The sequence below is a fragment of the Nicotiana sylvestris genome, chromosome 3 (genome assembly GCF_000393655.2).
Source record: "Nicotiana sylvestris chromosome 3, ASM39365v2, whole genome shotgun sequence".
NCBI classification, from domain to species: domain Eukaryota; kingdom Viridiplantae; phylum Streptophyta; class Magnoliopsida; order Solanales; family Solanaceae; genus Nicotiana; species Nicotiana sylvestris.
Genome location: NC_091059.1, coordinates 115,926,713 through 115,998,801, shown reverse-complemented (window position 1 = coordinate 115,998,801; position 72,089 = coordinate 115,926,713). Strand labels below are relative to the sequence as shown.

The following is a 72,089-nucleotide window of genomic DNA, read 5'->3' as shown; positions in this document are numbered from 1 at the left end:
ACCCAATATATTTTGTAAGTATCGAGTCTAACCTCGACGAGGTAGGGACGAGGCTATGACAATACACCTACGTAAAAACCTTGTACAAATATATTTAAAGCAGCAAAATACAAGTAGAACAATAAAACATTAACTGGTAGTGGGCATGAGAAAGGGAAAATATCATAGAAATGGTAAGTACAAAATCACAAAATAATATTTTTTGAATTAAGCAACAATATAACCAAGTAAATCACCAAAATCGGAAATCAAACAAGGCAATGAAATGAAGATGGCACGGCATAAACCTTCATGCTTTTACTCTCGTCCTCACCATGTAATATCATAAATAGAATTGCACAGCATCGCCCTTCGTACTTTTACTCTCAAATTCTCTCAATATATGATAATGGATGCAAATAAGGCACGACAACATCCTTCGTGTGTTTCACCCTTCCTCGCCAATCAACAATAAAAATCCAAATAATAAATACAAGGCTGAAAATAATTTCACTTGAATTATAGTGCCATGATATTAAACTCAACTTTCAAAAATTCTCAACATCTTCAAAATAAATAAATAATATAAGACGAATAATTAAAAGTAATAATATAACCTAAGCATGGAGAAACAAAGGGAAATAAACAACTTAGAATAAAGAAATTTACGCTCGCATGCTTTAACCCAATAACAACGCATATGTATTTGTCACCTCCCATATACATCATTCCCACACATAATTCACGTAGCAAATAAACTAACAAGTCTTAATTCCTCAAGTCAAGGTTAACCACGACATTACCTCACTTTGCAACCAAATCAATGGTTAACCGCGACTTTTCATCTTGAATTAGCCTCCAAATCAATCAAATCTAACCAAATATAGTTCAAATAATTCAAATTAGGCTTTAGAAACTACACAAGAGTGAAAAAGATTCAATCTTTATTGATTTTGGAGAAAGTCAACCCCAGGCTCGCTTGGTCAAAATACGAGATTCGGATCAAAATCCAATTACCCATTCACCCTCAAGCCCGGTTATGTAATTAATTTCTCAACTTGAGGTCTAAATCTCAATTTCTCAAAACCCTCAATTTCTACCAAAATATCTAATTTCTACCATGAAAAAGCATAGGTTAAAGGTTAAAAATCAATGGGTGTTTATGGAATGTAAGAATAAACTAACCTATGAAAGTGGGATGAAAAATCTCTTCAAAATCCCCTCTAGGACGAGCTCAAACTTGAAAATGGTGAAAAATGAGAAAAACCCCAATTTTTAGAAGTATTTATAACTGGGCGTTAGGTGTTCTTCGAGTTCGCGAAACACCTGACGCGTTCGCGAAGGACACTAGCCATTTGGCCGACGTGTTCACGAAGGCTTATCCCCCTACCTTCGTATTCGCGAGCTAAGTCCCGCATTTGCAATGAGTTTCAGCCCAGCTTTCCCCAGAACCCCAGAACTCATTGCGTTCGTGTGAGTGCGTTCGCATGAGTAAAGGGTAATCCCTCCACTGCTTTGCGTTCGCGTAGAAGGAATCCGCCCCTTGCCCAATTTCCCCTTCAGGATCACGAGAGTAGCTTCGGGATCGCGAAGCACAAAACACCAGATACAACTAAAACCAGCTATCTCTTTAAGTCCAAAAATGATCTGTAGCCTATTCGAAACTCACCCGAGCCCCTCGGGCTCCAAACCAAATATGCACACAAGTGTAACAACATCATACAAACTCACTCATGCGATAAAAACATCAAAATAACACCTAGAACTATGAATCGGACATCAAAATATATGAAATTTTCAGAGAAACTCAAGAACTTCCAAATTCACAACTGAGCGTCTGGATCCTATCAAATCAATTCTGGTTTGCACCAAATTTTGCAGATAAGTTTCAAATACCAAAATGAACCTATACCAAGTCCCACAACTGAAATCCAAACCCGGTATACATAAAGTCAATCTACGGTCAAACCTAAAAAATCTTTAAACCTTCAAGTTACTAGCTTTTGACAAATCAAGTCAAATCAAGTTAGGGACTTACGAATTCAATTCATGGTATATGTCCAAGTCCAAAATCACGATATAGACTCATTGGGATCATCAAAATACCAATTCGGCGTCTTTTACACAAAATGTTAATCGTTGTCAACTCAAGTTATTTTTAAAGCCAAAAATCATATTTTTTTCAAATTTTAACACATAAAATCTTTCCGGAAAAAAGACACGAACTGCGCACGCAACTCGAGAATTAAATGAAGCTAATAGAGGTCTCGGGATACGAAAATAAGTGCTAAGAACTTAAAATGACCTATTGGGTCATCACATTCTCTACCACTAAAAGAAATGTTCATCCTTGAACAGACAAAGAATAATACTTGTACTCGTGAAAAGGTGAGGATATCTACTTCGCATATCGAACTCGGACTCCCATATAGTTGCCTCGATCGGTTGACCTCTCCACTACAGTCTAACGGAAGGATAACTCTTAGACCTCAACTTCCGGACCTGCCGTGCTAGAATAGCCACCGGATCCTCCTCATAAGTCAAATTCTTGTCCAACTGGACCGAGCTGGAATTTAATACATGGACGGATTACCGTGATACTTCCGGAGCATGGAAAAATGGAACACCGGGTGAACTGTTGATAAGCTAGGTGTCAATGCAAGCTTGTAGGCCACCTCACCAACTCCCTCAAGGATCTCAAAGGGTCTGATATACCTGGGACTCAACATGCACTTCTTCCTAAAGCTCATCACATCCTTTATGAGTGAAACCAAGAGCAAAACCCTCTCTCCAACCATGAAGGCAACATCATGAAATCTCTGATCGTCATAACTCTTCTGCCTAGACTGTGTCATACAAAACTGATCCTGGAAATCATCTTGTCCTTTTCCAAGGCATCTCAAACCAAATCAGTACCCAACAACTGAGCCTCTCCCGCCTCAAACCAACCAACTGGAGAACGACATTACCTCCTATATAAGGCCTTATAAGGAGCCATCTGAATACTCAATTGGTAGATATTGTTATAGGAAAACTCTGCAAGAGGAAAGAACTGGTCCTAAGAACCCCTGAAATCTATAACACAAACGCGAAGCATATCCTCAAAAATCTAAATAGTGCGCTCAGACTGCCCGTCTGTTTGAGATTAAAATGTTGTACTCAACTCAACTCATGTTCCTAACTCATGTTGTACGGTTCTCCAAAGATGAAATGTGAATATGTGTGTCCCGATCAGAAATAACGGACACCGGCACACTGTGAAGATAAATAATCTCGCGGATATAGATCTCAGCTAGCCGCTCTGAAGAATAGGTAACCGCCACCGGAATGAAATACGCCGACTTGGCTAACCTATCCACAATGACCCATACTGCGTCAAATTTCTTCAAAGTCCGTGGGAGCCCAACAACGAAATCCATGGAAATACACTCCCACTTCCACTCGGGGATCTCAAGTCTCTAAATCAAACAGACAGGCCTCTGATGCTCGTACTTCACCTGCTGGCAGTTAAAACACCGAGATATATACTCTACTATATCTTTCTTCATTCTGCTCCACCAATAATGCTGCCTCAAATCCTGATACATCTTGGCGGCACCCGGATGAATGGAATATCGTGAACTATGGGCCTCCTCAAGAATCAAATCACGTAGCACATCCATATTGGGCACACAAATCCGACCCTGCATCCTCAACACCCCATCCTCTCCAATGGAAACCTCCTTGGAATCACTGTGTTGCACCATGTCCTTAAGGACAAACAAATTGGGGTCGTCATACTGACGCTCTCAGATGTGATCATACAACGAAGACCAAGAAACCATAAAAGCAAGAACCCCACTAGGATCCGAAACACTAACCTCATGAATTGATTGGTTAAGGCCTGAACATTTGATGTTAGCGGTCTCTCACCAACTGGAATATATGTAAGGCTACCCATAATCACAGCTTTTCTACTCAAGGCATCAGCCACTACACTGGCCTTCACGGGATGATACAAAATGGTGATATCATAGTCTTTTAACAACTCTAACCACCTTTGCTGCCTCAAATTTAGATCCTTTTACTTGAATAAGTATTGTAAACTCCGATGATCTGTGAATACCTCACACGACATGCCATAGAGGTAATGCCTTCAAATCTTCAATGAATGAGTAATGGTTGCCAACTCTAAGTCATGAACAAGGTAATCTTTCTCATGAAATGTCCATTGTCGAGACGCGTAGGCAATCACCCTGCCATCCTGCATCAATACTACACCAAGCCCAATACGCAATGCATCACAATACACGGTGTAGAATCCCGAACCCATAGGCAACACCAACATTGGAGTTGTAGTCAAAGCATTCTTGAGCTTCTGAAAGATCAACTTGCACTCATCATACCACCTAAATGGGGCACCCTTTTGGGTCAATCTAGTCAATGGGGATGCGATATATGATAACCTCTCCATGAACCAGCGATAACAACTCGCCAAGCATTGGAAGCTCCGAATCTCTGTAGCTGAAGTAGGTCTAGGCCAGTTCTGAACTGCATTAATCTTCTTAGTATCCACTTTAATGCCCTCAGAAGATACCACATTCCCCAAAAAGACAACTGAATCCAACCAAAACTTACACTTTAAAACTTGGCATATAACTATTATCCCTCAAGGTCTGAAGTACAATCCGAAGATGTTGCTCATGCTCCTCTCGACTGCGGGAGTATAACAAACTATCAGCAATGAAGACGATCACAAAAGAATCCAGATAGGGCTTGAATACCCGGTTTATCAAATCCATAAATGTTGTTGGGGCATTTGTCAAGCCGAATGACATCACTTGAAACTTATAATGCCCATACCGAGTCCGAAAAGCTGCTTAGGGACATTCGATGCCCTAATCTTCAACTGATGATAGCCAAATCTCAAATCAATCTTTGAAAATAATTTGGCATCCTAAAGCTAATCAAATAAGTCATCAATCCTTGGTAAAGGATACTTGTTCTTGATAATGTCTTTGTTCAACTGCCGATAATAAAGACATATCCTCATCGTACCTTCCTTATTCTTCACGAACAACACTAGTGCACCCCAGGGCGAGATACTAGGTATAATGAATCTCTTATCAAGTAAATACTACAACTACTCCTTTAGTTCCTTCAACTCAGTTGGGGCCATACAGTATGGCGGAATAGAAATGGGCTGAGTGCCCGGAGCAAAGTCAATATAGAAATCGATATCTCTGTCAGGTGGAATCCTTGGAAAATCTGTAGGAAACACCTCTGGAAACTCTCGCACGACTGGTACTGAATCCATGGAAGGAACCTCCGCACTAGGATCACGAATATAGGCCAAATATGATAGACATCTTTTCTCGACCATATGCCGAGCCTTCACATAAGAAACAACCTTGCTAGTAGAATGCTCAAGAGTCTCTCTCCACCCTAATCGAGGCAACCCCAGCATTGCTAAGGTCACCGTCTTGGCGTGACAAGTCCAATATAGCGTGAAGGTGACAACCAATCCATGCCAAGATAACATCAAAGTTCACCATATCAAGAAGCAGGAGGTCTACACTAGTCTCAAGGCTCTCGATAGAAACCACAAATGAGCGATAAACACAATCTACAATAACAGAATCTTCTACATGTTTGGACACATATACAATAACACTCAAAGAATCATGATGCATAACCGAATATAAAGCAAAATAGGATAACACATAGGAATAAGTAGTGCACGAATCATATAGAACTGAAGCATCTCTATGGCAAACTAAAACAATACCTGTGATGATGGCATCAGACGAATCTGCCTCAGGTCTATCTAGAAATGCATAAAAATGGGGTTGGGCCCTACCACTCTGACCTCCGCCTCCCGGATGGCCTCTAACTGGTTGACCTCCACCTTTAATGGCCCGACCTTCACCTCTAATGGTCTGACCTCCACCTCTAGCAGTCTGACCCCCACCTTTAGCTGGCTGAGCGGGCGGTGAAGCAACCGATGCTTGAACTATGGCATGAGAACTATATTGTGGCATGCCGCCATTTGACCTAGGGCAAAATCTAGCAACGTGCCTCAAATCTCCACAAGTATAACAAGCCCTCAGCTGTTGTGAATTCTGACCCTGGAACTGGCCCTGTCGACCTGGATAACCACCCTGATAACTCTGGATCAGAGGTGCATTAATAAGAGTTAATGGTGCGATGTATGCTAGTTGCTCAAGATAAGACCCATAAGAACCACAACTACCAGAAGCATCGTGGGATGCCTGAAGCACTGACTAAATCGGCCTGGGAGGATAGCCTCTACCAAACAAACCTCTACCTCCAGATGAGGCACCACTAAAACCACTGAATTGACGAGGCCTCTTCTCAGATTTCACCGATTTATCCTGACCATAAACCATCTCGATCTGTCTAGCAATCTCTACGGCCCTCTAGAAAAAAATATCATCTCTGGTCTCCTTGGCAATCCGTAGCCTAATACTAAAAGTAAGTCCATTAATTAATCTCTTCACTCTCTCCTTCTCAGTATGGAGTAAGATAACTGCATGGCGAGCTAGGTCCACAAATCGGGTCTCATACTGGGTGACAGTTATGCTACCCTGCTGAAGGCACTCAAACTATGGTTTTCTCTCAATATAAAAGGGATAAACTTCTCAAGAAACAACGTCGAAAACTGATCCCAAGTGTGTGGCGGTGAACCAGATGGTATGCTCTGCACATGATCCTGCCACCATCTCTTGGCTGAACCGATCATCTGAAATACTGCAAAGTCTACTCCATTGGACTCAACAATACTTATGTTGCTCATCACCTCGTAGCAACGGTCCAATAATCATGTGGGTCCTCAAAAGGTGCACCACTAAAGTGAATACGGATGATCTTTGTGAACTTATCCAACCTCATCAATCCCTCAGAAGACATCGCGGGCCTCTTCCTGGTCTGTGTAGTAACAACAGGCTCAGCTACTCCAGCTGGCTGGACTAGTGGAGTTTGATATATGGGATCCATCTGCTCCGGAGTATGAGTAGAGGGAGTTTGTGCTCCTACCCCATCCTGATAGACAGCTGGTGCCACCGAAAATACACCGGTCTGGGCCATACTCTCCATAAGACCCACTAAATGGACTAGAGCATCCAGAAGCACGGGAGTGGCTATAAATCCCTCCTGGACGGGTTTGACTGGTGCAGTTTGAGTTGGGATCTCCTCCTCATGATCAATATGAGGCTCCATAGTGGGTGTTTTTGCACGAGCTCTAGGCTGAGCTCTGCCTCCCCCTCAGCCTCTCGCTCGACCTCGACCTCGGCCCCGGTAGTGACTATAACAGGGGGCTCCGTCTCTTGTCCAGCTGTAGATATTGTGTGTGTTCTCACCATCTACGAGAGAAAAAGAATGGAATGATTCAAACATCAATGATAGAATAAAATTGCACGATGGGGAATGAAAGAAGTGAAATTTTCCTAAAACTCCACAACCTCTAGAAAATAAGTACAGACGTCTCTGCACCAATCCTCCAGACTCTACTAAGCTTGCTCTTGACTTGTGAGACCTAAATAACCTAGTACTCTGATACCAACTTGTCAAGATTTGGAATTTCCAACATTGGGACCGTGATGGCGCCTAACGTCCACTTGTTAGGCAAGCCGATGTTAATAAAGAAATTAACCAATTTTTAACAACTAATTCAAAGTAATAACATTAAACGAGAAATAAACTCTAAATTTAACATAGTGAATAAAAGTATCACAATGCTAACTACTCCCAGAAATCCGGAGTCATAAGTACATGAGCAACTAGAAGACTACAAGCATAGTTTGAAATAAATACACTACTTGAATGAGATAAACATTAAAGATACAAAATGGAAGGGGACTTCAAGGTCTGCGAACTCCAGAAGCTCAACCTCAAGTCTCCGAAGTGAATGTGATCCGAGCAGACGCACCTCTAAGCACTGTTGGGATCAATACTAGTATCTGCACAAGAAGTATAGAAGTGTAGCATGAGTACAACTGACACAATATACTCCGTAAGTGTCGAGCCTATCCCTCCACTATTTCACGTTCGGGACCGCATCCTCGCATTTGCGTATAAGGAAGTGATCGCGAGAGTAGCTTCGTGATTGCGAAGCACAAAATAATAGACACCAGATATAGCTGAAACTAGCTATCTCTTAAGTCCAAAAGTGATATGTAGCCTATCCGAAACTCACTCGGGCCCCTGGGGCTGCAAACCAAACATGAACACAAGTGTAATAACATAATACGAACTCGCTCGCATGATCAAAACACCAAAATAACACCTAGAACTATGAATCGGACATCAAAATGTATGAAATTTTCAAAGAAACTCAAGAACTTCCAAATTCACAACCGAGCATCTGAATCCTATCAAATCATCTCGGTTTTGCACCAAATTTTGTAGACAAGTTTCAAATACCAAAATGAACCTATACCAAGTCCTGAAATCGAAATCCGAAATCGCTAGCTATGAAGTCAACTTACGGTCAAACCTAGGAAATCTTTAAACCTTCAAGTTACTAGCTTTCGACAAATCAAGTTAGGGACTTCCAAATTCAATTCCAGGCATACGCCCAAATTCAAAATTACGATACGGACCCACCGGGATCCTCAAAATACTAATCTGGGGTCATTTATAAAATTTTGATCGCAGTCAAGTCAAGTTATTTTTAAAGCCAAAAATCATATTTTCTTCAAATTTTCACATAAAATCTTTTCGGAAAAAGACATGGATCGCACAGAAATCGAGAAGCACTAAATGGAGCTAATAGAGGTCTCAGAATACAACAACCCAAAATGACCTATCGAGTCGTCACACTAATTTAACCCACTAGGTAAGCCAAATAACAATCAACATAGTTATAATGAAATAAAAGTGATCAACAAATGATATAACTGAATTGATATCCCAAGGACTGGTAGTATAGTTGCAAGCCACTAAGACTTAGATTTACAAAGCTGGTATTAAATAATACAACATCTGTTTGGAATATACATAAATAAAATTTGAATCTAATACTACCAAGGACAAGTGGTAGCTAAATCCGAAAGGCAGTACATCTTCAATGTCGGCTCCCGCCATAAACAGCAGCATCAGCTCCAAAATCTACACACAAGAAGCAGAAGTGTAATATGAGTACAACCGATCAATAAGTAATCAACCTAACCTTAGCTTGAAAGCAGTGACGAACTCAGAAGATGTTCAGAGTCCAACACCAACAGCCAATAATAACACGTGATAATATAATAAAGACAGTAAAAGTAAATAATTTAAAAGATATTATGCTCAGGTCGTTTTCAAGTATAACAGTCAAAGTCCAAAACTTTCAAATGAAATCAATTAACACAACATCAGATAAGACTTTTCGTTTACCAGTTATCATGAGGAAAATACATCTATATGCCTACATGTCAAGTCATCAAATGTCATACTACCATCTAGCATGAGGAAAATACATCTATATGCATGCATGTCAAACATACTTGTCAAGTAATAATTTTACAGTGATATCATCAGGTACACTCACTCTCAACACACTTAAGGTGTCTGGATCAAATTCCCCACTCCATCACACACACAATCGTTCAGCACTGTACGGGTGTCTTGCCCAAAACCCCTCACCACCGCACACAATCATTCAGCAGTGTACGAGTGCCCAAGAGCTAATTAATAGAAATTATGGCTTGTTGCAGCGTGCAACCCGATCCAAATAACAATCTGTTGTGACATGAAACCCGATCCAAATATTACTCAAAACACGGCTCTATGACCCACAACAGTCATCAATCCGGTCAAGTTTCCATAAGCCAACATCTCACAGAACATAATCCAATTACACAACACGGAATATCACAAAGTGTCACAAATTCAGCTCAAACTCGTATCACGTACAAGGACACCAATAACATGTGAGACAACATATTAGAAAAAGCACGAAAACAGAGATATAACATACATATACAACTATCATGATTGAACAGTGTGACTACGGTTATGAAAAATAGCTCAACATGGCAAAAATAGCCCTATCATATCTCAAATAATTAAACAGATAGCCCAGACATGATTTCTGGCATGAATGATAAGTCATGTAGTCATACAACTGGAGAAATCATGATATCAAAGAAGTATGATAGCATAACAAATTATATAATAGCCTAAGAACTACCTGGATCATGAATACCCCGGTGCACGCACACACGCCCGTCACCTAGCATGTGTGTCAACCCCAACACACCTCAAATATCATAGTTTTCATGGATAAATACCCTTAATTTCAAGTTTAGATATGTTACTTACCTTGAATAAGCCAAATCAATACCGAACAACCCAAAACAATATTCTAGAAACGTCATCCCGCACGAACTGACCTCGGAACGATTCGAAACTATTCAAAAGCAATTCAAAAACATCAAATAATGTCATGGGAATCAAAGCCAAACGATAAAGGTCGAATCTTTAATCAAATACTCAAATTCAACCAAAACGTCAAACCAGGATCGTACCCCTGAACCCAACAAAACTCAAAAATTCCAGCAAACCATTCGAATACGAGCCTAACCATATAGATTTCATCCAAATCTGACATCAATTTTATGTTCAAAACCCGAAATTCATTCTATTAAGTTCAAGTCAAAAAACCTCATTTTCTTCTCTTCAAATCCTTGATTTTAGGTGTAATAATCCATTAATATATATATATATATATATATATATATATATATATATATATATATATATATTATAAAATCAAACCAAAGATAAAATTACTTACTCTCAAGATTTAGATGTTTATCTCCTCCAAAATCGCCTTACTTGTACTCCAAGAATTCAAAAAGTGAAGAAAATGAATTCAAAATCCCGAAATTTGATGTTTTAATACACTGCTAGTCATCCTTCTTCGCGGTTACTGTCACAACATCGTGATCGCAATCAAAAAATATCCATCACAGTTTTACCCTTCGCGATCGCGATGAACAATGTCAATTAAATCTTCCCAAACTCTTTCTAAACATCCTGTAGTATAAGGATATTAACTTTTTGTACAAAACTCCAAATGACAAACGGTTTGTTTCCCGGAAAACTAGCACAAAGGGCTACAACTTTTATTTATAGATCACCTAAAAATTCCTTACAGATTGCAAGATATAAGCTCCCGAAGTTAGCTCAGCGACAACAGAAATTTCTTCTTCGCGAACGCTGACCTTCCCTCTACGAACGCGATTCACAGGTCCAATCTTGCATTTTACTCCTCGCGATCGTAGCCCAGAGCTCTGCGATCGCGATGGACACCTTTGTAGCCAAAAATTAGGAGTTGAAAAGGGCTTAAAAATGGCTCAAAACCATTCTGAAACTCACCCGAGCCCCTCGAGACTCCATCTAATCATACCAACAAGTCTATATACATAATCCAAACTTAGCCAAAAGCTCGAAACATCACAAATAACATCAAACCAAGAATCGAAGATCAAGATTATTTTAAAACCTTCAAACTTCGTCGAACGCGTTCGAATCCTGCTAAATCAACTCGGAATGAAACCAAACTTTGTACACAAGTTCCAAATGACATATCGAACCTATTCCAACTCCCGCAACAACAATCTGCACCCGATAACATCGTAGTCAACTCCCGTTCAAACCTGTAAACTTTTCAAACCTTTGAATTGCTAACTTTCGCCAAATAGAGCTAGAACCTTCTAGGAACATTCAAATGCAAATTTGTGCATACGCCCAAGTCCAAAATCACCATCCAGACCTAACGTAACCATAAAAACCCCGATCCGAGAAATACACAAAAGTCAAACTTGGTAACTCCAACTTAGAACTTCTAAATGAGAATGATTCTTCCAAATCAATCCCGAACTCGAAAATCAAAACTGACTATACATGCAAGTCATAATACATCATATGAAGCTACTCACGACCTCAAAGCATCGAACGGAATGCAAATGCTCAATACGACAGTCGGGTCATCACAATCCTCCAAATTTTTACTAAACTATGTTAAAAGTTATTGTCTTACACCAAGAATTGAAAGATGACCTAAGAAAATAAGCTAAGAATATATTTTGTAATAGTATGAAAGTCTCGACAAAAATGCCCCTACAGTGCTAAATCATAGAGCCGAAAATAATTCTTCCCCACGTTTTTGCTTCTTCAGTTTAAGTCTTGTTTCAGGTATTTTTCATGGACTGAACTCGTGGAGCCGAAAATATTTCGTGGACTGGGCAGCTTCTCGGTAGGGGTGTCAATGGTTCGGTTCGGACGGTTATTTCATAAAATTTCTATCATACCATTTTTCGGTTATTCTATTATGTATAATCAAAATTAGACTTTTCGAAACCGTCCCAATCATGTCGGTTTCTCTTCGGTATCGGTATGGTTCGGTTAATTTTCGGTATTTTTTTAAATATCATGTAAAATTCACTAGTAGAAGTAGAATGCGATAACATACGTTTTTATAGGATTTAGCAAAATTCTCTAGACATTTTTACTGTTTAAAGGGTGATGAATTAAAAAAAAAGATGGCTAGAATATAGATCCATCAACTGTTCTACAACAACGTAAAAGAAATCAAACAAAGACAAAGAAAATATAAATCACACGAGTTGAAAGATATACCAAGATGGGACTCAAGAATAAAGTCTATAGAAGATAAAATATTCAAAAAGATAAATCTAAATTATATGAAAGGAAACTTATTCAATACATTGTAGTTTGCTACTCATAATCGATAAAATACTTTGTGTCTTGCTAATAAAGATACTTGAAATAATTTAGTTTAAGTAGAAGTAGCATAGTAGGTTTTAGGAATTAGTATTTTGAGTTTAATTACTTGTTGGCTCGTAATAGTTTTCATAATTCCAAGGCTGAAAGAAAATTTAGTGCATTATTATTTTTAAACTTACCAAATAAATATATTTTCCACATGTAAAATTTATTCGGTACGGTTCGGTATTTTTTCGATTTATTTTTATAAAATAAAAAACCTACCCTAATTATCGGTGTGGTTATAGATTTATATAAAAACCTACGGTTTCTTAAAAGGAAACCTAAAAATCGGTTCGGTGCGGTACGGTTCAGTCGATTTTCGAATATCCATTTACACCCCTACTTCTCGGCTCTGTTAAGTGTCCAAAATCATGGAGCCAAAGTTACTTCCTTTGCTGGTTGTTCTTGAGTTTTCTAGGCTTTAATACTTAACAAATGTACATCATTTTTTAGCCTTAAAATCGGCTCCAAATTATGATTTATGGGCACTATTCTTTTGCTTTCCTCAATCATCCAATTTTTCGATCTTTTACTCCATATTCCATCTTTTTCATTCTTTTTTATTAATTCATTCATCAACTGTTTCATTTAGGCTCAAACATCCGAAACCAACTAAATTAAAATAGCTAAGGCTATTAAATCTTACATAAAGAACGTTAAAACTCAAGAAAATATATAAATAAGCTGGCAAAATGCTAACTTATCACATGCCAATAATAGCTAGGTTGAGTACTCTCAATTAGCAAATGAATGTGGGACCAACAATCCAATAGATGCATGTTATATGTTAGCTCATAGACTTTTGTCAATAAATCATGATTATTCTCACCTCATTAAATTATTTGACCATGGTAAAGTTAATATAATAACAAACTCAGTGTAATCCCACCTGGTGAGGTTTGAGATAAGTTGATATACACCAATATAAATATTCGATGGAGGAAAATTTTCAGGGGTTTTGCCAAGAAATTCAACAAGTTTCCACCAGAGTAGGACTTTAAATTTAATTTACCTTTTTGATAACTTATTGGACAAAAAAAGGTTAATAATATTCCTACTGCTTTTTCTATAGTTCAACCAAGATGAAACCCAACGAATTTAAAAAATTAAGTTGTCTAAGCTCATGATGTTAGATAATGAAATGTCAAGTGTATTAAACGGCAACTACTTTATCCTATGCAAGCAAAAAATATCAGGTGAAAAAGATCATGTCTGAAGATCGAACTATTACGGAAGATCCACAATCAAAGCTTTTCAGGCTTTCGCTGCAACCATAATGTTTATGCCCGAGGGGAAAAGTGAAGGAAGCTAAAGAACAGAAAAGGTAACTGCTTTGGGCTTGAAAAACAATTGAGTATCCACCCAATGAATTTAACAAAATACTTACTGTTTGACAACAGTAGTGTACTAATCTGTTTTACCTTTTCAAAAAATTTGCCTTCTATCTAGAGGGGAAAAGAGAGATGGCCACAACAAATCGTATATATATATATATATACACATCTTAACAAGAGGCTATTCTATCCTAGAAAATATCCTACATAACGAGCTACAAAACATGAGCGCATTCTATCCTAAAAACGTCCTAACCAGCTACAAAATTATCTCGAACATCCTCAGATTTCCGAGCTCTGTGCACAACTCTAAGTAAGGAAAATATGATATCAGCCCAGTACCCAGTTTTTCCAGTCCTGCCAAGTGCTGATATATTTGCATACCTCCACATGCAGGACTAGAGAGTGCAGAATGCTGCGAGGTGCTCATTAGCTTTCAACACAGGAAGGGGCCAGAAGGCAAGAGCCCTACACTGCACACCCTTTTCTGTAGATTTCACAATTGAGTTAGATCAATATGAGTTCAGAGATACTGACGTAAGCTTTCACCACTCATTGATTCCATCTCCTTGAGAATTTCTTGTGCAAGAGACTTGACAGGAAGCTCATCATCTTCAAGCAGTTCCCCAAGGAAGGGAATGGTCTCGGCCAATAAGACCAGATATTCTTCTTTCAGATTCTCCACCAGATATTTCACAATTCTCAACCCCAAAATCCGGGAGCGCAATTTCTCACTACGAGTTTGCATTAGCACCTGTATAAATAGTGTTAACAGTCAAAATCTCTCTGAAAAACTTTATGGTTTCTTAAGCATGCCAAAGGAGTGAATGAGTAATCAAATCAGGACGAGACAAGGTTGACAGGTTTTTTGCATAAAAGATACTCCCTCCGTTTCAAATTAGATGAGGTACTTTCTTTTTTAGTCTGTTCCAAAATAAATGACACATTTCTAAATTTGGAAATACTTGAACTTTAAACTCTTCATTTTATACCCTTAATGAGAAGTTTTTATAACCACACAAATGTCATGGCCCCACAAAGCTTTTACCCCTTAAGCTTTTAAAACCACAAGTTTCAAAAGTCTTTTTTTCTTAAACCCCGTGCCGAGTCAAACTACCTCATCTAAATTGAAACGGAGGGAGTATGTAATTAATAAACGCCTAAAAGACTACCATTTCATGCATTTATCCAATTTAGCATGTCGTTCAGCAGGTCGCAGGTAATGTCTCAGGAGCAATGAACAAGAGAATTTGATGATTAAACAGAGAATTGAGAATTTATACCCAAAAGCTTGCCAGGATGAGCAGCGGACTTAACTTTTTTTTTTTGGGGTAACTCCCGCAACAAATAAGTGTGGGTTTACAACAACAACATATCCAGTATTATCCCACACTTTGTCCTAATGGGTTTAATTTTCCATTTTCTATTTAGTATTATTAAATACAATGAATGAACAAAACAAATATAGAATAAGATTTTGGATGCAATTAGTTCAAAGGAGTTGCATGATAGAGAAGAAAAAAGTTGATCTCTTATTACAGCCCATACCAAAAGTAACACAAATGGCAAAAGTCGACTTAGGAGGACCACTTTAAGCATAACCAAAGGACTAATACGTAATCAACTGACATATGATACAACTAGGGGTGTTCATAAAAATCCGAAAATCCGAACCAAACCGAAAACCAAACCAAACCAAACTGACCAAAAAAATTGATACTTTTTGGTTTGATTTAGTTTTGGTTTTGAAATTTAAAAACCGATCAAATTTGGTTTGGTTTTGGTTTTAATAAAAAAAAACGAACCAAACCGAATATAGGAGTAGCTATTTTAAATTTATTATTACACCTATATATATGTATACTTTTATACAAAGTTTCAATAATTTTATAGTAAATGTTAATCGTTTGCACTTTTAGTATAGGTCTTTACCTTTACATTCTAGTTTGATTGGTAGTTTTCTTTTGTTAAGTGTAAGAATCAATTTCATGTTAAATATAATATATTTTTAATTGAGTTCTTAAATTATTCATCACTATTTGATTCAATTATCATCAATATATCTTGGTAAATAATAGATTTCTCAAAGGGCAATTGATTTGATAGTGTTACGTTGAAAATGTGGTCGCCGAAATGTGTTTGGTAGTGTATGTCTTATATTTAAGAAAAAACCGACAAATAACCGAAAAAACCGAAAAACCGACATAAACCGAATCAAGAAAAAACCGACTTAATTGGTTTGGATTGGTTCTAATATTTGAAAAACCGACTTACTTGGTTAGGTTTTTTTTTAGGGAAAAACCGATCCAAACCGAACCATGAACACCCCTAGATACAACCCGCTTAGATCAGCAGAAGTCATTAAAAGAAGTACTGAATGGATCTCAGATATCAGCTGGAGAGGAAAACTAGAAAGCAAACACAGAATCTATAGTTTTCTCATTCTCTTCAACAGAGGGATTCTGGGGGTCAGTGTGATAGAAGCTTATACAGATAATTAACATGAAACAGAATTGATCCCAGGAAATTTTCCAATGTGGTCCCAGAACAGAAAATAGATAAATAGTAAATAATAAACAGTGGTAAAAGTTAAAAAAATTGTAATCACCTCATGGTTTAGCGGTTTCCAGAGTAGGTCAGAACCAGCAGTTACAGCCATCTGACCAACACATGCAACTAATAAATCATCAACAACTTCCACTGATGGCACATTTGGATTTTGCACCAGGGTAGCAGGTGGGTCTGTTACAAGCTGTGACACTATTGGTTTTAAAAGAACCTAATGAAACACGAGGAATGTCAGTCAACTGAAGGGAAACTATGAAACAACAGTCGGAAAAATTTATGCCACTTTCAGCTGTACAGCTAGCAAGAACCTACCTTCTGCTCATATTTAGCACAACACACATTCTTTACACCTTATATTACCACACATTTTAATAACAGTATCCAAAGCAACTTGTATTATGTTGGATGAAAATAATAATCATCGCATCACCCAACTAAAGTATGTTCTCCGGCATTCATAATATATCTCGGTTTCAGGTTAAATTTTTACCAAGCAGGTGATGATCATGAACCCCCCCCCCCCCACACACACACACAAACAAGGGAAAAAAGGATCAAAAGTTGTAGAACCTTAAGAGAATATATGCCAAAGTTTGCACGTCTAGATTCATTGTTAAGTAAGAAAAAAATAACAGAATATTCTGTAGTATATGTTAAGATATTACGTATTTAATTATAAAATATTTACTTACCTTATTAGGCATTGGAAATGATTCCGTGCCATAATGTACGTAACCTAAGACAGGATCATGAACATTATTAATCAAGTCAATGAGAATTCTTCTCTTCTACTTTTTCGCATGGTATCAGAACCTCTACAATCTAAGTAAAGACTGAAATAGCTTCCACCCAGCATCGGACAGACTCATGTTTTCTTCTTTCATTATCTTTTCAAGCGACCTATGCCGTTCATCTCTTCGCTGACCATTTCGGCATCATCCCACTCGATGATTGACAGAAGACATATTTATGGGCCATAGTGACTGCAAAAGCAACTAGCCTTTGATTTATTACTTAATCTAGTAAGAGTAATCCTGGGTCAATCTAGTAAGTTCCAAGCATACATATGTAGCCTAGATATACCAATGCAGGCACAAATTGGAATTGGCAAATATATTGATTTGACAAAAAGGTGTCATTGACGCCTTGAAAATTTTTTGCGGAGATTCAAAACTAGCTCCATTTCTAATTTTAAGAAATGCTGGGCAAGACATTAATTTAGTTATTCAGGCATAGAAAGTTAATCTGGGCATACTAAGCAAGAAACTGACAATAAAGGATGAGCTATCCATACCACCATTAAATATTTTTTTAAGAAGGATACTAACATTTACAATTGAAGCTATCTATCTTACAAATACCATACCACGGTATAATCTATCAACAATAGTGACATATATGTTAAATAAGGACGTCCTTAGCAACAGAAAACAAACTTACTCATTGACTGTTTCATTCCACAAATGTATGGGCAGACAATGAGATACATAAAAATGATACTAGAAGAATATCACATATTGTCAAGAGGAGAAAAATGAAAAACTACTTGTTTTACTAGATCAAACAGTAAACGCAAACAATGATATGGTAAGCTTCTCCGAGTATACAATTAACAGAGAAAAAGGAATAAGCAATCTAACTTACCTGAAAATTTGCAGAGTCCAGAAACTTCAGGGTCCCTGTATCATACAGGAAAGACTTATGCAGGGTGGACAAAATCAAAGCTCTTAGATGCCACACACCGATGGACAATCCACCATCCGCATCCTTCTTCCGGCTACTGGCTTCCTGAAGCTTGACCTTTTTTTTCTTGTGGCTTAGAGCCAATTTTGCATCTTCAGCATCCATGAGATGTCTTACACAGCCGTCAAGCAGATACTTGAAGTATGGTACAAACAATGATCTGAGGAGAAACATAAATATCAATACCTAATATTCTCTGAAGTATTCCAGCTAATAAGCATCACTTTACAAGAGTATTATTGCAATAATCTCAAACTTTTTCCTAGATAGTGGCTCAACAAGAAAAGATTCATAGTGAAGCCAAGGTGCTATAACAAACAATAAGTTCCACATCTATAGCCATAATTGTCTCAAAGAGGAAACACTAGCAACGAAGGAAAGGAATAGAAACATAAGAAAAGAGTAATAAAAAAGATAAACAAGCTTTGGCATGGATGAAGGCCCAATAATAACGGAGTCCTCCTAAGCATCATAAGCTTGTGGTGGGCGGTCAAAAACAAACTGAACCATGTAGTCCATTAGCTAAAACTACTGTTTCAGGGACCTGGTATCAGTCTTATTTTATAGAAGAAACCTCCTCTATTAATGAGTAGCAGAAATTTCTGACCGTACTACCAAAATCTCAACAAAAAGCACCACTTTCACCCCTCAAAAAAGGTAAAGAGAGGAGGGGGAGGGCGGGGAGAGGTAACAGCAAAGCATGGCGGCGAGTGGGGGAGGAATAGGAAGGAGTGATATGCCAAATGCATCGACTGAAAGTTGCGAAGTCACACTGTGACCTTCAGTATCTGCCCAAATTTCAACCTTTCTGTCAAAGTCATCATCCACATAAGATCTAATGCAATTAGCAGAATTGTATGTCTCGGAACCAAATTCAATTCCATAAAGAAGTGACCATGGATCGGAAAAAATAAAAGGTGCTGATGACTCACCTATGGCTTTCAGCTAGATTGTTAACCAAGCCATAGAAGGCAATAGAGCGATCAATACTTTTGGTCCCTTCATTTTCATTTTCTTCAACAATTGATTCTGACCATTCAATACTCCTCATGAAAAGAGGTTTGAACACTTTTTCTGTAAGTTTCATGGTAAGCCTAACCAGTGTATTAATGACATTCTTCTCAACAGCATCAATATTTCTAACAGCAGCAGGGTGCTGACGTCGCAGATCAAGAGCTTGCAAGCATAAGTCGAATATCCTTACATGATAGGCATCAACGGATGATCTATCCATAGCAGCCACAAGGTTTTGTATCATTTCAAAAGCAATCGATACACTAGAATCCCCGCACGTAATTGCATCAGAATATATCCTCAACAATGGAGAAAGTAAAAGACGAACCTGCTCAATCAATGAGTAGAAGAAGTTCATGGTAACCTTCTAAGTACTGCATACATGAAATCATACCATAAGAAGAAATGCAGTAGATGAAACTTACAGGGACCCTTTCAGTGATTAGCTTTCGCACAGAATCAGCTTTCAACTTCAGTTTTGGTTCTGCCGTGGAAGTGTACTGAGGCTTCAATAACATAAGTTCCAAAATATCACCGAGATATGGATTTAAAAAGGCACCAAGCTTGTTTACAACTGCCTCTAGGGCAAGTAGAATAGACATGGAGACAGAGTCATTCTGAATCGGTGAAACAACGGAAACATCACCATCAGTTTGCTTGGTTTCTGCTGTTAAAGCAGACAAAGCATTGCGAGATTGCCTAATCATGCCTTCCATGACAAGAGGCAGCTGATGTAGCGCCTTTGGCCCTAACACATTAATCAAGGCACCAGCTGTACGAAGACAACTAGAAGAAACAGCAGAATTGTCCGCACATATGCTTTTACTAACAGAATCTAAGCACAAGCTAAACACTGAATTATCTGAAGGAAACCTGTTTGCCAAAACTTCCAATGTTGACACTGCTGCCAGTTTCAAAGAACTACTTGATTCGCTCTGTGAATTAACTAATTTTAATATCTCAAGACACAAGGTGTTCAGCGATTGCAAAGAATTTGCGTCCAGATGAAACCATGATCTCCTCACATTCAAAGCTGGACCCCTTTTTTCATGCTTTGAGTCAACTAACCCAGTATCCTTCACTGTCTCAGACAAAGTTCCAAGAGCCTGTTTATAGAAGACAGAGATCAGATTACATACAAGAGAAAAACAGTATCACCAAGGGAAAACTGAAACTGAACCATAATAGCTTAACAAGACAAATTCCAACAACATCCCTTTCACATGTCACATGCTCAAAGACATTTTATTTCAAAGAATGAGACTCACTAGATTATATTATTTCCAGCAGGAAATAGCCCCAAAGTTGAGGCCCAATGCTGAAATCATTTTAAATTTTAAACACTGAAAACCAGAAAATTTGACAAGTTTATAACTGAGAGATTGCTCGATCCACCATGTAAGACATGTAACGTGCCTAAGCTCCCAAAGATAGCAGCCTTCACAAGTGTAGATAATGTTTTCTGACTGGGAATTCTTTCTTCTGAATAACAATGACAAGGATAAGTGTCTACATTACCTTCTTTCTCACACATTTGTCCACATGACCCAGCAACTGAACAATTGCTTTGAAGTATATGGAGGGTGTAAGTCGTTTCGTAACAGCACTTAAAGTGGAATTCATATATTCCTTTAGCTCCTTCCGGAAAACAGAAAGAGCACCTTTCTGCTTTCTTTTCGAGTCAACAAGTTGAAGATGATAAACAGTTTCGTTCATGATTGCCCCAATTGTCAACTGCACCAGCAATAAAAATAAATGGGTTAAGGAAAAAATTTATGCAAATGCACAAGAAAAACAAGGAAATATTATCCAAACGCGCATGAAAAAACAACAGCTAAATCTGCCATGGCATTTAGGTGATCAAATCTCAGTATAAAAGGCATTCTAACTCAAAGCAACATGGCATCTAGCCAGAGGCGAAGCAAGAATTTGAAGGTTATGAGTTCTGAATTTACCACGGAACTCATAACTCATCTTATTTATTGGGTTCGCAATTAGACATTTGTACATATTTAATAAATTTCCTAGTACAAATACAATGTTTAAGCAAAAGTGACTGGGTTCGCCGAACCCACACATAATAGGCTAGCTCTGCCTCTGCATCTAGCTACATCCATGCAGCATACACAAATCATATGCCCCAAAAGTTGTGCCAATGCAATCATATATCTATAGAAAGCTAAAATTAGTCCAATCATTTCAGAAGTTTGTTATAAAAGGCAAAGCTTAAGGACCTAATTAGGGAAAGGAAAGTCAGAATATTGTAGGTAACATAAGGACAATGGCGTCTGCAAAGAAAACTCCAACTACAGTCCATGTATGACACTAACCAGATACAAAAAGAAATAGCATAAGACAAGAACTTCAACCAATTATATTACTATACAGCCAAGCGCACGTAAGAAATATTGTGGTATATAGAAAAGCTTTAAAGGCATTCCTGAAATTTCTGGATTCCTCCATGCTTTGCTGAATTTTAGATCAAGATCTCAAATAAAATTCAAAAAACAATTATAACATAATGATCAGTATATGAACCCACCCCACTAAGTGGGATTATACTGGGTTGTTGTTGTTGTTGTTGTTGTTGTATCAGTATATGAACCCAAAATATTTCTTGCAAGGATATTAAAGAAAAAGAGAAGGCCATTGACAGAATAAAATACCCATCTGCATACAAACCCAAAAGATTCTATTGCATGCATACAAGAAGAGGAGGCATCATTCCATAAATTAAGAAGCAGTCATACACTTTTCATTTAGCAAGAGATCAGGAGAAATTCACAACCATTTATTGAACAGTTGGGCAAAAGAAATTACAAAAGATACAAACCTGAATGTTATCTGAATCTTCCCCTGAATCAAGCTTAAAAGCAATTTCAGGATTTTGGAGTTTGTTTGAAATGAAATACACTGCAACTAGCAGCTCCATGAAGTGTGCTGCATCACTGTCATTAACTACTATTCGCTGAAGAAGCATCAAAATTGAGGGAAGCCATACTGTGCATGAATATTTTTCCAACAACTGCACAGCAAATAAATATTCCCACTGTGTATTTATGAGTGAAATTGAGTAACTCAAAGATGGATCACTTCTGTCATGCAAGGAGGAGCAGTTTCTCGCAACTAGCGAACGAAATAGGAGGTAGAGCAATGATCCTAAACTAACACTCTCACCCAAATGCCTGCAAGAGAAGAGTATTAAAGAAAATGATGCAGCCAGAGAACTATCATAGCTAAAAATTTGAACTATGTACCTCAAAACGTGCACAATCATTGAAATCCTCCGGTGTTCAGAGACCTGCGGCAGAATATTTACAAAGATCTGGAAAAGCAAACATTCACAGAATCAGTAATAAGTTCCATGAATACAGCATCTACCAGGGGATGCTACCCATATTACCTGAAGCAATGCGTCGGCACTGTCAGTTTTAGACAACCAACACGGTACAACAGCAGATATGAGGTCCTCAAATATATGTTGAAAATTGTTGTCCCACTGTAGAAAGATAACTTAAGGATTTAAAATCTCGTGAGAATGACATAAATATATACACACTCAATACCATAAATGTAGTGTTCAATTTCAAAATTTTTGAGCTTCTAGTTTCAACTACAGTTTCAACATGCAGACTGACATGTGACTCTTGTGTAACATGGTGTTCAATTTTCCAAAGTCAAATGTGATGCATAAATGCAGAACAGTTAACACAGTACAGGAGTACTGAAAAATAAGAGAGGGGCAAAAGGAAAAGGAAAAAATTCATATGCTCAAAGAAAAACCTGAGTGACAGCAGATTCCCCAATGATGACAAGAATTTCCAAGATATGGTCTAAAACTTTTTCTGGCTTAGCTCTGGAAATAGCAGATAACAATGAGAAAATTTGATTGCGTGTGACCATACTGCTCACAGAACGGGCACAATTAACAAGTAGCTCAACGTCAAAGTTCATAGAATTCTCATCCTGACAAAACCATAAGTAGATGTGTGGATAAGGAGCCCAAATAACTCAGTAAAACACATATATACAAAAAGGGCCTTCAGCAAAACCTCAGATGTGACACTAGCAGCAATGTCTTCCAAGATAAGGAGCAACTCCTGTTGGATGTGAACTGCAGCATCAGATATGCTCTGAGAGTTTTCAGATGAAGCATGATAATGTAAATCATCCTGGTTGGCAGCCAGATGGATCCACTCATTATCAATGAACGCATTGTGAAGAAGCTTGAATAAGGGACCAATGAGAGAAGCTCTACAAAATGATTAATGATACCGTCAACAGCAGTAAACAAGGGTGTCTATAAAGGTAGATAAGTCGAATTGACTAATCATGCATAAGTTAATAAGATGATAGCATGACAAGTTAACTGACCTGTTGTCCATGTCTCTCTTCAATAGCAACACATCAAGCAGAGAACCAACAAAATCAACGACATTTCCACCTCCCGGAACAATATCAAGGCAAACATCATGGTTATTGTAGACAATTCCTTTCTTTTTTTTCTTTTCATGCCTCGACCCAATTGACCAAATTTTCTGCTCACAAATGAACTCAAGAATCTGACTAGCAATCGAGCAAGTGATCTGGAAGAAGAAATAAGTCAATTCCCACTAGCTATCGTTACTTTGCATTGAAAAGGAAAACTAACCAGAGACTGAATTCTACAAATTTATTAGTTCTCCAATTAGTCTTACCAAGCGGTGCACGATATAAAGATACCAGAGGCTCCATGGCCATATATAATCAAGTCAGACAAATAAGTAAATCTACTTGCAAAAAGGAGTCTCTATCCGGGTCTACAACCAGTATGTTATGTTGTCCATATAAAATTATTTTAAATAGAAGATGATGAAATAAAACAAAACAAAACAAAACAAAAAAAAATAAGCACCTGCATCTTTTTAGTTAAATACTATTTCAAATTTTAGGCAAAAAGACAAATCACCTGCACATAGTAAAATGTCATAATTTACATTGGGTGCGGACAAAAGAAGAAGAACAAAGATCTAAATGTCATTGCTGAATATAGAGCAGGTGGAAGATACACTCCTGCTCTAGCAGGACTACAAGATGATTTGGCACCAACTTAACTCACGACGGTGCAACAAGGCAGATTAATAACTCTAACATGCTTAATATTCTTAACAGGGGTGGCTTCAGTTGCTAATTACTTAAGGATATAGAACTTTGGAATTATAACACATAATGAGCCACAATACAGGATGTTATACATCAACGATATCGTGATGGCAAATCTGACCATTGTCATCAAATTCTAATGTACAGCTTTAGAAGAAGAGACAGTCAAAATCAACAGCAAGTACATAATTATATACACTTCCTACAAGGTACACAAATTGTCTAATCCTCGGTCAGTATAGAAATTTATCTTCATGTAGTAGTCCCCCTTGTATTTTTATTGTCTAATCCTCGGTCAGTGTATATTTCTTATACTGTTGTTATTTTTATTTTATGTTATGGTATGTTATTTTATTTTATTTTATGTTATTTTATTATGAATCTATGGATAGTACTAATATATCGTCTCTTGTCGCTTTCTTGAGCCGAGGGTCTCCTGGAAACAGCCTCTCTGCCCCTCGGGGTAGGGGTAAGGTCTGCGTACCTATTACCCTCCCCAGACCCCACTAGTGGGATTATACTGGGTTGTTGTTGTTGTAGTAGTCCCCCTTGCTTGTGTCACAGAGAAGCAATTTTAAGCAACAAAGATAGTCAGATAGAATATTGTCTCAGATCATTCAATAGACAAAGATTGTCTTTGAACTATTCTATCCTGTCACCCATCCAGACACAACACATTTTTGTGAAAATTATACACCTCTATAACATCTTTTCTTACCCCCACCAAATCCCCAAACTTGATACAAAACTGATACTGATTAGGAATGGAACAATAACCAAATTTGCTGAAAGACATCTGCAATATTCTCTTAGCATTTTCTGATAAAGCCAAATAATTTGTGAATGTATGGGAGACGTATAAAAGAAGTATACCAAAAAAGAAGAGAGCCTACACACAAATATGCTTGTCTACAAAGCACACCTAATGTTCTATCCAAATTGGAACCTCATGGTTTGCGCTGAAAAGAAACCAAGAATAAGAGGATACTCCTCATATTTACAAAATCAGTTTCTACACCATCAAAACCCCTCCTATTCTTAGCTCATGGATTGCGGTGTATATTCTACGGTTTAGCATACGGACAAAGGTGTTTATTATTCAAATTGACTGGCAGAAACTGACTCAACCAAAAAGTTCAGTTTATCTGGTTTTTCCGGTTTTAGGTTTCTTTTCGGTTGTTTTTTATGAACATAACAGCTTTCCACTACAGGTTACCGCTAGTGTTTGCATTCTCCTCTCCATTCTGTCCGCCAATGTCTCCTTAGGTGGCATTGACTCACTAGAGAAATGAAGAATCTACTCACCATTCTGTGTTCGTTGACATATCGTTGCTTATGAAATTCTGTAAATTGGTATACTATTTTCCTTATTGATCTCAGCCTAAACACTCTTTTGCGTTTCCTACACTGATTAACATTATTTTCTGACAATCGCATAGATGAATTTTTTTTTCTTAATTTGCAGCTCAAGGTACAAAATAAGTGATTTCAGTAGTGTAATAATCATCCATAGAGTTAGTCCCTTACTCCCTTTATCACTAGCATCAGCCAACTGCTTATATTTTGCCTTTCTCTGCACAAACATTTACATATCTGATATTGAGTAATTCAACTATCTTGTCGTTGTCTTCAGAACGCTTTCTTGGTGTCTGATCATTTGCTTCACGCAACCCACAATATGCTCAGGCTCAGCTAATGATGTCATCTTTCTGATTTCTTGCATAATTGTTGGTTTCAATTTCATATACACGAGAAAGATACCTTTTTTTATAGAGGAATGATTCCCTTGTCTGAGAACAGCATTTGTGTACTATTCACGATTTGGAGAGCACAATGATCAAATTCTAATTTTTCCACACAAATTGAAGTATATCATTGAGGTGTACAAGATCAGGTAAGACTGGATTCTCTTTACCATAAGAGAACGACTTTATGTATTTAAAAAAATTGTAATTTTAAACAAGACTAGTTGGATCCCAGACTGGAAAACTGAATTGAGAAAATCAAACCGAGAAAAGAAAAACTGAACAAAACAACGACGGCGACAATCAAATAAACTGGATCGAGTACCAAAAAACAAGAGACTGAACCAACCGATTGAACACTCCTATACATTACAATGTAGAGGAGATGTAACTGAGGTTAACTACCACTATCACATGACACAAAATTAGGGTTAATGGACTTGTATGGTCGGTCTTCTCAATTACAATTGGTTATTGGGATTAAGTCTACCATAAGCTAGAACGCGGAGACCATATGAAAGCCTTAAATTTTTGCAGGTTCCAAATCAAACGAAGCTAAGCAATGTTCTAAGGGTTATTCGAATGTACTAAGTGCCAAACAAAAATCTGCATGTGAAGACACTGATAGATTCCCAAGTCTATCGTTTATTGCCGCGAGCATTCTCGCCTATGTGCTTTGTACATAACCAACTTGTCACCTATATGCTTTAGTTAAGATATAGACACATTGTACTATTAGTAAGTAATTGTGCTGGCAAGACTGCTTGCTGCAAAAGAGTGCTTTTAAGTCATAGAACACAGCGTTAGACTTTGGATTTGGGTGTTCTATAGACACATTTTCCTCATTTCCATGAGCTATATTAGTTTCACATAGACTTCTTATAAGTGAATGTTAATTGGTGCCAGATATTCTGCAAAATAAACTTGGAACATGCTCAGACAATGAATAATCACTGCAAATAAGATGAGAAGAAAGTGTGGAACATACATTAATGCGAAGCAAGGCTTCTCTTGTAGCTTTTTGTATATCCCCATTGGTACTGCGAAACAAGACTACAAGATGCCGAAAGACAAGATCCTGAAAATTCAAACCATAACCATAATCAATGACATTGACAAATACAAGTTTTCAGGAAACATGCTTTTTGTTCAAATTTAAAAAAATAAAAAAAATAAAAAGAGATTCAAGTTCATGAACTCTACCATCGGAAAGAAGAGAATAGCAGCAAAAGTAGTCAAAGAAGTCTAGACAGTATGAAGAATGAAGCATCCACATACTAAGCAACTGAAAAGAATATAATAATGGAGGAGAAACTTTCTCCTATCAGGTATGCATGCACTACCAACAAACTAAAGAACATAATAGTAGCAAAAGTAGATAAAAAGAAGCCAAGACAGCATGAAATACCAAAAAGAAATGCATTACTCAATGAGAAGTATATCTTTATCAGTAAAGATTGAGAAGAGAATCCATGAGTGATGGAGAAAACTCTCTCCACTTAACCGTTTATTCCCTTTTTTTCACCAGAAGTGCCAGAAATGGAATTATTTCTATGGTTTCCCCTTCTTATCCTCTTTAAGGTAGCAAACTTGAAGAGGCCATCACTACATTGCCATAGACAATAAGAAAACGTGCTGCATTATAAACTTATGCTGGCTGGTCAGTAGACCTACAGAAACACAAAGACAGTTAACCTAAAAACAGGCTTAAAATGCATTTACCACAAGTAAACCCTTAAAATACTAGACTCGATGAAAATTCTCAGATTGTTTTTTTTTTTTTTGATAAGGTAAATTGTATTAATCAAAAGGGAGAAGAAACTCCCGTATACAAGAAGTATACCAAAAAGTAGAGAATTTACATCAAAACATGATTCTCTACAAAAGACGCCCAATCTTCTATACAAGTAGGGGCTATATGAGTGCACCAAAAAGCGATCAAAGATAAAAGACTATTCTTAAGATGTGAAAAAGGAGACTCAATCCCCTCAAAAGCTCTCCTATTTCTCTCCCCCAAACTATCCACATGAGAGCTAACGGAGCGAACTTCCACGCCTTCTGCTTTCTTCTTCTACGGAAACCGGCCCAGCTATATAACATTACCTTTAACGTGCTTGGCATCACCCATTGAACACCAAAAAAAATTCTCAGATTGTTTACATGGCATAATTCTGCCCTGAATCCAATTCAAGCAGCGCAAGTACTTTTTCAGGTACTCCTTCCGTTCCGTTTTACTTGGCATGTTTGCCTTTTGCATGCCCTCAAGAAAACGTCAATTAAAAGGAGAATTTGACTAAATTACCCTTATTTATTCTTTCAGCTCAATTATTACTTGTCTTCCTTTCCCTACATTAATATACTCCCCATTTATTAGAGTAAGGGTAAAGGTGGAAAAAATAATTAATTCTTTCTTGATTTCTAAAATTACAAGTATTTTGGAACAACAATTTTAGCAAACATGACAACTAAATGGGAATGGGGAGTATATATCAGGCAATGGACACATAGCAATAACCAAAAGAACAGCTTCATATATGCAAAATAGCCAAACAAGAAAAGAATACACACATATATACAACAACAACAACAACAACAACAAACACCCAGTTATTGAGCAAGTACTGGAGCACTAGCATGCGTCAATCAGCTCTCTTTTTTTCTTAACATGACATCCTTTGGCTCGCTAAGATGAAAAATCCATGAGAAAAAATGAGGAGAAAACTGCTTCAAATCACTCTTTGCATATAGAGCAAAGGTAATAAATGTGCAATCATTAACCTGAGTGCCAGTCTTCAGATTTGCGTAGAAAGAATTGCTAAGAACCCCCAGGACAGTCATACAAGGCTTCAGAACAGCAGGGTCTCCGGACGACACATTGCTGACCTAGGGCCAGAAAGTATGGCATATTATCAATCAGAAGATACTTGGAAGGTTAAGCTTCATCAAAGTACAAAAATCTACATAGGTACATGTCCAAAAGGTGGGAGTGTAGGATAAAGGTCAGCTAACCAGCAAGGCCTTTAATATTGGGTCCAAGAAGCCAAGGTCACCAACAGTTGTAGTAGAAGGCATTAGACACATCTATGAACAACGACAATCCAAGTCAAACTTGTGAGAAGCTTAGATCAACATAATAGGAGCTAAGAGAAGGGATGTAGATATTTTACAATTTTACCTCCAGTAGAAGACAAAGAATAGTGACTTCAACTTGTGACAGCTTATGGCATGACTTGTCAAACCGAATATGGCATTTCTGGCGTCTATCAAGAAGATCAAGCATTAATGACTCAACACCATGAACACGTATAACCCTATCTCCAACGCCTTTAAGCAACGACAAAATCTTCAGCTGCAATACAAGTTGTCAACAGTTGTAGAATATGTCAAAATAAAATAAAGCAAAACATTGCATGTATAAACATATTATCAAGGCCAACCTTAGCATACGCAGAATATCTAAGGGCAGAACCTATCAAGAAAGCCAGGATTTCATCTTTAGCAGTCTGATCAAATCTGCAAAAGGAAAAATAAGCAACCTCCATTAATGCAAGGTGATTGTACATAAGATGATGTTGACATCTGACAAGAATCCAAGAATGAGCCTTTCAACAAGCCCCAAGTCTAACAACCATTAATAAAAACCATTACCTATCAACAAAAAGCCAACCATCATTAATAACAGATTCTAATAAACAAATAAATAGACAAAGCTCAAGCTACAGCGATTATGGTTATTTATACATAAAACTGTCTTCAGCGGAAGATTTTTCAAAAGCATTACAAAAAAATTTAAAAAAATTCCACAACAGGGTCTGTTAGGTTTATTCTCCTTCCCCAGAAATATTGACCTTGTATTGACTGCAAAGTACACACAGCTGCATGTTTAGAACAAGTGGTAAACTCCTCTAAAAGTTACAGAAAAATGTAGAAATAAGTTAACAACTATGACTGAGTAAGCATGTCCGAAAGGGGAAAGATCGCTGGAGATGGTCACAGCAATACCAAGATACAACTAAGCAAAAATGTTTGCCAACTTCGAGAGATAAAAGCAAATGTTAACATAGACCCAGCCACTACAGGCCTGAGAAAAGTGGGAAGGCAATCTTTTAGAAAAAGTTAAACTGTAAGGCTCTACAGAAACCTCCACAAAGCTTTTCAGAGTGTTAAAAAAATTTTAACAGTGGCATGCGATCCAGCTTGCATGTACCTCGACTCCTTCACCGGGTACCTGCTACCTCCCACCTCCCACCAACATAGGTACCGGGTAACTTTGCCCACCAAGACAGATGAGAAAAAATCACTGGTCGTTTTTTATCTCCAATTGGGTTTGAACGACCACCCATGGTTTCTAGCTGCTTCATTGACCACTAGGGCACACCCTTGCATGCAAGTTCAACAAATACATCAACAAATCTAGATATTACTAATTCTATAATAAATGCTCAGATTTCCTAGGCTTTGGTCGTGCAGTAACTTGCCAGAGAAATGCAACAGAAATATGTCCGATATTAGCAAAGAATGCAACATTTACTGCAAAAAGTGATGGGTCTTATTGGAGCACAGAGCCAACCTCTTTCCAATATTGTGTTGCACTAAGAGAGAGTCGTTGGACGAGCCCAGCAATGATGAAAACAATGATGAGAGGACATTTTTATCCGATATTAGCAATCTCTTCTGCTGAACTATTAAGCCCAATAGTTCTCCCAAAAAATGAACCCAGACAGCGTGCAGACCTGTCATTTTGCATAATGTTAATGCCATATGGAAGAGAAAGACGTCATGAGAGAACCTTTATTTTTTCCTGGGGTAAAGAACTAAAATGTTGATGTGGGAAAAATACCCCGCACAAGAGTGGTACACAAAAAATAGAGGAGAGTTGACTGACTTATGACTGAGAGGAATACCATTTTTAGATCTGGATAAATTAACACGCGACCACAAGGAGAGAAGTCCATCAATGGTGTTCATTGCAGCTGTGCGCACATCCTATATATAGAAAGAAAAGTATGTCGTTTACATACGTGAAACAGAACACCATCAAAAGCATAGGCAACAAAATGTTTCCTCTTTCCTCTGTTAAAAAGACAAGCTAAAATGTGTCCCTTTTTACAAAAGAGGTCAACCTGAAAATTTGCTAGGAAAACAGTCTTGAGTTGTTTTGCTGAAACACTCTAGATCTAAGAAATAAATGCAAAACCTGGTTATCACTTGATAGCGGAACTAGGATCGAAGGAAATTCAGCAAAGAGTTGAAAAGTGAGACTCTCATCCGGACGAGCGCAAAGAGACGTGCAAGCATGAAGACTTCCAATAAGGACAGAGGCAGAAACTCCTGCAGGATCAAAACAATCAAAAATATAGTAAAACAGAATAACACAAATCCTCAAGGAAGATCACAACAGACCAGCGAATGAAAAATTCTATACAGTTAACTGGACCAGAATGACCATCCTCACCAATTTCATAAACATCAAGGAAGCATCTCTGCCATTATAACAATCTATTATTCAAGCAACTGTCATGGACCCCCTTTTCTGAAACAACCCTTTCTTAAACTTCAGCAGACCTCCCACTATTGGCAAAATTAGGAAGTTCAATCACTTTCAAAAGTTACCCTAAAGTGCATCTTTGCCGTCCATCAATTTTGTTCCCTTGATGTGCAAAGTTCATATTTCACAAGTATCCTTGAGAGACCATACAAGATACACATAGTATATCCATACAAGCCTGGAACGCTAATCCAGTATGAATGTACTCTTGAGAGCAATATCGCCCAATTACTAATCAAGAACTCACTAAAAAGATTGACAAGGTTCATTTCTTTCTCAGAGAAAGAGAAAGTTAACAACGAAATCAATTTTTGCTGGAGAAAAGGAAAGGCAATGGACTGATTGCCCAGAGAGAAAAATTGACAAGGTTCTTTTCCAGAGAACTTGTACGAACTTTTAATCTTTTAATAGCACATTTACTAGTTTTACTTCTTAACTAAATTTCACATATTATAGATGAGGTTGAATGTAGTTTCAACATGCTTGTATTCTACGGATGCTTTTAGATGCTAATGTTCTTTAAGAGCTTGCATAGCAACCATTTCATTTTAGCAGAAAAACTTGTAATTCAAAGGACCTTAATCTCAGAAGAAACTACCAATCAGAATAGCGAAGTATATATGCAAACTTGAACCAAAATGTTCCACCATTACTGAACGCAATGGTTTCAGCAGTAATGGACAGGTCAGTGTCTATCCAGGAATTGATAAGCTAAGCCTCAACAATTGATTAATGACAACTGCATGAAAAGAACTTTTTTCAATCGTTAACTAAAAGAGAGGAATATTAAAAAGGATTGATGGTAAAATTAGTGATAGCAACACATGTTACCAAATAAACAAGAATGTAAAGGAAACATTGTCAAAACCTCCCTCAGTAAAGAACTTTGAGAGAAAAGTAAATTTACAACCCGGAAAAACAATATCCATGGGGTTATTAACAGCAAATGTAAGGTAGGAGCCTTTCCAGGAATTCATATTCTCAAGTGTCAAGATAGGACAGCTTAAAAAGGACGGAATGACAATTACAAGGAACATAAAAAATGAGTCTGTAATAACAACACTCAAACAGAATGATGAAGAAGTTAAAGGATCTGTCTCAAAACCTTCATCAGTAAAGAACTCTGAGAGGAAGTGCGATGTCTGGATCCTGCATTTTGCAACAACATTACACAGATGCTTCTTAAAAACATGGTTCGTGCTGGATACAATAAGAACAAACAGTTCCCGAAAGCAGCATAACCAGCTCTCTTTCTTATCCTGCAAATGGAGACAGGAAATACATCAGGTGACCAAAAAGCAGGAAAAAAATAGATAGTAAAAACAAAAAAAGGGTCACCAACCAAAGGTCCTGTTTCAGCAGCCACTTTATTAAATGATCCAAGCAGCCTCCAAAACAAGCTAGTAAGAATTTCACCGTTGAGTACTTTCGGGTTGGTAGCATCCATATGTTCAATAAGTCCAGCAATGTCTCCCTCCCATAATCCAGGGTTGAACTGTGATTGTGTAAGGTAGGTAATTAGCAAAAGATGGCGGCCAAAAACCAAGCAACATTTATCTGCTGCTGTGAATGGCAAAAAATCACAGCATAGCAGCTACCTCTTCTGAAATATTCCCTGCAGACTCATGCAACTCCCACTCCATTCGGAGGATAGGAAAGCAAGTGGCAAAGAAGGTTGAAAATCGAGTATCTCCTAACAATGAAGGGGAGGAGTCAAAAGTAAAAAACACAATATTTTCCAAAAGAAAGTTGCAGTGATCTAACATTAGAATTCTAACAGTAAAGAGCAAAAGTATCTCTTCAACTCACTCTACACCTTTGTCAAATATTAAAATTAGCTTGTATAGTCCTGAGTTTTTGAAATTTGAATCAGTAGCAGAGCCAGGAACTCTAATAAGGAGATTGAAGAAAATGCAAGAAGGCAACACCATAGTCAAGAATGAAAGACGAGGATAGAGTGCGAGCACTACCGCAGTCATAAAATTACCTGTTTCGAGCAGCGTGAAAGATTGCAACAACACCAACAAGAACAAGGTTTTTGACAGTTCCAAGGTTTTGCAGCATTCTACTAGCCAAGGAAAGTATTCCTCGGGATGTGTTGACAATGCTTTTGCTAACACATTAATGTTTTCCACGTTCATTGAGGATATTTTCCCAGAATCTAATTTCTGAATATAAATATAAAAAAATGCAAGATTAGTTCAATGATCGTTCATTTTCTTTTACGAAACTTAAAAGAAGAACAAAAGGTTCGGTTTAAGATTTTTCACGATAAAGTCTTTTCTTAACAGTTGGGACATTCCAGTCAACCTCCCATTGCCCCAAAGGTAAAGAAAAGAGAAAGATTTAATTTGTATGGAATAGGCTTCTGCAATCATTTATATGCTAGCTCACTAAAAGCAAGTCTCAAAAGTTGATTTCTGCACATTATGTTATGCACACATATTTTTACATCCGAATATAAAGAAAGAAATAAACCAAAATACTCATTGCAAAATTAAATAGCAGTTGGAGTTTGTGACTACCTAGATTACTATGTTCAGATTCTACAGAACAATTACAGCGGCCGGTAAAACATGCTATGCGAGAAACTGAGCACAACTGGAAATTCTAAAAACTTAAAAGACTTATAGCCTGTTTGGCCAAGCTTCTCAAGACAAAAAAAAGTGCTTTTTTTCCCAAAAGCACTTTTTTTCCTAATTTGAGGTGTTTGGCCAAGCTTATTTGGGGAAAAAAGTGCTTTTGGGAAGAAGCAGAAGCAGTTTCAGAGAAGCAGAAAAAAGTAGCTTCTTTCCAAAAGCAGAAGCAGAAGCAGTTTTGGCTTTTCTTCTTACCTAAAATACCCTTAACAAAATATAGTATATACCAAAATAACCCTTAAACCTAATACTTAGGATATTAATTTATAAATATTTCTTCTTATTTTTAGGAAACTTTCTAATATATAGTGTCTTTAGGGGTGAATGCTTTTATATTTGTTGAAGGAATTTTAATATATTTAACTTATATTAAAAGAATTAAGTACTTTTTAATTTTATTTTCATATTTTACTTAAATAAAATGAATTTTTTTTAATTATTGCATGTAATAACAAAATTTTGATATTATTTATTTACTTATAATATTAATTATTAAGTAAATCTATTCATGTCCTTATTCGTAATTTGACACTTAAAAGCACTTTCTAAAAAGCTTGGCCAAACACAAATTATTTCTCAAAAGTGCTTTTCAGACTGATTAGCCAAACACAAACTGATTCTCTCCAAAAGTACTTTTTTCAAAAGCATTTTTTTCAAAAGCACTTCTCAAAATAAGCTGATTTCTCCAGCTTGGCCAAACAGGCTATTATTTAAGGTTTCAAATCAAGACTGGCAATCTTATCATTATCGGATGAACTGCTATACGATAATAAACAAGAGATACATGGCAATATAATAATAACCATTACCTTATCCAGTAGAGAAACACTGACCAGATTCTCATAGAAAGGCCACTTCATTTGCTTGGCCATTTCAACCGCTTTCAAATTTAATCTTTGGGTCTGTATTAAGCATCAAAAAAGAATAAAGTAATCAGCAAGCTAATTATGCAAGATCTGGGGCTAAAAGGGAACAAGTGAAACTCTTAAATGAAACCTTTGGAATTATTATAACAAAGGGAAAAACTAATGCCGCCACCATCTTCACATATTCATCCTCATCTAGCACTGTAGCATGCTGGAGGCAAGACAGAGAAACATCAACCGCCACTGAGGCACCACGAGATGCACCTGTAATTTTGAGGAGTTAATGCAAAAATGCTGGCATATAAAGGTCCAATTTGGGACAAAATTCACCAAATGCAAAATTCAACATACTTGATGCTAATATCGCAATGCATCTTTGGAGCACATTCTTGAATGCATCAATACGAAGTGGAGCACTTATTATTTCGGGCAATGCCTCTAGATTTAAAGCTGCCTGAACAACAGTCAAATCTTCATCATAGAGCCGGCGTAGTATAGCATCTTGAATGGTGCCAAATCTCTGAATGGAAGAGCAGATATTAGGGAAATGTAGTGGAAAGAGATTCATCAATAGACTAATTCAATGCACCTCATAAAATATTAATGCAGAATATACGAGCACCAAATTCTAGAGAAGCTCACATACCAAATAAAATAAACCACCAAATTACAATTATTTGAAAAGACACAGCTGCACGCAACAACCAATTAATATTGCAAAGTCATGTTCCAGTAAAACTTTTAAAGCACAATTCCTTCAACCATTTCAAATGGTGCCAAGTAACACAACCACCAAAATGAAGACTAGAGCTTCCCAAACATAGTACAAAGGCATTTTCTTCCCCATTACAGAACAAAGCCATGTCTTGTAATCCGGAAACGTCCCAACTGAGGAAGTTAGCATTCAGCAACCAAAAAATTAGGAGCATGCTTGATGTTCAACAAGCTACATAAATAGCTGAATGTCAGAAAGAAAATCATCAAGAATCACATCAGTATAAGCTAAACTTTTACTGCGACGCTGCGGTCTTCAACATATTATCTCATTTTGCTTATGGTAAAAATGGCCCAAAGATGAAGTCACCACAGAAAAGTTATATCAATTATTCATGTTAATAGTTTGATAGGAGTATATCTAATACACAAAAACTGAAGATCTGCTCAATGCCTTGGTAATTCAGAATACAGCTCAATTGCCAGAACCTAAAGCTTTGCAGACACTATCACATAAAGAAGAGTAACAATACCAATTTTGCTTATGATCTTATTGGAGCATCAATTTCTCTCCGCACAAAATCAAGGAACGACAGAAAAGGACAAATAGTTGAGAAACGGAGTACAACATATCTAGATTAATGGAATGACGCATTACCTGAGAGTCAGCTGCTTCAACATTTAACATACCACGGACATCCAGACCCAGAAGCGCAGATCGTCGAACCTCTGCCTGCAAGTAAAACACAAATAAATGCATAAAAAATAATAGTTTGTACCAAAAACAACTGAATTTGATCTCAGAAGTTCTTTAAAACAACAAGTAAAAGTACAGACTCATAATGATCTATTCTTTAAAACAAAAGTTACAAAGTACAGACTCATGATGATCTATTCTTTAAAACAACATTTACAAAGTACAAAATCATTTTATATTGAAAAATGACTGCACTTCTTCAAACGCCAATATCACTAGGTTCATCAGTTGAAGAACTCATTCATACTGGTGAAGTGTCTTTAAAGATGGGTGACTCCATTTTCCTGGCTAACTTTTTAACTCAAAATACCGACTGGAATGCAACACGGGTGCTATCTTTCTGTCTGTTTTAATTCTTTATGAACTTAGGATGCTTTTCTTGCAGCTAGAAAACTAGCAATGGGGGCGAATCGCCACCCATTCCGGTCAATTTAGTGGAAAATATCATATTACTGCCAACAAAGTGCTGCTGCTTTGAAGAATGCTCCCAATTATCAGGGGGAAAAACCAAGGTTTCTCCCAATCATGCAGTCATGCTCATGTCTTTCATGTATTTGAAGATGTGAAGTGCAAAAAATATTTTTTCTTTTTTTTTGGGTAAAATATCTTTTTACTTTATCTTCTAGCAACACAGCACTTACACGGAAAAAGATAAGACGAAAGTAGCCAACCCAAAGGGTAAAGCCATCAAGTAGAAATATATAATATGGAAAAGTAAACAAATATACCTTTGGATGTTCCAAGGCAAACCAAACTTTTGAACCAGATATTTCATGTGAAAGATCCAAATTACAGTTCAACATCCTGATAACTATTTCATAGTCATTTTGGGACCGCAGTTTAACATCCTGCATGCAAAGAAGAAGAAAGATATTTTACACTGAACCACACAATTACCCCATAAATAAGAAAGGATCAAAAACATCAGAGGATATGGAGATTGGAGAGGCAAGCAACAAACACGAACCTCGATATATCTGTTAACAGCTTCACGTGACTCAAACAGATATTTCTTAAGGAGAGAAACCAATATCAGATTGCACCGGCTCCCTGACAATTATAAGCATAGAATGATATGAGAAAGAAATACAGGCGAGCAAAAGCAGAAAGAGGAATATTATTCAAGAAGTACAGGATCTGAGAAGCTTGCGCTTATTCAGATATGCAGGTACAGAACATCAAGAATCAACATCATTAAGGCTGAGCAAAGTAGTAGTGTAATACTTGCATGTTTCTTCCCATAATACCCCCTTAACCACGACAAAGTAAAAAGGTAAAAAGTCACCACCTAACAGAATGGGAGTTTATTTCATTTCCACTCTGCCACTTATTCCCCTTTCTCCCCCTCCCCTTCTCTTGCTTCTTTTCTTTGTAGCCAAATTCATTTTTTTCCCTTTTATCAACATTTAATAGATATTGTAAGCACAGACCTCAGACAGTGTGTGCCTACTTAACTAGTTATACCATATATGACATTTATGTACATCATGTTGCAACATCAATAAAAAGTATTCTAAATGTAATAGGATGAATAGATGGTGGGCAAGCTAATCTTACAACAAAGTAGAGCTGTATCTGCAGCTGCTGAATCATTGTCCTTCAATATTCTCAAAGATGTGTTAAGCAGCTTTGAGATCATATGAGCTAAAAAGTCTAGAATAAGTATTTAGTTACAGAGCATCAAGAATCTATCACTAAGGGTACTTACATGTTTCTTCCCATAATACCCCTTTAACAACTACAAAGTAAAAAGGTCACCACTTAACAGAATGGGAGTTTATTTCATTTCATTTCCAATCTGCCACTTAACCCCCCCCCCCTCTGCTTCTTTTCTTAGTACCCAAATATATCTTTTTCCTTTTATCAACATTTAATAGAATTTAATTTAAGCAGTCATTCAGACAGTGTGTGCCTACTTAACTAGTTATAGCATATAGGAAAATTATGCACATCATGTTGCCAAATCAATGAAAGTCTTTAAAATGCAATAGGATGAATAGATGGCAGGCATGTCAATCTTTAAAAAATGTAGACCTGTATCTGCAGCTGCTGATTCATTGTCCTTCAATATTCTCAAAGATGAGTTGAGCAGCTTTGAGACTATATGAGCTATGAAGTCTTTTAAAGGAACCATCTCTACTACAGACAATAAAGTCCCATGGCATAGATCATCGTAACAACTACAAAACATAAAACATTAAAGTCAAAGGTGCTAGCAAATAGAGAAACTCCCCAGCAGGTAAAGCAGCCATTCCCACCTGTACTCGACAAGAGAATCCAAAAACAAGGCCAGAAATTTCTCTGTGTTGAACTCCTCTGCCAATTCACTTAGAAGTCCCGAAATATCCCTTTAGACAAACAGCGAGAAACAGGATTCAGAGGCTAGTTATAAATCTCCGACCAAGGCAACATGGGTGTAGTATGTTTGGTACATGAGCAGGGTACAACATAATACCTGATGTCCTTAAGGATATCAATGATCTTCTTGGGGATAATTTCAATTGATTGCAACTGCACAAAATGATTTTAAACAGAAGTAAGAAGTTAGAGACATAGTAACAATTCCTAAAACTCTTACGAAATTCAACCAGCATGCCAATTGCCAACATTGTAAAAGAAAAGGATATGTTCCTATCTTTAAAAATATACAAATATTTTTAAACAGTGTGTTTAAGTTATATAAAAATTTACAAGGTATAAATTCGTTATGTGCTTTCGCAAGTATTCATCAATTGTTATTCCGGTACTTATGCTTGATAAAAACAAAATGATACAAAACAATTGCTTCTGGAACAATTATGTTTGGATTACTTTGTTTAACATTGATAGGTCAGATTTGTGTGATTAGAACATAAATACATCAATTATCATGTAAAGGAGCTCAAGTGGCCTTTATTTTGACGGATGTGTTAAAAATAATTTCGTAAAGTTTTCCAAAAAACAAAATTTAAGTTTGTAAAACTGAAAACGTCTTTGAAATTTTTTAAACTTTTGCAAAAATTGAAACTAATGTGCTTGCTCTATAAAATATTAATAGAAAAATCAGTTTATGGAGAACTTGAAAAAAATCAAAATATAATCATTTTCACCTACAGTTAGAACGAATGCCACCTTATTTTGATAAACAACGGAAATTTAATTAAAACCACAACATCACTTCACTACTGATTTTCCTTTTTTCCAGTTTTGATATTACTTGCCTTTTACAAACTGTAATATTACATAATTTAAAAAAGGAAAGGATTTAAAAGGTATTTAATATTAGAAATTCCTACATATTTCAAAGAAAGGAGGATTTAGTACACAAAATTTAGTTGATTTAGAACTCCTAAATTTTAGGGAAAACTCAATTGACGATTTTGTCCTATGCAAAATTTTATTTTTGAAGGGCAAAAAGGTCGGCCAACATTCTTGGCTTTCGTGCTTTTAATATAGTATAGATAGATGAAGGTCCAAGATAGATGTGCATGCAACAACACTATTATTAACTTATAAAGAAAAAAAGACAAGTTATCCTTCTCAAAAGAACAAGTTATCCCCAAAAAGAAAAAAGATAAGTCATAAGGCAAAGTGATGCATGCATGCAGATAAAGCCCTCTTTTACCTTTTATCTTAAATCTCAATTGTATCCAAAACTCTTATCAGGAACCATGTGTCAGAGGAAAATACATAAGATACAAGATATCGTTATATTAATAGACAAGGATACTCTCCAACAAGTTATGTCGAAACTAATCCTGTTAAGCCATGTAATTCCAGATCTCATGATTTACGAAGCTTTCTGGAAGAAAGTGATAGATGCAAAACATGGGAAAAGAGACAACTGGAGCACTAAAATTGCAAATGCCCCTTATGGAATTGGTCCCTGAAAGTATATTAGCAAAATTGAGTAATGAATTTTTCCAGAAGATCCACTCCAAACCTGGTAATGGAGAGCACATCAGATTTTGGAAGGACATATGGCTGAATAACACAGCATTCATGGATGAATATCCTAACATTTTCCAAATTTCCATGGAAAAGAACTCATCTGAGAAGGTTTGTCCAAGACTGGGAGATGGAAAGTTTGATGGAAATGCTAGCAAGAGTGGAGAGCTACAACGTTGTTGAAGATCTTTCAGACACTATATGTTGGGGTAGCAAGGATAGTCAAAGATTGTTACAAACAAATCTGCACTCAAAATCAGGTGCTTGATGCACAGCCATGGAAATTGATATGGAGGACCAAATTACCTATTAAGGTTATATGCTTCAATTTATAAGAGGCAAAGCGAGCAGTTACGGCGACCAAGGCTGCAGCTTTTAGTCGTTTGTATGAGGAACTCGAGGGCTGACTGGGGATAAGAGGTTGTTCAGGTTAGCCAAGGCGCGAGAAAGGAAAGCGCGTGACATGGACCAAGTGAAGTGCATCAAGGACAAAGAAGGTAGAGTTTTGTTGGATGAGGGGCTTATACGTCGGAGATGGCAGACCTACTTTCATAGTCCCTTGAACGAGGAGGGGGAGAGGAACACTGTACTGGGTGATTGGAACTCTTCGGGAGTCGTTGTGACTTTGGGTATTGTAGGCGGATTAGAGTTGATGAAGTTGAAGGGGCTATGCGTAAGATGAGCAGGGGCAAAGCGACCGGGCCGGATGAAATCCCGGTGGAGTTTTGGAAGAATGCGGGCAAGGCAGGCTTGGAGTGGCTCACTAGGTTATTTAATGTCATTTTCAAAACGAAAAAGATGCCCGAAGAGTGGAGGTGGAGCACGATGGTTCCTGTATACAAGAACAAGGGTGATATCCAAAATTGCAATAACTATCGGGGTATCAAGCTGCTTAGCCATACTATGAAAGACTGGGGGATAGTGATAGAGCTAAGGGTGAGGAGGAGTGTGTCTATTTCCGAGAACCAGTTTGGGTTTATGCCGGGGCGTTCGACAACAGAAGCCATTCACCTTGTTAGGAGATTGATGGAGCAGTATAAGGAGAGAAAGAAGGACTTGCATATGGTGTTCATCGACTTAGAAAATGTGTACGATAAAGTTCCGAGGGAGATTTTGTGGAGATGTTTGGAGGCTAGAGGTGTACTTGTTGCCTATGTTAGGTTGATTTAAGGACATGTATGATGGAGTAAAGACTCGAGTGAGGACGGTGGTAGGGACTCGGACCATTTTCCGGATATGATGGGGTTGCATCCGGGGTCGGCACTCAACCCTTTTGTGTTTGCTCTGGCGATAGATGTACTGACGCGCCACATCCAAGGGGAGGTGCCGTGGTGCATGCTATTTGCAGATGATATTGTATTGATTGACGAAACATGAGACGGTGTGAACGCGCAATTAGAGGCATGGAGGCAGACCCTAGAATCTAAAGGTTTCGAGTTGAGAGGACCAAGATAGAATACTTGGAGTATGAGTTAAGTGGCGAGACTCGAGGAGGGGAAGGGGAGGTGAGGCTGGACTCGTAGGTCATCCCTAAGAGAGGTAGTTTTAAGTACCTTGGGTCTATTATTCGGGGGGGTGGGGAGATTGATTAAGATGTCACACATCGTATTGGGGCGGGATGGATGAAATGGAGACTCGCTTCCGGTGTTTTGTGTGACAAGAAGGTGCCAACGAAACTTAAGGGTAAATTCTACAGAGTGGTGGTCTGACCAACGATGTTGTATGGGGCCGAGTGTTAGCCGGTCAAGATCGCTCATGTCCAGAAGATGAAGGTAGCAGAGATAAGGATGTTGAGATGGATGTTCGGGCACACCATGTTAGATAGGACTAGAAATGAGGTTATTCGCGACAAGGTGGGTGTGACCCCTATTGAGGACAAGATGCGGGAAGCACGGCTTAGGTGGTTTGGTCATGTTAGGAGGAGGAGCACAAACGACCCGGTGAGGATGTGTGAGAGGTTGACATTGGAGGGCCCACGGAGAGGTAAAGGTAGGCCCAAGAAGAGGTGGGGAGAGGTAATTAGGCAAGACATGGCGCGGCTTCAGTTGACCGAGGACATGACCCTTGATAGGAAGGTATAGAGATCGAGGATTAAGGTAGTAGAGTAGGTAGTCTAGAGTGTTCATAACAGTAGTATTGGCAAGCAGTCTCGCTTTCTGTTAGTAGTAGGTTTTTATGACTAACCTTTCTTTTCTTTCATTGTTGATCACCTTACTATCTTGTTGTTTTTAATCTACTTTTATATGGCTTTTTGGTATTGTCTCTTCTTGTCTATATTTTTATTAATGTGGTGCTTATGCTTTCCTGAGCTGAAGGTCTATTGGAAACAGCTTCTCTATCCTCACAAGGTAGGGGTAAGGTCAGCATACACACTACCCTCCCCAGACCCCACAGGGAATCGTGGAGCAATTACATGGGGTTGGTAATGCCAAAATGGAACCTACCCACAAAACGGAAGAAGTAGAAAACGATTAGGAAAAAAAACTTTGTAGAAGTATCCAAATGACAAATGATTCGAACCGTTAGAAACTAGGCTTCAAGGTCCACAATTTTTCTCCAAGAGTCATAATCAAATTCTTTCAATATTAAAAGCTGTGCATTTTTTAAGTAGGGTCGTGTTTCACTTGTTAGTATAGGCACAAATTTCCAACTTTTCTTTGTTTGAGTCACTCTATTTCATCTCCTTTTCACTCTAACATACTCCTAATATGTCTTTCCCTAAGTAGAAGAGTAAACCCCTAAAGGGTAAGGTGTTCTAAAATTGTTTGGCCATTGATGGTGCATGTTATTGCCTTTGAGTGATTATTTTGAATCTAGAAAAAAGTTTAAAACCCCAACAAGCAGGCTTCTTTTAAGCTCACATCTTAGCTTGAGGTCGTGCTCAGCACGAGCAGTTTTTGTGGGATAATATTGGGTATGTTGTTGTTATGCTTCAATTGGATTGCTATATGAAGCTTGTCTAACACAAGACAACCTTAACACAAGAGGATTCCAGCTGGTCAACAGATGCTAACTATGTAGGAGGAATCAGGAATTATCATTCATTTGTTCCTGCACTGCCCAGTTGCCACTGATATATGGAATATGTACTACAGTATTTTTGGCCTTAGCTGGGTTATGCCACAGAATATGAGACAGGCAGACATTACTTAGAGTTTGTGGAAAGTTGATAAGGCCATCACGAAAATCTGGTTGATGATTCCTGCAGCTATTTTTTGGTGTTCATGGACAAAGAGGAATAGAAAATTTCTTGATGGCATCTCAACTCCAAATCACTCTCTTAAGACAAAATGCCTACTTGAACTTTTTTGCTGGACAAAACTGTCCCCAGCTGCACATTTTTTGGACTTTGTTAGTACTATTGTCCTAGATTGACACTTTGTATAGGGCCTAACTTCTCTCTTTTGTTCTTCTCCTTTGTAACTAGGCCTACTGTAACTATGTACTACGTATCTTCTTGATGCTTTTCTTAAAGAAACACCTTACTTTATCAACAAAAAAAAGGAAATATTTCTGTAAGCCGATACAGAAAAGTTCTCTTTTTTTTAATTCAACATAATTTTCTATCAGCAACAAAATGGTGTTAACGATAATACAGTAATAGACTAACAGAAAGACACCATTTACCCCTTGGAACCAACCCAATAACAAATAAGGAAGCTTTCAATTGCCCATTTGCAATCAAACAAGAAAGTTTATCATTAAACACCACTCTGCTACTTAAACTGGTCAAGCCCTCCCTTTATTCCTCGAAATCGAGTGGGACCCCAAAAAACTCTACATGTGATGCTCCGAAAACATAAACATGTGATTTAGTAAATTAGAACCCATTGTGGAGTTATTGGGCTAAGCTTTTAGAAATTGTTGATGGTAAAAAGTTTTTTTTTCTAAAAGCTTAGCCCAACAACTCCACAATGGGTTCTAATTTACTAAATCACATGTTTATGTTTTCGAATGTAAGCAAGCACATATTTGTTAAAAACAGATGCTCTTAGGCACACTCCCCGAGGAGTTTGAGAACCCGGAATCCTGAGTTTTTACAAACACCATCCGAGAGACAACAATGACGCGAGCCTACCCCTGAAAACAGTTCCGGTGTACGCCCTTCCACGCGCCGCCACGCACGGCAGACCTCCGGCGACATCTCCACCACGCGTCGGCGCGTGTGCCAATTCCAGGCCAGATCTCATCCTTTTCTCTTTGGACAGCCTCTTCGCGGCCTTATTCCGACCCCACCCATCCATCAAGTTCTAGATTCCGACCACTTTTACTTTTTTCCGGTGACGGGGTGCCTTTTTCCGGCCAGATTTCACTCACCATATCAGTGGAAATGGATGACAATGCAATTTACTTTGCTGTAGGTTCCAAATCATACGACATAATCAAGGAGGAATCTAGAGCAGAGACATGGTATAACTGGACAGAAAGAGATCATAACATGTTCAGGAGGACTTTTTTCAGCTAGAAGATGATGGAATGGTTATGCTATGCTCTAACAGAAGCTTCGAAAGGGAAGGGTAATTCAGTGAGAAGATGGAAGTCCCAAGACCACTTTTTTGAGTTCTTATGCTCGAGAAACTTCAACAAATATGGACGCTACATAAGTATTATAAACATGCAAAAGAAAGGAGATCTATTATTATTATACCTGAATTGGCATTTAATACAGGGTGGTTGGACATTGAGTCAAAATATCAAGATTCATTAATGACAGAGCCCAGAGGGCAGTTACTATTGTCCCTAGGAATACAGAGGAAGGAATCTTTTATTCAGACACAATCAGAAGAAACAAATGGACAACCAGAGAAATGGAAGAGGCCTCTGTGCATGGAAAAGAGGGCATCATCAAAATCTCTGGAGGAACCAGCACTGTCCAAAATGAACTCCTTTCCAGAGTGTGGTGGGTAGCCTTCCAGTTGAGATTTCCGACATCCCGACCCTCTCGGAGATCCTACGGTGGACCAGCAGCACTTGGAAGCAAGCTCATGGGGTAAACATCTATGAGATGGGCCAAAATCACTTTCTATTTGAGTTTTCCTCGAAAAAAACTGCTGAACATGTGCTAAAAGGGAACTCGAAATGGAAGTTTCATAAATTTCATCTTCAATGGTGGTCGCCAACAGTGGGCTCTATATCAAAAATGGAGAAGATAGAACATGTTTGGGTCAGACTTGTTGGACTCCCACTTCATCTCTGGTCCCAGAAAGTCTTCAAAGAGGTAGGAGATCACTGTGGAGGTTGGGTTCAAACTGAGGAAGAGACGGAACTCAAAAATCACCTGAAATGGGTCAGATTGAAGGTGAGAGGAGATGGGGAATTTATGCCTAAGGCAGTAATCATTGAAAACGAAGGAATTACTTACACTATCCAAGTCTGGTGCGAGTCGTCAGTAAGATTTTCCTCCGGTGAAGGAAGAGAGATGAAGGTCTTGGACCAGCAGGCAATCGCAGGCTCTATGATGGCAGTGGGGGGCCTCAAGAATATGGAGATGGGACGGGGCACGTGGGTTGCTCAAAAGCCTTACAGCCTAGGTTTCCAGAAGCTACGCGTGACCTAACACGTGAGGGGGCATTTAAATTAAATGACCCGATACAAACAAGGTTCATGTTACATAATAAGCAATCTTTGGGCCCAAATATCATGGCCCAAGTCATTTCAGAAGACAAGCCCAATTTGGAACACTCTACTAAATACAGACCAGACCAACTAATTCAAGAAATATAAGCAATTTCTCTGCCTCCTAAAATTTTGCTTGTTGCAAACAACGAACCAGAGTCAAATCTGATTGAAGAGAGGGCAACATCAGAAGAAGAAGGAAACGAAGAAGCCCAACTAGACCCAGTTGACAAGGAAAGTGCCATGATCATTACGGAAGAACTAGATTGCTCTCCACTAGGTTTACAACCTTTGCAAAACACAGTAGGGGAGGAAAATACTGAATGGGCAATTGAAGAGGTTGAACCCTTAAATTCACACTCCCAAGAGCCTGAGAAGGACCCTGACTTTGATACACCTATCTGGGTACACCAAAACATCATCAAACTTGGTAAAGCATTTGGGGTTTTCCAAGGTTGCGAAAAAGAGGCTTTACAGCTCTTCATGAAGATTGATCAAAAAAGACAAACACATAGGGGTATTGCAGGAATAATGGTGACAACAACTCCTAAATCTAAGGGTTCTAAAGAACCTGGACATTGGGAGCAATTTCAAAAGCAATGGTACCAGAAGCAGAGGGGGCTACCACATCAACCAAGATCAATGAAAGTCAATATTGTATCATGGAATGTGAGGGGATTGAACAAGGCAAGGAAGAGAAGACTGATCAACAGTTGCATTAACACTTGGAAAGCTGACGTATACTGCTTTCAGGAGACCAAAATTGAAGGAGATATCACAGGAATTGTGAGAGAATTATGGGCCAATAGATGGTGCAGATTTGCACAACTAGAGGCTAGCGGTAACAAGGGAGGCATTTTACTGATGTGGGACAACAGGGTAGGGGAAGGTGAAACAATCAGCTTGGCTTCCTACTCTATCACATGTAAGTTCACTGGAAAAACACAAGACTTGTCTTGGCACTTAACCAGTATTTATGATCCTAATGATATGGCAGAGAGAGAAGAAGTTTGGTGGGAAATTGGTGCAACAAGAGGCTTGTTCTCGGGTCCCTGGGTGGTATGTGGGGACTTTAATATAGTTAGATTTCCTTCAGAGAAGAAAAGTTATAACAGAATTTCCAGATCAATGACTGACTTCTCTGAATTCATCGAGGATATGGAGTTGGTAGATCTAAAACTACTAGGAAGTAAGTTCACTTGGAGGAAAGGAGTCAGACATGACATTGCAGCTAGACTAGACAGATTTCTTATTTCTGAAGATTGGGATGAGGGTTTCAGGAGTATCAAACAATCAACCTTACATAGAGTAACTTCTGATCACACGCCTCTGTTACTTCAATGTGGAAATTGGGAGCCTATCAAATCCTATTTCAAATTCGAAAATTGGTGGCTACAGACAGAGGGTTTCAAAGAGAGAGTCAAAGAATGGTGGGACTCTTTCAGCTGTGAAGGAAGACCTGATTACACTCTAGCCTTCAAGCTGAAGGCTTTAAAAGCAAAACTCAAAGAGTAGAGCAAAACCATCCGGGGAAATCTAGAAATGCAGAAGCTTAACATCCTCTCTCAATTAAGTGAATTAGAGGAGATTCAGGACCTCAGGAATCTAAATGAAGATGAAATACTCTCAAAAGCATCATTAACAGTGGAATTTGAGGAGATAGCAAGAAAAGAAGAAGTCGCATGGAGACAGAGATCAAGAGCTCTTTGGTTGAATCAAGGAGATAATAATACCAAGTTCTTTCATAAAATTGCCAGGAACAACAACATTGACATGTTAGAAGTTGAAGGTGAATCTATCAGAAATCCTGCAGACATCAAGATGGAAATCATCTCATTCTATCAAAACCTCTACGCTGAATCTGAAGAATGGAGGCCCCGTGGAAACCTTAGAGTTTGTCCTATGATCACTCCAGAAGAAAGCCAAATACTACAGAGTCTGTTTGAAGCCCAAGAGATATGGAGCAGTGTTTAAGCATGTGCTGAGGATAAAGTTCCTGGGCCTGATGGCTATACCATGGCCTTCTTCACTCACTGTTGGGAGATAGTCAATGTTGATGTCACTGCTGCTATTCAAAAATTTTATGAGAGAGGTGTTTTTGAAAAAAGCTTTAATGCCACCTATGTGGCTTTGATTCCTAAGAAGGTGGAGGAATTGAAAGACTTTAGACCCATCAGCCTAATAGGTAGCATCTACAAAATAATCTCTAAGTTGTTGACTGAGAAACTTAAGAAAGTGGTACATAAATTGGTGGATGCTCAACAGATGGTCTTTATCAAAGGGAGACAGATAATGGATGCCATTCTTATAGCAAATGAATGTGTAGACACAAGGATCAAAAGCAAACTCCCAGGCATCCTATGTAAGCTGGACATTCAGAAGGCTTTTGATCATTTAAACTGGAGTTATTTGCTTGGAATTTTGGAGAAGATGGGGTTCGGAGGCAAATGGATCAACTGGATCAGATTCTGCATAAGCACTGTCAAATTCTCCGTCCTTATCAATGGTTCCCCAGCTGGCTTCTTCTCATCCTAGAGAGGACTGAGACAGGGTGATCCCTTATCCCCATTCCTGTTCATCATTGCTATGGAAGGTCTTAATGACATGTTGAAAACTGCTCAGGGTAACACCTGGATCAAGGGATTCAATGTATCTACTAGGGCTGTCAACAATCTAGTCACACACCTTCAATATCCTGATGACACACTAGTTTTTTGTGAAGCAGATAGAGATCAACTGAAAATTCTGAGGGTGATATTTATTCTATTTGAAGCCATATCTGGGTTGCATATTAATTAGAGCAAGAGTCATCTATATCCAGTCAATGAGGTCCCTGATATCCAATACCTAGCTAACATTCTGGGAGGGAAAATTGGAGAACTTCCATCAGTGTATCTTGGCATGCCTTTGGGAGCAAAGAGCAAGTCAAAAGAAATTTGGAATGGTGTACTCGAGAAGTGTGAAAAGAAACTAGTTAACTGGAAAAGCCAATATCTTTCCCTAGGGGGCAGACTAGTTCTAATCAATAATGTACTGGATGCCTTACCCTCTTACATGATGTCTCTATTTCCTATCCCGGCAAATGTAGCCAAAAGAATAGATGCATTGAGAAGGAACTTTCTTTGGCAAGGCAACAGTGACAAAGGCAAAATTCACCTGGTCAATTGGGACGCACTTGTAACCAGCAAGAAGGAAGGGGGCCTGGGCATTAGGAACCTAAGAATTCAGAACCACAGCTTAATGATGAAATGGCTCTGGAGATTCGCTTCAAGTGAACAATCACTGTGGAAAGATGTCATTAGAGTGAAGTATGGAATGGAAAGCAATTGGACTACCAACTCTACAACCAGTCCTTATGGTGTCAGTCTATGGAGATCAATCAGGAACTTGTGGCCAAAGTTCAGAAACAAATCCAGATTCAAGGTGGGCAATGGAATAAAAACTTCTTTCTAGGATGACACCTAGCTAGGCCAATGTCCTTTGAAACAGACTTTCCCAGACATTTATAGTCTGAACCAGCAACAAGGAGCATATGTGGGAGATGTATGGTCAAACCAAGGATGGAACCTTAGCTATAGAAGATTATTCAGTGACTGAGAGATCGTCAGGCTAACAGAATTCTACAACACCTTGGATCAATTCAAAGGGACATCCCCTCCTGAAAGATTATATGTTCTGGCAAAGGGATAATCAAGGTAAATTCTCAGTCAAGTCCGCCTATAAGGAATACAACACCACTAATAATCAGATTGGAAGTTGGCCTTGGAAACTAATTTGGAAAGTCAAAATTCCATACAAAGTTGTCTGCTTCACGTGGTTGCTAGCCAGAAAAGCAGTCTTAACTCAAGATAATCTTATGAAGAGGGGCTTCCACCTATGCTCCAAATGCTACTTATGTGGAGAAGATGCAGAGACAATCAACCATCTTTTTTTGCACTGCATGATAACATAACAAATTTGGAGGATTTTCATTAACTTGAAAGGAATCATGTGGGTAATGCCAAGAAGTATTATTGAACTTCTAGAATGCTGGAATAGACTCGGTAACTCCCATAACCAGAAAGAGAGATAGAAAATTGTCCCAGATTGCATTTGGTGGATTGTTTGGAAAGAGAGAAACCAAAGATGTTTTGAAGATAGACATAGTACAATCCAGAGGATGAAAATGCATTGTTTAGCTCTTTTTTATTTTTGGTGTAAGCAAGAGTACATGGAAGATCCAGAATCTTTTGTTGATGTTTTAGGATCCTTGTAAGGACTTGAGAATCTTCTTGTACCACCCTTTGTAATTATGGTTAATTATTTCTGTTTTGACACAGTTAATATATATGCAACAAATGTTACCTTCTCAAAAAAAAAAATCATAATTCACAGGTGCTCTTGAGCTCACTTAACACTGTCTAATATCCATTTGGATATCTAGCTGTCATAAAATATATACAAGTAGTTAATTTTTGGTTGATTATTTAGCATCAATGACCATACGAACAATAATTTTTTAAGGTAACTCAGTGATAAAGAGCCAAATAAAAAATACAAAACTATCACAATGATCGGGTGAAGAAATCAGTCCTTTAAGTCCAGAATGCTTTCCAGTAGAACACAACATGATTTGCATATGACAGTATATCAGAAAGAACTGCAAACCTAAGTTGCTCGGACACGTAATTTGGGTGCCGTACCCGTGTCGACACGACACTGACAAGGGTAAGGGTGTGGGATCTGTGTCGGATATGGTCAGACAAAGATCGGGTGCGTTGACCAAAATTTTTCCCAATTAATTTCACTAAGTAAAGATTTGAAGAGATGGGAAACGAAATACCTTCAATTTCGCTGATATTCTCCTTCTTATATTAGTCTTTTGTCTCCTTTGAGCTTTTTGTCTTGGTCAATCCTCTTGTTCATGCTGCAGCTTTTGAAATCAAGAGCTCCTGTTTTTTTTTGGGCAGAGAAGCAAAAGATGGGTGGTGGACTACTGGACTAAGGCATAATGGGTTTTGTACTGAAAAAAAACAAAGAGATGGAAAAGGTTTTGTTGGGGAAGAAGACTCAGAGATGGAAAGAAGAAGAGGTGAGTACAGAGAACGGATGAAGAATGAGACAAATTAGGAATTGACCACTTTTTAATTGACAACTAATATTTTGCCGTTTATGAAAAGTTATAGTTGTCTCTCATTAAATATTGCATCTACTTGCAATATGGGCCACAAAAAAGAGTTACTGTAGCTCTTTTTTAAAAAGTCATATGCTTTTTGACATACTTTACCTTTATGATCACGTTACTGTAGCAAATTTACTACAAGTGTGCAAACATTTTGTCTTAGCACGGCAAATATTAATACAAGTGTGCAAACTTTTAGCCGTATCCCCGCACCCGTGTCGGTTCTAGGATTCGTATCCCCGAATCTTAAAATTTTCATTTTAAAGGATCCGACCTCTAGATCCGCAGCCGTATCGGACAACCGTACCCGTGTCAGAGCAACTTAGCTGCAAACTACCATCCTTCTAATCAAAATCAGAGGGAACACGTACTGAAAACACTTCTATGCATTGCAGCTTCACGATTTGACTAACAAAACTATTTTGTTCAAGATCCTGGACACGGACAGTAATAAAATTCTAGTTCACCTCTGATACCAAATTGAATGAAACACACTGATACCTGGACAAGATTGATTAGGGCCATCAAAGACATACGACACCACTGCAAGTCAGTAGAATCTCTTGCATCTGCTCGAGCAATTTCAGCAAGGGAACGCATCAAGCTTTTGACAACCTTAGGGGACAGAGCTACCTTATCAGCTAGTAAGCTTACGATCATCAAAGCACCAGCCTACAAAAGCCGAATCCCAACCACAAGATCAATGAATGTTCTATGGATTGAAGCCTCTAGAATGTCTGAATATAATGATATAGCTTCACCGATACAGAATATGTTTCACATTTTAATCAAATAGATAAAAGAGGAAGCTACAAGAAAGACTCTAGAAATATAAGTTAACATGAACGGAATGCAAAAAACACATCAAATATGACTGTATTTCCACAGTTTCATTTTACAACATGCATAAATCTCTGTTAGGGTAGCACTAACAAACAAACAGAACTTGTACATTACAGCCTCCATATCAATAAATTACAGGTCAAGCTAGCCAACCTCTACTCTAGAGTATCAAACTACGCCTGAAATCTTTACACTAAGGAGCCCTTGGTGACAAGAGGCAAAAGGAAAAGAATGTCAAGAAGCGATTATAACGTAAAACAACTATCACATACGAAGCCACTAAGCTAACCTTTTGATCGGCTCCTCCTCTGGCGCCTGGTTGAAGTCCAAATTCCACAAAAGGTAGGACTCTCCTCACTACGTCACTGTCTATAGTAGTGAGTGATCCTAAGACCTCAAAAATTACAGCTGTACAAAAACCAGTGACAGGCCTTGATGGCTGAACCTTCTTTGATGTTGACACCTAAATATTTCCACTCATAAAATTTGTAAAACATCCAAAAAAAATACAAAAAAAAACATCAAAATGACCATCACGTATACATACATAATTGCACAAAACATCTAAGATCCCCAAATCACGTATACTTTGTTGCACAATAATCTTCCTGGGGAGTGGTGCACCGGAAGCCTTAACCCCTTCAAGAAATTTCCATTTGCTATTCCTGAAACAGGCTGAAGGTATTATTTTCTTCTATCCCATCACCTCTTCCACCACATAACAAACATTAACATTCTTACCCAGTGTCTATTAGTTGTACAACCCGAACGAATACATGCGTGTCATGGTAAGGCAAGGTACACAAAATTAATTCCTCTATATTATACATGTGAATTCTGTAGAAAAAAATCAATGAAATAGTTAGTTATAGAACAAATGTAACTAGCATTTGCTTTTGGAAGCGCCAATAAAGAGTGCGTGCACAGAATTGAATTAGCTTACTTGTATCTACGAATCAAGTACTCTAATGTCTTTAGGGCTGCTGATAACTCGAAATATCCTGATAACAAATGCAAGTAGGAACTGATTGATGCATTAATTCGGTTATTTTCGTCAATGCCCATCAAATCTCTATCCAACTCTCTACTCCCGTAACTAAACAAGTCATTTTTGTACTTGTTAAATTTTTCTTCGATGCTTATTAACACCTCCAAACCTGAATTGCATATAAGAAACACCAGCAAAAGCTTCATTTAGATGATGTCCAATACCAATGAATTATATTAATAATAATAATAATAATAATAATAATAATAACAACAACAAGAGCAATAGAAGTCCAGCTAATTATTGAATATTTTAAAAGGTGGCTTGGGACCTGAGAGAGCAATGTTGAGAATGGCGTCGAGCTCAATATCAGCGGCTTCTTTAGGGTCAAACAAGATTGAAGGACGAGTGAATGGCCGTTTACGCGGCTGCTCAGAATCCGGGACTGCTAACCGCTGCAGTTGAGCAACCAACGAAGTCGCCATCCTTAAACCAAGCTATAAACTCTCTTCTGCAACGGCGTGCGTAGTATTGACGGTTTTCTAAAGGAGAGAGTCTCTTGCCTTTTTGTTAACCTGAGACTTAGACTGGGAGAGAAGGGGGACGGTGTTTGGGGTTTAGGGTTTTAGAATCAACCCATTCTATAATAGAGTTTTTCTTTTTCTTTTTCTTTTTTTCTTTTGGCTGAAATAAATAACTAGTATTATATAATACAATATTATTTTTTACTATGTTACAATCGGTTTACTACAAGAGTATCTCCGACCATAAGTTGTAGAGATAAGTCGTAGAGCTGGGCATATATCGGGTATAACTGATAGCCCGAACCGATAAAATGCTATTGGGTAAATAGTTTGATAACGGTTTAATATTATTTGATTATTGGATAATCGGTTCGGGTCTCGGTTTGCCCAATTTTATTAACAGTTTAACCGATAGCCCAATAAATTTTAACAAAATTATAATTTTAACTACTAAGTATAATAAGCCACCTTATAGCTTCATTCTCTCATTCTCTCGACAGATGCTCTTTCATCTTTAGACCTTAATTTTTAGTGTAAGTTTTAAACTTTTATGAATTTATCATATTAATTTTTCAGTTAAGATTTTTAGTAACTTTAAAGAATTAACTGTTCATATTTTTATTTTTTTTATTTGTTTCTTTTGTTGCATTAATTCATTAGTATTTACAAGATTAGGATTTTATTATTTTTCTGTGAATTATGCTCACCTGCAGTGAAATAGTTAGTAAGATTAAATTATTGAATGTCTTATTCCTTACTCCTACTAACTTATAACTCTAAAAATTGAGATCAAATTCATTGGGATTTTTAAATGCAAAGAAAATTTTCTTTTCTAAAGTTAAAATTTAATCCCCTTTTCTTAAGAGCAAAATTCAGTTCATTTCTCTTAATAGCATGATCACGATTTTGTATAATAAAAACATGATTTTTTTTTATGTTTTTTATTCTTATCGGGTAAACCGATAATCGAACCGATAAGGATCGATAATCGAGTAACCGATACCCGATAACCGATATCTTATCGGTTCGGTTATCGGTTTAGTATATTTATAAACCGATATACCGAACCGATAATATTCACAATCGAACCGAACTGACCAATGTCCACCCTTAATAAGTTGTACCAAAATAGTCAAATGATAAATTGTCAGAAAAGGAGGGATATCGTAATGAAATGAATCTCCCTTCCTGCTGAAAATTATACAGTAACTTTAAAAAGTTTCTTAATAAATGTTTTTCATAGAAATTAATAAAATACCAAAAAAAAAAAATCACAAGTTCTCTTGTATCTTAAAGATAAGAATCAATGAATCCAGACACTTATTAGCCTGGAATAATTTTGCTCTCAAATGATGGTTATTTCTTTGAAGTCCTCTTTGTCTAACATGCTCCCAAAGAATTTTCAGTTTAAACCATAAATTTATTTATTCACTTTATCAAATACTCTTATTTCTGCTCTTTCCCCATTGTTACTTATCAGTATGTTTGGACCCCTGTCGTAATATTTTTGATCAAAATTATCCTTAATTTTAGCGGAAAGATAGTTCAGAAACAAATGGATCCACCCCAATTTTTTTTATTTGAATCCAATTAAAATCCACCGCTAATTTTGTACCTATTACTCGACCTAATTTCTAAGTCTTAGTCGTCAGCTTTCCGACAAAATCTCAACCGTCAAATTATCATATGCCGATATCATCCAACAGTAGTACCCATGATCATCAGGTTCTCAACATCTCAATCTCTTTCTTCTACGCCCAAAAAATGGTGGATGATAAAGATAGTGGTCACAATGAGAACGTCCGAACTCATTTTCTATTTATCCTGTGTAACAATTTTATATATATATATATATATATATATAAACTAATTTAAAACAATTTTCTTTTTTTTCCTCCATAGAGATATCACATCATCCTAAAATACTATAACCATAGCTCACCCACAGCTGCTCCGCCGAACCACCTCCCATTTCTCTGCCATGAAACCGATGCACTACTATTGAAGCTCTTTTGGGTCTTGATTTTTTGAATTTGGATTTTCTTGATTTTATAGAGATTTAAAGGTGTTGTTGTGAATCTACAAATTGATTTCAATCAATTACTGCTATGTAAAATTCGACATAGAAATCAACTTGTTAAAGAATAAATATATTTGGAGATGTTCTTTTGATTTAAAAAAAAAAAAAAAAAAAAAGAAGAGCTCAAAGTGGGAAATTGGGGCGGGTAATGGGTACAAAATTAAGGGCAGGTTTTAATTGGATCTGGATATTAACCCAGATAGTTGCACACATAATCTCTTAAAGTAAAAATAGCCGACAGATATATAATATATGAACAGTTCATGTATAATTATGTATAATTTATGTATACCGATTAGAAAAAGCTCAGTAATTTTGGTTGGCTATTTGTGTAACAGTCCCATATAAAAATATGGGAGGGGTCCTTTTGTTCTTGAACTGCCACATGTTCCTCCGCTAAATTTAGGAAAACTGACAGTTATGTCCATTTATAAGTAGCTTATTACAAAAATTGGTCAATTTATAAAATATTACTAATTATTAGTCAATTGGCTATTTGTAATTTAAAAAAGGGTCAATTTTTGTTTTCTTTTGAGTGAGTGTTATTAGAATAGATTTGGTACATCTTAATGAGCTTGAATTTCAGTTTTGAGATGATTTTATAGAGTTTTGAGGTGGGTTGAATTACAAATTCGAAGTAGAAGACGAACATGAAAAAAATTGATATGTTATCATTTATGTATCACATATATATCATAACACATGTATATCTGTATGTGCGATATATACGTAATACATGTTTGATACATATGTCGCAAAAGAAGTTTTTGAACTCGATTTTAACTACGATTTTTTATACCAAATCACCTCCAATCTTCCTCAAATTTTGTATATTGACTCATCTATATGTTTTCAATGAATTTCAGCCATACCCATTGAAAAAGGTCATATTTTTCTTAGATTTTTGAAATCTTGTATTTTTTTTTGTTTGCATTTCATCACTTTCTTTGATACCTCATCCATTAAATTTTTTTTCCGTCTTGCATTTAATGTTGTTAATCATGCTTAATAATATGGAAGGAAATCTTTGCGTGTGAATTTTTGAGAGAAAGAACCTTATTTTTATATGTGTTTGGCTAGTTTTGATAAGTCTATGATTAATAGCTAGAGATTGGTAAGTTGGAATTTATTTGTGATATTTCTGTAAGATTTCCTTGAATTTAAGGATAATTTTTACCCAAAGTGTAATGGTAGGGGTCCAAACACACTGATAGTAAAACATAGAGCAAGTTTAAATATTTTTCAATAGTAAAAGAATATATTTAACCCTTTACGTTGTATATAATAGAACATTGACTAAAACCTTTTGACTTTCAATATGACAAATAGGATGTACACAAATCTGAAAAGAATATTAGAAATGGTAAAATAGTCATATTATAATTTTTTGGATCATCGTAATAACAAATAAATAAAAAATAACTATTACAAAGAAATTAAAGCATGAGAGGTGAGCGTACTGTCATAAAATATAAGGGATACTCATATTATAGCACCAACATAAGTGGAAGTCTCTGAAATTATCCCTAAAATAATTATCAATTTATATAAAAAAAATTCAAGAGTACTATGTAATCAAAAACACTTAATCTAAAAGGAGGAGATGGAAGCAATTCAAGAAGGAGGTAGCTGCTGCAATTATGGGAGCAACTATATATTATACTTGGGAAGCAAAAACTGAAAAATATTTAGAAATATAGATGTAAATACAAATTTTATAATAGGACAGATACAAAGAGAGATTAGGGAAAGAATATAATGGATGGGGAATATAAATAGAGCTAGAAAATATCAGAGTTTGATACAAAAGATTTGTAACTAGTGTTTGTTGGTTTTTTCGGAGATTTAGAGATTGTAACAACCTTAATAGGAGGTGGTTATAATACTGATCACTCCAACAGGTTGTAAAGAACCATTAGGTTTGTTAATAATAATATTTCACAGTTATTAAAAAAAATCTTAATCTCTCTAATGATAATGTGCATCATTACAATAAAAGTTACCTTTAAAAAATAAATGACTATCTCCTCATAACCTTATGCATGGAGTCAATGCCACTCTATGGAGGTTACACATTTTTAGCCATGATCTCCTCGATAGTAAGTTTGATACGTGAGGTTTGTTGCTTCTATTCCGTGAAGTAAGCAATCTATTTTTTTATTTTATTTTATTTTTGGTTTTGGTGAGGAAGCATTTTTTTCATATATTCATTGTTCTAAGATGTGTATGTAATATTATCTTGTAAAAAGGCATAAGACTGTGCATAAATCGGAATTTTTAATCTATGGAAAAACTCGAAAAATATAGTTTTGAAGAACTTGAAATAATGTAGGGCTCACTATTATTTTCTTGTAATCTTGTCCATGTTAGAGTCCACCTGACACAAAAGAAGTGTTATTTTAGCGTTCATCTGACACAAAATGAGGGTGAATTATGTCTTGTCCAATTTTCACTCATCGAAGAACTTGATTCTTCAACTTGAATATGCCAAACTAAATATGAAGTGTAGAAATTAAAAAACACAAATAATTTTGCGTATAAAACTTCTTTGCTCAAAGGAGTAAAAATTCCGACCTACCCGTGTAAGATTTTTCTCAAAATTTCACTAAACAACAAGATCGATATTAAGTTACATCCAATAAGCAAAGGGATTAACTCTAGTTGTTTAGCCTATAATCAACTCAATTTTGGGTTACAAACTCTATCACCAAATAGATTAACTCCACTACCTTAACTTCTACTATCAGCTCGAATGTAGCTTAACTTCCAAGACCATAAACTCTAACATAGAAAGCAAAATAAATTTTTCATAAATTGGTAACCTAAGAATTTGATAACCGATGAATACACTTCTCAAAAGTAAAATATGTTACCATTTAAGAATAGTGAATCAAGACTCAACAACTAAATAACTTAATAGCTTCATCTTCAGGACCAGATTCTGTCACACCCCAAACTCGGAAGGTGTGGCCGGCACACGACGCCCGAAGGTGCATGCAAACCAATATCAGTACTTAGATCATTCAACATGAAACTTGGGCGAACAAGGCCTCCAAGTATATTAACAAGATAAAAATGTTCACAGCTGACAAGCGGAGGAACTACAATATTGAGCATATGGCTAACACAGCCAACAAGTTATAACAATATTTAATAATCCTCTAAGAGTACCAAAATATACAACTTGAATGGGAGAGGGCCCCACCATACCCAAAGTAACAGAGATATGTACTCCAGTACCTATCGACTTCTTTTCAGCTACTCTGGAGAAGTGGAGTGGCGACGATCAACAACTGAAACGTGCACCGTACTAAAGAGGCATGTCACTCGGTCTATCTGTACTAGTGGGCATGAACACATCATTCAGAAGAGAGGGACATCAATACGAAAGATGTACTGAGTATGTCAGGCTGATAATGATAACATAAGGGATATGAATACAGAATTTTAATCGAATACCGAAGACAAGACATCGAGGGCGTACACTACTATAACCATGAATCATAAGGATATGCCAAATTTATAAAAATCAAGCCACTCATTGGGCCCATGCATTAGATGTAATATAATATTATCCAGCCACTTTTTGGGTCATATCATCTTATATTGTACCCGACCTCATAGAGGACTCGGTAAAGTCTCATGCTTTCATCGTACCGTACCCCGTCTCAAAAGGTCTCGATTGTACCCTACCTCAATAGGACTCGGTGTATCCGGCCTCAAGAGGTCTTGATCGTACCTGGCCTCAAGAGAATCGCCTGTACCGGCCTCAACAAACTTGGCATACCCAGTCTCAAGAGGGATCAATAATATCTTATAACACATCAGCACTTATGTAACGACCCGACCGATTGTTTGCTTACTAGATCCCTGTTCCCTTAATTAAGACTCTTCATATGTGCTTTTACTATTTTATGACTTGCGTGGATGGTTGGTTTGTGTTTGGAAGGGTTCGGGTTGAAAACGGAACACTTAGTTCCTTAATAGTGGCCTAAGGTGGCCAAGTTTGACTTGAGTCAATATTTCGAGTAAACGACTTCTGAATCATTTTTTTGAGGTTCCAATAGGTTCATATGATGATTTTAGACTTGGGCGTGTGTTTGGATCGCGTTTCGGGTGATCCGGAAGCATTTCAGTGCTTAATGTGAAAAGATGGTTCATTAAAGGTTTTCTAGTTCTTTAAATTTAGTTTGGAGTAGACTTTGGTGTTATTGAGGTCCGTTTGGGATTTCAAGCTTGGGAATATTTTGGTATGGTAATTTATGACTTATATGCAAAATTTGGTATCATTCCGAGTAATCTAAGTATGATTCGACGTGTTCGGAGCTAAATAAAAAGTTTTAAGTTCATAAGTTGGTTCAAGTTGGGTTTGGGGTACGATTCTTGATTTCAATGTTGTTTTATGTGTTTCGAGGGTTTGAGCATGTCCATATTATATTTATGGACTTGTTAGTGCGATTGGTCGGGGTCCCGGGTGGCTCGAGTGAATTTCAGACCACCTGGAGCTAAGTCTAAAAATCTAGTGTTGCTGGTTCTAGTTTCCTTCTTCATGAACGTGGAGGTGGAGTCACGTTCACGGAGTAGGAATTGGGGGACTGGGCATTTTTCCCTTCAGATTCGCGTTCCGCGTTCGCGAAGGTCTAGGACTGTTCACCTTCATGTTTGCGTATAGGGCTCGCGTTCGCTTAGAACAAAGGGCCTGGGGTGGGTCAGTCTCGCAAAGCTCAGGCTGGGCAAGCCTCCGTGATCGCAAGACTGTCCTCGCGTTCGCGGAGAAGGACTTCACTGCCTAGGCCAGTTATGCCTTTGCGATCGCGAAGAAGAGATCACTTGACAGACTTGGTTTTTATTACAGGATTTAATCTCTTTTCTCTCATTTCCCACTTGGTCTTGGGCGATTTTGAGAGTATTTTGTGGGGGATTTTCATCAACATCAAGAGGTAAGTGATCGTATCAATTCTTGAGTTAAATACACGGATTATAGATAGATTTAACATGAGATTAAGGGAAAAATTGTGAGATTTTGTTGGAACCTAGGGTTTGGTAAAACTAAGATTTGACCACAAAATTGATTATGTAATTGGAAATAAATTATATATTTGAGTTCACGAGGTCATGGATAACATTTATATTCGAAATTTTCCGGAATCCAGGCACGTGGGCCCCGGGGTGAATTTTAGGAATCTTTCAAAATTGGATTGGGTAATTACTCTAATAGCTAAATTTTGAACTTTTGAGCATATATTTATTAGTTTATATGGCTTTTGGTTAGTTTCGGAGTCCTCGATGTCGTTTGAGGAGTTCTAGTGAGGTTGAAGAGCCGGATTGAAGACTTGGAACCAAGGTAAGTCTCTTGTCTAACCTTGTAAGAGGGAACTTATCCCCTTAGGTGTATTAATTATTGTATGTTACTTGTTGAGGGGAGCTAAGTATGTACGAGGTGACGAGAGTCCATACGTAGCTATACTCATGATATGTCCGGGCAGACTTAGGTTCGCAGTATGCCTTTAATTGTGCTATTTTTATGCCTATCATGTGTATTAATTGTCTTGATTAGGACTGAGATTGAGGATTTTAATTAAAGATATCGACTTAGTCTCTTACTTTAGAAAAACTGAGAAATACTTGATAAACTATAGATACGTGTTTTCTCGTCTCGCAAGTATTTCCACGAGCGAGGTAAATTTCTCTACTCTTATATGATCGGATCGTTCGCCTCGATAGTGAAATAAATTACTCTTATGGGATCGGGTCGTTCGCCTATGCAGGATGGTAACACTACTCTTATGGGATCGGGTTGTTCGCCTCGGCAGGTTGGTAATACTATTCTTATGGGATCGGGTCATTTGCCTCGGCAGTAATGAGTACAACTATTCCTATGGGATCGGGTCGTTCGTCTTGGCAGCTTCGTGCTTAATAATTGGAATTGGATTTGGTTTGGTAACAATTGAGTAAGCGCCTTCACAGCCAGTTATGATATGTTTAGTGTTTTGATATAGACTCATATGTGGAATTACTGTAGTTATTTTTATTTACTTCGTTGCTACTTGTCGTACATTCACCATGTCTACTTTATGTATTTATACTTTTATTTGACCTCTAGTAAGTGTCAAGTCGACCACTCATCACTACTTCTTCGAGGTTGGACTAGATACTTACTGGGTATGCAATGTTTTATGTACTCACGCTACACTTCTGCACTGAATGTGCAGGTACTGAGACAGGTACTACCAGTGGTCACGCGAGCACGTAGCCAATTTTCTATGGAGCCTTAGTGGTAAGCTGATTGCCTTGTTACGATCTGCAGCATCATAGTGTCCCTCTAACTTGTTTATTATTTTTGTTTATTACCTTTCACACAATAGTCGTAATAGTTTTGTATATTCTCTAGATTGTTCATGCACTTGTGGCACCAGTTTTTGGGGGCTTTTAGCATATACATACTGTTGTACTTATTATTAATGTCATCATAATGGATGTATTTATTACGCTGGTATTTTGTTGAGAAAAAAGTACGTACGGTTGCATGAGATCTTACTTATTTCGTTCTTCTAAAAAGGAACTTTTGTTTTAAAGGTAAAAAAGGAGGTAATTAAATTGTAGTTTCACTTGTGGGCTTCCCTAACGGTGGCGTTAGGTACCATTGCGACCTATTATGGGTTTTGGGCCGTGATAGCTTGGTTTCAGATCCTTAGGTTCACATAGATCTCACAAGTCATAAGCAGGCCTAGTAGAGTCTTGCGGAGACGTTCGTACTTATATTCGAGAGGTTATAGGGTGTTAGGAAACTTCTCTTTCTTCATCTCCTATCGTGCAGTTGATATTGTGCTAAGCATCTTTCTATTGATCTCTCATATATAGTGAGAATGTGTTTTGTGGATGTATTAGGCGGTAGAGAAGTTTCTCCCCTCATTGCTAGAGGACGAGGCAGAGGCTAGGGGAGGGCTCCAGCTCTTGTCAGAGGATAAGGGCGTCCTAGAGTTGCTCCCATTGTACCACCGGTGGATCCAGTTGAGGATACTGTTATTGAGGAGCATGATGAGGCGCTTGCAGCTGAGCCAGCCCCAACATATTTCATGACTGCAACGGGATTCCAGGAGGTCATGGGTCGTATGTTGCCGTTCATGGACTCTATGACATATGCTAGTTTATTTGCAACAGACCCAGCCATATCTCAAACGGGAGGGGGAGCACAAACCCTACCGCTCAGGATCTAGGGCACGCCGTTGCCTTTTATCAGACCCCAGGTGCACTACCTGCGGACGAGGCCCTGCTAGAGGATGTACCAGTCGCGACCATCGATCAGTAGAAGCGGATAGACAAATTGACTAGACTTCGCGCCCTAACTTTGGGGGTGAACGGTCAGAGGACCCTAGGATTTCATTAACCGGTGCAAGGATAGGCTATGGAACATGGGGATATTGGAGTCCAACGGGGTGGACTTCACCAACTTTCAGCTTAAGGGCTAGGCCCGCAGATGGTGGTAGGCTTACCTCCTTAGCAGGCCAGCAGGTTCACCTCCCTTGACTTGGAATCAGTTTACACATCTGCTCTTGGAGAAGTACATACCACCTTTTGAGAGAGGGGAGCTTCGGGGTCAGTTGAGCGATTCCGTCAGGGTCATATTTTTGTGACCGACTATGAGGCGAGATTCATTGACTTGTCTCGCCATGCAGCTATTATACTCCCCATAGATGCAGAGAGGGTGCAGAGGTTCATTGCACGTCTGCACCCTGAGATTCAGGTTTCTATGGCCCGTGAGGCAGAGATAGGGACTCCCTTTTATCATGTTGTGGATATAGATCAGAGGATCGAGCGTATTTACAACTGCAGTGGAGAGTTTGTGCTGAGGGACAAATGGCCCCAACAATTTGGAGGATTCAGTGGCGCCCCACATAGGGTCATAGGTCAAATCATGAGGGGTCAATCTATCAGACCCATGCAGTCCGCACCGCTGCCTACTCGGAGTGCTCCAGCAAGACCCTACTTCACTGCCATTTCAGAGAGTACTTACCGTCTCCCAGCTATTTAGGGTTCCTCCAGTGAGTATTCAGGCTATCAGGGTCAGACATCAGGTCAGCAGTCCACTGCTCAAAGGGGTTGTTTCGAGTGCGGGGATCTTGGCCACGTAAAAAGGTTTTGTCCCAGACTTCGGGGCAAGGCCGGGCAGCAGGGCCGTCGGCCCACAATTACCGCAACTACCACACTACCCGCTCGCCTTCTTGGCAAGAAGCGGAGGGTAGGTGGGTAGGGGTCACCCTAGAGGTGGAGGCCAGTCAGGTGGCACTCCGACTAGATTCTATGTTATCCCCGCCAGGCCAAAGGCAATCTCCTCCGATGTATTGATCGTAGGTACTATTTCTGTCTGTCGTAGAGATGCCCCAATATTATTTGATCCAGGGTTTACTTACTCCTACGTTTCTTCTATATTTGCTCCTTTTCTGGATGTACCTCATGAGTCCTTGGGCGTTTCTATATATGTGTCTACACCGGTCCGTGATTCTATTATTGTGGATCGGGTGTAATGACCCAGCCAGTCATTTTAAGAATTAACACCCCGATCCCTTATTAACTTCTTTCCTCGTGTTTGTTTCTGCTATTTTGATTTGCCGGGATGTTTGGTTTCGAGTTTCGGAGAGTTTTGGGACACTTAGTCCCTAAATGAGAGTTTAAGTTTCAGAATTTGGACCATAATCGGAACAATGTGAAGACGACCTCAGAATGGAATTTCATTGGTTCCTTAGCTCCGTTCGGTAATTTCGGGCTTAGGGGCGTGTTCAGATTGTGTTTTGGAGGTTCGTAGCTTATTTAGGCTTGAAATGCCGAAAGTTGAGTTTTTGAAGTTTTCTGTTCGATAGTGAGATTTTGATCTAAGGGTCGGAATGAGATTCTGGAAGTTGAGGTAGCTCCGTAGTGTTTAACGCGACATGTGTGCAAAATTTTAGGTCATTCAGACGAGGGTTGATAGACTTTTTGATCGAAAACGTGAATTGGGAGCTTTTGGAGTTCGTAGGCTTGAATCCGATGCTAATTGGTTGATTCGATGTTCTTCGATGTGTTTTGAAGATTTGTATAAGTTTGAACAGTGGTATTGGACTTGTTCGTATTTCTAGTTGAGGTCCTAGGGGCCTCGGGATGATTTCAGAGGGTTGTCGGAAGAATTGGGAGTGGCTGCTGATCTTTTGTCATAACCTTACATACGGTTGGGTCCCGTAGGGGCGGAGCAGCGGAAGCGGTGCTAGCACCGTAGAAGCGGAAAGGGGAGAGCAAGCAGGGACCGCAAAAGCGGGCGCTTCACCGTAGAAGCGGCACCGCGTCTGCGTAAGGGTAATCGCAGGTGTAGAAGCTGGGTTTTAGTGAATTGTCGTAGATGCGACTTTAGTTCCGCAAAAGCGGGACCGCAGGTGCGGTCCTATGACCGCAGAAGCGGATTTGCTGGGCAGAACATATAAATAGATGCCTTCACGAATTTGAGTTATTTTTCACCTATTTTCAAACGGGAAGGAGCTTTTGGGAGCATTTTCAAGGGAGATTTTCAGAGGAATTCGTTGAGGTAAAGCCTTTGGTCCTTAAGCTCATTATTATAGTGATTTTTATCATTCTAAGGATGAAACTTTAAGGGAAATCAGTGGTAAATTGGTGGTTAGGGCTTAATTAATTAGAAAGCTTTGAGTAGTGATTTGAGGGACCATTTGAAGTCCGATTTTAGTACTTTTGGTATGATTGAACTCGTGAGAGTATGAGGATTCTGAAAATATAAATTTTATCTGATTTCGAGACGTGGGACCGAGAGGTATTTTGGTCATTTTACCTAATTTCGCATATTATCTTAGAATTTATTTGTAGAATCAGTTACTTGAAGTGTTATTTACATTATGCAATCAAATTGAATAGATTTGGGCCATTTGGATTAGAGTACTCGTGGCAAGAACATGGTTTCGGGTTGATTTTGAGCCGGTTCGAGGTAAGTGGCTTGCCTAACTTTGTGGGGGGGGGGGGAATCCCCCCTTAGGATTTGGTATTGTTGATAATTGAAATGCTTTTTACGTGAGGTGACGAGTGCGTACTTGTGCTAATTGTTGAAAATCCTATTTTTATTAAGTAACTTTAATTTTGTTTTCCCTTCCCATTTATTCTACTTGCAATTTAAGTCTGTTGTTAGCTTAGAGAATCATGCCTAATTGACTTAATTGCTTTATTTGCTCAAACTGCCTTATTTGGACTATGTGAAGCATGCTAGGTTAGAAATACCTATTTTACCTTGGTATAAATTTGAATTGAATTGAGTATTCTTCGTGTTGCTGCTGTGTGTTTACTTTGGGACTATAGATTTGTATTCCGGGAGATCCCCTGCACATATATTAAGTTGGACTGAAGTGCAGGATACCGAGAGATCCCCAGCACGTATATTGAGGATACTAAGAGATCCTTGGGATACCGAGAGATCCCCAGCATACATATTGAGGATACTAAGAGATCCTCGGGATACTGATATATCCCCCAGTTGTTGACTTTGTGTTGAGTGGTATTCCTTTTGTGATTATTTTATCTCTGTTATAGTTGCTCTCATTCTTATTATCCCGTGATACTTCTTACTGTCGTACCTAATTATATTGTCTTATTCTATATTGTTATACCTTGTATTTTATTTAACCTTAGTAGGGCCCTGACTTTCCTCGTCACTACCCGATTGAGGTTAGGCTTGGCACTTATTGAGTACCGTTGTGGTGTACTCATCTCTTTCTGCGCATGTTTTTCATGTGCAGATCCAGGTACTTCCGCTCAGTCTTACCACACTTGAGGCGAGGCGCTGTTGTAGAGACTCCGAGGTATATTTGCCGTGTCCGCAGACCGAAGAGTCCCTTTCTATTCTCAGTACTAGTATAGCCCTTCTATATTTTCCTTGTTGATAGACATTTCTGGAGTTAGAGCTTTTTTATGTAATCTCTTAGCTTGTGATTCATGGGGTTCCGAATTTTGGGAGTGTTAAGTTGAGATTCTTGTACTATTATATGCCGGGCGACATCTTAAACACTGTTTCATTTTGTTATCTCGGTTTTTAATTGTTTTCTTTCCGCAATTGTTTCTTTTATGCATTTGTTAGGATTACCTAGTCGTAGAGACTAGGTGCCGTTACGATAGTTCATGGAGGGCGAACTGGGGTCGTGACAAGTTGGTATCAAAGCTCTAGGTGCATAGGAGTCATGAATCACAAGACGGTTTATTAGAGTCTCGTGGATCAATATGAAGACGTCTGTACTTATCTATGAGAGGCTATGTAACTGTTAGGAAAATTCCACTTCATATGATTTCCTTGTCGTGTGAGATTTTTGATATCACAATTCTAAACTTTTGTCTTCTATTCTCTCACATATGGTGAGGACGCGTGCTACCAGAGATTATCGGGCACCCGCGCCCCCTATTGGAGCCGTTAGAGGCCGGGGCCAGGGTAGAGGCTGAGGACACGCACGTGGTGCAGCTAGAGCACCCGTGCGAGCTGCTATCGACGTACCACCAGCAGTTCCAGCCAGAGTCCAGGCACCTGATACGCCTACTGCAACTACCACTCCAGCTCTTCAAGAGACTCTTGCACAGTTCATGAGCACGTACACCACTATGGCTCAGGTAGGGTTGCTTCCCCTTGCTACAACCACATCTCAGGACGGGGGAGGAGCACAAACTCCCGCCGCCCGCACTCCTGAGTAGCGAGTGCATGTTGATCAGGTCCTATAGATTATACTTGTACAGCCTGCAGTCCCAAGTCAGCCCGAGGACTGGGCAGCGGTTTCAGAGGATGAGTAGCGGAGGCTTGAGAGGTTCAAGAAGTATGATCCTCCTGTATTCAGTGGGTTAGCATCAGACGATGCCTTGGGATTTCTGGAAGAGTGCTACCCTATCCTCAACACTATGGGTATATCAGGATCGAGTGGGGTTTCTTTCACTGCCTTCCAGCTTCGAGGAGCCGCCTATGAGTGGTGGCGTACCTATGAGTTAGACAGTCCGGATGAGGCATCTTCATTGACTTGGACTCGGTTTTCAGATATGTTCCTGAGAGAGTTTGTTCCTCAGAGCCTCAGGGATGCATGACGCGCAGAGTTTGAGCATTTGCGCCAGGGTACTATGACTGTCTCGGAGTATGCTGCCCGTTACACTAGCTTGGATAGACATGCTCCAGCCTTGGTTTCTACTGTTCGCGAGAGGGTTCGCCAGTTCATTAAGGGGCTTATTCCCAGCATCAGGTCTAGCATGGCTCGTGAGTTGGAGATGGATATTTCTTATCAGCAGGTGGTGAGCATTGCTAGGAGGACAGAGGGTATGCATGCTAGGGAGAGAGAGGAGAGGGAGGCCAAGAGGTCTCGAGAGTCGGGCCATTATTCTGGTGCCCGTGCCCCAGCTACAGGTCGTCATGGTAGGGGTTATATGAGTCACCCCGTTCATTCAACTCTTCCAACAACCAGTGGTATTCCAGCTCCTCCTAGGCCTCAGGAGCCTTATTATGCACCACCAGTATCTAGTTCACCTCCTACGCAGGGTGCTTTCCGAGGCCAGTCTAGCAGACCTGGCTCGAGCCAGTCACAACCGCCACATCCTCCTAGAGCTTGTTTTGAGTATGGTGACACACGCCATGTGGTAAGGGATTTCCCTAGACTTTGGAGGAGTGCATCTCCACAGACTTCTCAGCCATAGCGTGCCCTGCAGAGTTCTTAGGCTATGATTACAACACCAGTTGCTACCCCACCTGTTTAGCCAGCTAAAGGTGGAGATAGGAGAGGTAGAGGCCGCCCTAAAGGGGAAGGCTAGGCCAAATATTATGCCCTTCCTGCCCATACCGAGGTTGTTGCCTCTGATTCTGTCATCACAGGTATTGTCATAGTTTGTCATACAGATGCATCGGTTTTATTCGATCCATGCTCCACTTATTCTTATGTGTCTTCTTATTTTGTCCCGCATTTGGGTGTACCTCGGGATTCTTTGAGTACCCCTATTTATGTTTCTACTCCTGTGGGAGATTCTCTTGTTGTGGACTGCATTTATCGGTCGTGTTTGATTGCTCTTAGTGGTTTTGAGACCAGAGCCAATTTGTTATTGTCGGCATGGTAGATTTTGAAGTTATCTTGGGCATTGACTGGTTGTTGCCCCATTATGCTATTCTTTATTGTCACGCCAAAACCATAACACTGGCTATGCCAGGCGTACTGCGAGTAGAGTAGAGGGGTACCTTAGATCATGCTTCTAGTAGAATTATTTTATTTCTTAAGGCTCAGCGTATGGTTGAGAAGGGGTATGACATGTATCTAGCTTATGTGAGAGATGTCAGTATTGATACCCCTACAGCTGATTCAGTCCCAGTAGTACAGGATTTTTCTGATGTGTTTCTAGATGACCTTCCGGGCATGCCGCCCGATAGAGAAATTGATTTTGGCATTGATTTGTTGTCGGGCACTCAACCCATTTCTATTCCTCCGTATCGTATGACTCATCCTTAGTTGAAGGATCAACTGCATGAATTGCTTGATAAGGGTTTTATTCGACCCAGTGTATCACCTTGGGGTGCTCCTGTCTTGTTTGTGAAGAAAAAGGATGGTTCTATACGTATGTTCATTGATTATCACCAGTTGAACAAAGTTACAGTGAAGAACCGTTATCCCTTGCCTCGTATTAATTATCTGTTTGACCAGTTACAGGGTGCACGAGTATTTTCTAAGATTGACTTGCGTTCAGGTTACCATCATTTGAAGATTCGGGAGCCAGATATTCCGAAAACTGCTTTCAAGACTCAGTATGGTCATTACGAGCTCCTTGTTATGTCATTTGGGCTAACCAATGCCCCAACAACCTTTATGCATTTGATGCACAGTGTGTTGCGGCCATATCTTGACTCGTTCATCATTGTTTTTATTGATGATATTCTAGTGTATTCCCGGAGTTGGGAAGATCATGAGCAACACTTGAGGACTGTGCTTCAGACTTTGAGAGAAAAGAAGTTATATGCTAAGTTCCCGAAATGTGAGTTTTGGTTAGATTTCGTGGCGTTCATAGGCCACGTGGTATCGAGTGAGGGTATTCGGGTGGATCTGAAGAAAGTAGAGGTAGTGCAAAGTTGGCCCAGTCCATCCTCAGCTACAGAGATCCGCAGTTTTTTTGGCTTGGCGGGTTATTACCGTTGATTTGTTGAGGGGTTTTCATCTATTGGAGCACATATGACCAGGTTGAACTAGAAGGGTGCTCCGTTCAAGTGGACGGAAGAGTGTGAGGCGAGCTTTCAGAATCTTAAGGCAGCTTTGGCTATAGCCCTAGTTTTGATATTGCCTATAGGTTCGGGGTCTTATACTGTCTATTGTGATGCCTCGAGGATTGCCTTTGGAGCGGTATTAATGTAGGACGGTAGGGTGATTGCCTACGCGTCTAGACAGTTGAAGGCACATAAGAAGAATTATCACGTCTATGATCTCGAGTTAGCTACTATTGTTCACGCCTTGAAGATCTCGCATCATTATTTTTACGGTGTTCCTTGTGAGATTTATACTGATCATCGGAGTTTGCAGCACCTATTCAAGCAAAAGGATCTTAATTTACGCCAAAGGAGTTTGCTAGAGTTGCTGAAAGACTAATTTCACTATTTTGTATCACCCGGGCAAGGCCAATGTGGTGGATGCTTTGCGTCGCCGGGCTGAGAGTTTGGCTTATTTACTAGCAGTGGAGAGGCCCATGGAGATGAATGTTCAGGCCTTAGCCAGCTAGTTTGTGAGATTGGATCTTTCAGAGCCCAGTCGGGTTCTAGCTTGCGTGCTTTCTCGGTCTTCCTTATTCGATCGTATCAGGGAGCGTTAGTATGATGACCCTCTTTTGCTTGACCTCAAGGACAAGGTTCTACATGTCAATGCCAGAGATGTGACTATTGGTGATGATGGGGTATTGAGGATATAGGGTCAGATTTGTGTACCCAATGTTGATGGGCTTCGGGAGTTGATTCTAGAGGAGGCCCATAGTTTGCGGTATTCCATTCATTCGGGTGCCGCTAAGATGTATCAGGATTTGAGGCAACACTATTGGTGGAGGCGGATTAAGAAAGACATAGTTGGGTTTGTAGCTCGGTGCCTCAATTGTCAGCAAGTGAAGAATGAGCACCAGAGACCGGGTGGGTTGCTTCAGCAGATAGAGATTCTGGAGTGGAAGTGGGAGAGGATCACCATGGACTTCGTAGTTGGACTCCCACGGACTTTGAAGAAGTTCGATGACATTTGGGTGATTGTGGATCGACTGACCAAGTCCGCGCACTTCATTCCTATGTGTACTACTTATTCTTCGGAGCGGTTGGTGGAGATTTATATCCGCGAGATTGTTCGTCTGCATGGTATTCTAGTTTCCATCATTTCAGATAGAGGTACTTAGTTCACAACACGGTTCTGGAGGGTCGTACATCATGAGTTGGGTACTCGGGTAGAGTTGAGTACAACATCTAACCCTCAGATGGACGGACAATCCGAGTGCACTATTCAAATTCTGGAGGATATGCTCCGTGCATGTGTGATTGAGTTTGGGGGGTCTTGGGATCAGTTCTTGCCATTAGCGGAGTTTGCCTACAACAACAACTATCAGTCCAGCATTTAGATGGCACCGTGTGAGGCTTTGTATGGTAGGTAGTGTAGATCCTTGGTGTGTTGGTTTGATCCGGGTGAGGCTAGATTATTGGGCATAGACTTGGTTTAGAATTCTTTGGAGAAGGTTAAAGTCATTCAGGATAGACTCCATACAACCCAGTCCAGACATAAGAGTTACACGGACTGGAAGGTTCGTGATGTTTCCTATATGGTTGGAGAGCGGGTTCTGCTTCGGGTTTTATCTATGAAGGGCGTTATGAGATTTGGGAAGAAAGGGAAGTTGAGTCCGAGATTCATTGGTTCGTTTGAGATATTGCGGCGTGTTGGGGAGGTTGCTTATGAGCTTGCCTTACCTCCCAGCTTGGCAGGAGTTCATCCGGTATTTTGTGTTTCGATGCTCCGGAGGTATCACAGTGATCCATTGCATGTGTTGGATTTCAGTTCAATCCAGTTGGACAAGGATCTATCTTATGTTGAGGAGCCAGTGGCGATATTGGACATGCATGTTCGAAAGCTGAGGTCAAA

At 38.6% G+C, this 72,089-nt stretch overlaps 1 protein-coding gene across 4 annotated transcripts; it reads right to left on the bottom strand.

Annotated features, from left to right (window-relative positions):
• Positions 1-14,085: 14,085 nt before the first annotated feature.
• Positions 14,086-53,983, bottom strand: LOC104234789 (uncharacterized protein At3g06530). Of its 4 annotated transcripts, none has more exons than XM_009788418.2 (39): positions 53,690-53,983; positions 53,314-53,527; positions 53,112-53,207; positions 52,918-53,035; positions 52,660-52,833; positions 52,029-52,199; positions 39,279-39,334; positions 39,082-39,171; positions 38,858-39,003; positions 37,791-37,873; positions 37,552-37,671; positions 36,725-36,799; positions 35,704-35,872; positions 35,483-35,616; positions 35,296-35,388; positions 33,835-34,015; positions 33,446-33,540; positions 33,190-33,342; positions 32,953-33,106; positions 31,497-31,630; positions 31,204-31,285; positions 30,870-31,032; positions 29,737-29,812; positions 29,475-29,648; positions 29,309-29,380; positions 29,078-29,182; positions 27,288-27,377; positions 23,787-23,998; positions 23,465-23,666; positions 23,196-23,378; positions 22,816-22,911; positions 22,670-22,737; positions 22,246-22,597; positions 20,931-21,146; positions 19,838-20,518; positions 19,331-19,740; positions 18,300-18,558; positions 16,696-16,866; positions 14,086-14,841 (listed from the first exon to the last, which is right to left on the bottom strand). In XM_009788418.2, exons 1-39 carry the CDS (start codon positions 53,841-53,843, stop codon positions 14,611-14,613), a joined length of 6,453 nt encoding a protein of 2,150 aa, XP_009786720.1. In that variant the 5' UTR covers positions 53,844-53,983; the 3' UTR covers positions 14,086-14,610. The 4 variants fall into 4 exon arrangements, with proteins under 4 accessions (XP_009786720.1, XP_009786722.1, XP_009786723.1 ...); XM_009788420.2 differs by having other exon boundaries at positions 33,446-33,537; XM_009788421.2 differs by lacking the exons at positions 52,029-52,199; positions 52,660-52,833; positions 52,918-53,035; ... (1 more) ...; positions 53,314-53,527; positions 53,690-53,983 and adding an exon at positions 51,189-52,020.
• Positions 53,984-72,089: the final 18,106 nt, after the last annotated feature.

What these genes read in the sequence shown, in the direction of transcription:
- LOC104234789 (XM_009788418.2), bottom strand. Translation starts at nt 53,843, where the DNA reads ATGGCGACTTCGTTGGTTGCTCAACTGCAGCGGTTAGCAGTCCCGGAT. An exon ending in GATATCCTTAAGGACATCAG is followed by an intron (nt 39,172 to 39,278) that starts GTATTATGTTGT and finishes GTTTGTCTAAAG; the next exon opens with GGATATTTCGGGACTTCTAA. An exon ending in GATTCTCTTGTCGAGTACAG is followed by an intron (nt 39,004 to 39,081) that starts GTGGGAATGGCT and finishes TATGTTTTGTAG; the next exon opens with TTGTTACGATGATCTATGCC.